We start from the raw sequence: 71,523 nt of genomic DNA, 5'->3' as shown, positions 1-71,523 counted from the left end.
CGGCTCTGATACCACTTGAAAGGTCCTAATGGCTAGAGGGGGGGTGAATAGCCTATTAAAAATTTCTACAACAACACTTAACAAACCGGTTAGACAATTATGAGGCAAAGTGAGTGTTGCGCTAGCCTACTAAAAAAGCAAGCCACCTATCACAATTCTAGTATAGATAATATCTATCAACACAAAAGCAATGACACTACCCTAAGTTAGTGTGCTCTTCAAAAGCTAACTAAAGAGCCACACCAACTAAGCAATTAAGCTCTCACAACCAGGTACACTAAAGAGCTTGACAACTAGTTTGCGGTAAGGTAAAAAGAGTAAGCAAGATAGTTATACCACCATGTAGATGAATGAGCCAATCAATCACAAGGATGAATAACAATGAAGCCCAATCACCTCGGAATCAATGATAAGCACAATGATTTTTTACCGAGGTTCACTTGCTTGCCGGCAAGCTAGTCCTCGTTGTGGTGATTCACTCACTGGAGGTTCACGCGCTAATTGGCTTCACACGCCAAACTATCAATAGGGTGCCGCACAATGAACACAAGATGAGGATCACACAAGCCGCGAGCAATTTACTAAAGTACCTTTTGGCTCTCCGCTGGGGAAAGGTCAAGAACCCCTCACAATTACCATGATCGGAGCCAGAGACAATCACCACTCTCCGCTCGATGATCCTCGCTGCTCCAAGCCTTCTAGGTGGCAGCAACCACCAAGAGTAACAAGCGAATCCCGCAGCAAAACACGAACACCAAGTGCCTCTAGATGCAAACACTCAAGCAATGCACTTGGATTCTCTCCCAATCTCACAAAGATGATGAATCAATGATGGAGATGAGTGGGAGGGCTTTGGCTAAGCTTACAAGGTTGCTATGTCAATGCAAATGGCCAAGAGAGTGAGCTTGAGCCGGCCATGGGGCTCAAATAGAAGCCCCCATGAAATAGAGCCGTTATACCCCTTCACTAGGTACAGCGCGGGGTGACCGGACACTCCGGTCCGATCGACCAGACGCTGGCCTTTAGCATCCGGTCACGTGATTCACGCCACGTGTCCCTCGCTTCAAATACTGTTCGCCCAATCCCAACGGTCAAGAGATGACCGAACGCGTCAGTTAGAAAGTGATCGGACGCTGGACCTCAGTATCCGGTCGTTTCTAGTAAGGTTCCAAACATGAATTTTCATGACCGGTCATGCCCGATCGGACTCACCCAGCATCTGGTCATTCAACGTCTCCTCTGTGCACCTCACGTCAGCGTACGTCAACACTGACTGAACGCACCCTACCAGCGTTTGGTCGTAGAGCGACCCAGTGTCTGGTCGTTTGACTGACGCCAGCGTCTTCGCTGATACATCTGACCGGACACGCTGGTCCAACTGTGGCCAGCATCTGGTCACTCCCAATGACCTCTGTCTTTTCTGTCTAGGGCACCGGTGGCACCGTTGGACTATCCACACTCTATGGGCGGACACTCCACCGGTGGAGTTTCTTACCCTTGCTCCCAAACTTCACCACCCTTGATCAAATGTGCCAACCACCAAGTGTATCACCTTGTGCACATGTGTTAGCATATTTTCACAAACATTTTCAAGGGTGTTAGCACTCCACTAGATCCTAAATGCATATGCAATGAGTTAGAGCATCTAGTGGCACTTTGATAACCACATTCCAATACGAGTTTCACCCCTCTTAATAGTACGGCTATCAATCCTAAATGTGATCACACACTCTAAGTGTCTTCATCACCAAAACAAAATAGGTCCTATGGTTTATACCTTTGCCTTGAGCTTTTTGTTTTTCTCTTTCTTCTTTCCAAGTCCAAGCACTTGATCATCATCATGGTATCATCATCATCATGCTATGATCTTCATTTGCTTCATCACTTGGAGTGTGCTACCTATCTCATGATCACTTGATAAACTAGGTTAGCACTTAGGGTTTCATCAATTCACCAAAACCAAACTAGAGCTTTCACAGCGGTGGCCTTTGTAATAGAATCGACCAATTTATAAGAGCACAAGTACAATGGCAGTCGCGGAGCGGTCACACTTTTATACTTGAGCCCATATAAACTCGGTAATCCGTCGAGTACCATGAAGGGTCTCGATTTGTCGCCAACATACAACCAAGATCGTACATGATTCAACATACATGCCACATGTTACATAGATTTCACAAATACATTGCCATACACTAGAGTGCGATTAAAGTTATTACAAACCAAGTTCAAATAAAGTAGTACTGGAAGCAAAGTAGTTTTTAAACCAACATCTCACACCATTGTTCAAATACTTGTCAGTCTATGATCACAACCCACTAAAGCATAATAGATTATATATATATAAGCGCCTTGCCCTGGCTTACTCCTCTTCCACTGCGAGCGAGAAGCAGTTCTTACAATACCCATGATAAATAGTGTTATCTGCAACAAGTGGGAAATAAACCCTGAGTACAAGAAGGTACTCAGCTAGACTTACCCGTCATAAACCAAAAATAAAGTGACTCCAAGGATCATGTAAGGCTTTATAAGTGGAGCTAGCTTGACAATATTTTGCGTAAAAGCTACTAGTTGAGCTATACATTTTATAATTCGGTCATCAAGTTAGTTAATTATAGCTATTCATCTATAGATTAGTGTAACACCCTAGGTGTTAGCCTTGCATAACTTGACTTGCATAGCATGAGCATGAGCATCAAGCATTCATATATAAACATTTACAATTGAAACATGAGATTGAAACATGTGCAACATTGCTTGTGATTTTATGTTTCTTAGTAAATATGCATATAATCATGAGTGAATACATGTAGATGGTTGATATGAGTCACAAAAACATGTTAGCAACACTTAGGTTAGCAAATGGAACATTGTTCATGAATGTCACCTTTCATGATCAAGCACTTAAGTAATGTTACATGTGTTGACCTGGATAGCCCTATGTGTGACTAATACATGAAATGATGGTGTGACCTTGCAATTAGCTTAAACATGTTTAGAGTATCATTATGAATAACTTTGATATTCATGGTTAGGGGTAAATAGGTCATTAAGCCCTAGTTTGAAGGTATACCATCATTTAAATGTGACATGTTTGACCAAGTTTGAACTAGGTGCTAGAGACCTTGCATGGAGGTGGTCACTAAAGCAAAGTGGTAGTGTTTAGCAAGAGGAACAACTTTTATTTTTGGGTCATTGACTGGTTTAGCTCCTAACATGCTTGATTTTGGCTCACAAAAATCACTAATACACTGATTTCTACACTTAGAAAATTTTTCTAAGTCTAAGATGTTGTACAGTCTGACGAGCTAACTTGGAGATGATCTAACTCGGTTTTGGTGGAGAGTTGGAGCATGATCCTTTAAGAACAAATGTAACTGGTACATAGAGCTACCACTTTTGTTTAGATCATGTACACTGATACTTCACGGTTTAAGCGAATGAACGTCACCAAAACACGCTGTCAGGCCTAACCGTCACGCGATTGACTAACTGAATCAAGCGATTCAGTGGCCGACCGGCATAGAGCTGAGCTGCCGCGTGGTGGCCAGCAACGGCCGTGCATCGCCATTACCCTGATCCACCAGGCCCGAGCTGGCCTTAACATCCCCAGCACCCGCCCGCACTTAGCCGCACTCGCCATTCCATTTTTCTGCTCCGCCGTCGCCGTAGCGCTTGCCCGCAGCAGCAGCCGCAGCGCTGAGCGTCCGCCATCGCCATTCCCGGCGTCAGCTCACTTCGCCTCACCCGTTCACCAACGCAGCTATGCCACTACCCTCCCTGAGCCTCACCGCATCCGCCCGTGCTCACTGACCGTGCTCGGTAAGCCTCAGCACTGCGCACGAGCCCATCGGAGCATCACCGCCACGCCCGTCACCATGGCTGGAGCACCTCCCTCCACCATTGGCCGTGCAATCTTGTGCGCTAGGTTCACCTGAGTCCATAGATGCTCGTCCACGCTTTAGATTGCGTTGCCGTGGCCTCCACCAATGTAGCACCGCCGTCCAGCTCCTCTGAGCCGCCATGGCCGCCGCCGTCATCGTTAGTGCCGGCGAGAGGCCCAACCAAGTAGCCCAACCGGTGCGCTAGGTCGTGTGGGTCATGATGTGTAGTTGTCATCGCCGGCGAAGCTCGCCGTCAACGAGCGTGGCCGCGCAATGTCGCGCAGTGCCGCTGCCCTGTTCTGAGTCACTGACGCGTAGGGTCCACTGTCAGGCGGGTCCCACCGGTCAGCGACAGTAGAGAGTAGAATAGCTCCTTTAATTCCAGATTTCATGCTGTTTTGTAAATTTTGTATCTAGAGTTTGGGAGATCCAAAATTTGTAGTTCAAATTTGGTTAAGATCTTAGTGAAGTGTAGTATTTAGGAAAAATATGATATTAGCATTTTCAGTAAAGTTTTTAGAAGATTTAAATTGAAACTTGAAATGTGTTTTTGGATGCATGCAAACTTGTTTATTTTATATCTAGAGTTCCTTTGCTCCAAAAATTATGAAATTTTTGTGGTAAGCTATTCTTGGCATGTATGAGCTCAGATAAAAATTTGAAGGTTAGTGCATGTACAGATTTGTAGTTATAGATTTTTCTTTTATAATTAGGTAATCCTTGTATGAATTTTTATAGATTATTTATGAATCCAACATTCATGAAATTTGTTGGAGGTTGTCCTAGTACCATATTGATGCTAGGACAAATATAAAATCTGTTGCTTGATACTTTTCACTAGGGTTTTCTATTTTTGCTATTTTAATCCTTTATGCCTTGTCATTTTTGCATCGGATGTTTTACTTGGTAAAATGGCATGAAACTTTTACAGTAGTCTATTGGTAGCTTTAGTAAGGCACTGTAAATTTTTGAGAATTTATGATGCGTATTTAGTATATGTTTATTATTTAACCTAAGTATCTAAATAAAATAATAAAGGCATTTAAATAAATAGTTTGGGCTTTACCATTATGTTTTCTTGAGTGTATTTGGTATGCTTGCACTGTTGGTAGACTTTGTGTTGTCAAAAGTTGAATACTTACATGAAGTAAAAGTATTGTTGCTTTATAATTCAAGTTGGGAGGGTTTTCGGATAGATTCTGTGATTAGGTATGTTGCATGGTAAAAATGGTGTTTGCTGTAAAAATGATTAATAACAAAGTTGTAGAAAACTTCTTCATGTATCTTGTGTTAAACTTTCAGGACCATAGGCCAAAGGGTTTGGGAGTTATAGCTGTTTAAAGTTAGTATTTCCGAATTGCTTACTCTCTGGAATTTCTAGATAGCACTGGATTGATTGTCTGTTTTGATTAAGATAAATTGTGAATTAGCTTTTGGTGATTAAATAAGAGTTGTAGACAATTTTATAATCTTTTGAGAAAGTCCAAGATCACAGCATTTGGATAAGTAGAACTTCAGTTATGAGTAAAACTGAGTAGCTGATGTTTGATGATATAGTAGATGCATTGTTGAAGTAGTTAATTAAATAATCAAGAAGAGATATGCACATACTCAGTAAAACATGATACACTTGTTATTCCTTAAACAACATGCTGTTAAGAATACTTACAAGAATGCATATATCACTGATCATGCAACTATACTTGTCAACATATACGCATTCGCAATACCTTATGCCATATTCATGCATCTAGGATCGGAGGAAGAAATAATGTTGCTGGAGTTCGACGAAGTAGAGGAAGGGGACCAGCAGGAGAATCCTCAAGCCGTGGCTCCCGAAGGCGAGGAGCAGAACCCAGAAGAGCTTCTAGAGTGCCCTAATCACCACCCCACGTCCTTTCTGAAAGGCAAGCCCCGGAGCATTCTAAGTCTCCCAGTATTTTACAAATGATTACTTAAGTTCTTATGATTGATGCATTAGGTTATAAGAGTTGAATGGAACCACTTGATGCATATAAATTTCTTGTCCAGATATATACACCGTTAACCCTGTGTAGGTCTAGGATCAAATATATGCTTAGCCATGCTTAGACCGGTAGAAGTCGGGTGATTTCCTGTCACCTGCGAGATATAGGTGAGTACCAGAGCACGGTTGGCTATATTTGCTATCATGGAACAGAACCATGGGGTGATGTAAATTGAGGCCGAGTGGAGTCTATGCATAGGTTGACTCATGTGATTCCGTCTGTGCCGATTAAGAACCATACCGTTGTTGGCGCTTCTGACAAGATTAAACGCATGCCTATCACTTAGCTGGCCGGATAACTCGTTCCGACCGTGAAGCCGAGTAGCTCAACTCAGGCCGGGCCCCATTCTGTTGTGCGCTCCTTGCAGGGAGCCAAACTGAGCCCAAGGGCAGGGTAGTCCTGAACGTCCTGGCATTTGGTGTCCCCGATTGTGCGGCGCGGTACGAACCCGCGAAATGTGTACCTCAGTTGTACCAAAGGTGACCTAAGGCGACTAATGATCTAGTCTGCTGGGGTTTGTGTTAGGAATAAATTCCCAGCTGGTTGAAATCGATTCGAATCGCCGTCTCTCCCGGATAGTGAGAAACTTGGCTAGTCCCAGCATCGTAGTAACTGTGTTATGGAATATGATGGTTCGAATGAATATGGAATTACAATACCGGCTTTGGTTACTATTGTATGCTTTTAAAATGATATACCACATGTTTGGCACAGGTTAGTTGCTAATTTAGAGATGGATAGTTATAATTAACTTGATAACTGAATCATAATTATATAACTGAGTTAATCGCTTTTATGCAAACTGTTGTCAAGCTATCTCCACTTATACAGCCTTGCATGATCCTTGGAGTCATTTTATTTCTGGTTTATGACGGGTAAGTCTAGCTGAGTACCTTCTCGTACTCAGGGTTTTATTTTCCATTGTTGCAGATGGCACTGTGTATCATGGTTATTGCAAGAGTTGCTTCTATCCCACTGTGGATGAGGAGTAAGCCTTGGGCAGGCTTCTTTATTAATCCCTCTACTCGCTTTTGTGGACTGTGATCGTATTTCGGCACTATATTAAACTATGTTGGAAACTTTACCTTCAAACTTAATTTGCTTCAGCTTTTATTTATCAAACTCGGTTTGTAATAACTTTGTTTCATACTCTGATGACGAAAATGTATCTGTGAACTTTATGTAATATGTGACATGTATGTTGAATCATGTACAATCTTAGTTGTTGTAAATCATTTATCGAGACCCATCGTGGTACTCGACGGACTACCGGGTTTATATGGGTTCAAGTATGACAGTGCTACCGCTTGCGAGCCGCCATTGTACTTGTACTCTTATAAATTGGTCGGTTCTGCGACAGCTGGCATCAGAGCAAGATTCAACGTTAATTATCACATGTGTATTTAAAACAAAAGTTTTTGTTTTCCTAAAACCCTTCTCTAGCAACTAATAGCTATATAAATAGGTATTTGAAATCTAAAGTGTGCCAATGATCACTTTCCTTATGCCCAAATTAAGGACTATTAGGTGGCTATTTAAGTACTAACATGGGGTTTTTTACTTCGTTGTCCATACGGCGTGCTATTGTATGGATGCTATTCACTTGAATGGTAATGTATGGATCAAATGCCTCTACGCCAAGGTAAGATGATGAGTGGCATGACCGCAAGATGTGAGCGTGTGGTTGGGGAGAGTTAGCTTTGGTACGACTGTGTATGCATGCTTGCATGTGTATGTGGTGCGTATTTAATTGTGGGTATAAATTGTTATCGGGTAGCTTTGATACGGAAGTATATGTAGGGGTATACATATATGGAAGTATTTAAATTTACATTCTGCATATTTCATTATGGGTTTGGGCTGAAATGAAATTCTTATGCAGGTACACTAACAACGAAACGTGTAGCTCGACTAGTTACGCTATATATGAGAGAACGTATGTATGCCACCGTGTCTACCGTTAGAAACAATTTTTCCTAAGTTTGTGAGGAAGTACGGAACGAGCATGCATCATGATAATTATCATTCAAATAATTACATTGTTCCTCCCCTTATAAATTTCTTACTCGGTTGTGTAACTCTTATCTATTATGGCCTTGTCTCACAAAGTTGTACATGTTGATGGTACAGATGGCAGCACCAGTTGGATGTGAGAATCTCCTGATGGTTTTCGGAACACCTACCCTATTGTGGAGAGTTCTACACTTTGCGGGGTACAATGAACCGCCCCTTTATCATTGGATTGAAGAGTACTTGGAAGTACAGCCATGGTACGAGGTGTGGCTCACTATACCAGCCCGCACACAACCGCCCTTCTGGCAGGAGTGGAAGGCAGAATCGGAAGGGAAGACTAAAGCTGGCAACAGGTAAAATCCGCGTGGATACTAGCCCTAGATATCCATACCTGCGAGCAAAAATCTGTGCCTGCGCCCGCACCCGTTAACCGTCATGGGTAGAAAACCATGCCCGTGCCCGCTATCCGCGGATATCACATGCCCGCGGGCACACCTATATACCCACAAAAATGAAGCAACAAAGCACCCAACCATATCTTAATAGCAAGTAAGAAACAATATATCAAGAAATAAACGTCTATATCTCAACATTAGATAAAGTATGACACATTGACCATACAAGAGTCATCAAAAGTCTACATTAGTGTATCTCAAGTCATCACAAATTAACAGGAATAAAGACATACAACCGCATATAGACTTATAGGGTCATTGGTGCGGGTCTAGCGGGTTTGTGGGTGCGGATATCATTTTTCCATGCCCACGAGCAAATATCCATCGGGTTTAGAATCACACCCATGCCCGTGCCCGTGGGCACAAACTTAAACCCATATCCATGCCCATTGGGTTTTCTATCCGCGGGCACGCAGATATTTTGTGCCCGTTGCCATCTTTAGGGAAGACTCCTTGGGAGGCTGCCCAAGTTGTGGCCTTTGAGGTTTTGAGGCAAATCTGCCAACAGCATGGAGATGCACTCACTGGCAGTGCAGCGAGTATGTTTCCTTGGGTGGATCCGTCCACCACAAATTGGGAACAACGTAACCAAAATGCATTGATCAGAGATCGGGATGAGCGAGCAAATAGCTCTAGTCCCTCCATGAGTGCAATGTTTGCGGTGATGAAGATGTTTTGTGCACGCCAGGACACCAGGGATTTCTAGCAGGAATCATACACCACTTGCATGGACAAACTCATGAGAGCTGAAGCCGTGCAGCATAAGCTCAAGAAGTGTGTGCGCAAGCAAAAGAAAGCTGCAAGTAAAGCCCAATAGGAATCTAACCAAGCCTATGCAGCTTTGGGCACTCTTCATGCCCAAATGGAACAAGTGGATCAGCAGCGAGCAGTAGCTCAAGAAGCTAGAGCTAATGATCAAGCAGTGCTTGTAGGACTACGGGAGCAGTTGGAGACCGCCCATGCAGAGGTGTCCATAGCTAGACGTCAGCGTGATGCAGCAAAAAACCATGTCGCTACAATAAGGATAGAGCAAGATAGGCACCGTGCCCTAAGTAATGAGCAGGACCGTGCTGAAAGGGGCTTACGTTAGCAGCTTGCACAGGCTCAACTGCAAGTGATGAACCATCAGCATGAAGTGCACTATTTGAATAACCAGCTAAACCCAATCCTGGATGGGGAAGAAGATGGTCCAAATATGGAAGAAGATGATGAGGACGAGGAAGAGGAAGAGGTGGAGCCTGAGGAAGGAGATGATCCTATCTCTGACCTCGATAGTGATCATGATGAGGATTAGATCGCTTAGTACTTAGTGGAAGTGCTTAATGTATCATCGTTGGTTATGTAATGGACCTATAGTTTGAATTCGGTGTTGAGGAATTGAACTATCATGTATATTGTTATTTGCACGACTATCGCACGTTTGGTTTAACGCTAATGCAAATTTCAGTTGATTTATCAGAGATCACGATTTGAACATTAACGTGCTATGAGTCCGATAAGTGATCAAATTGGTGGTGACATGTTGCGAGAATGAATTATTATGCCTCTATTTTTATTGTATGAATATGAGATTGTCTCCAGTAATTTTAGTTTGGCATGATTATAAATTCATCTGCAATCTTGTGGCATCAACCAATAATCGCTTATTGTTGCAACTTCGCAGATGATGCGCACCCGTGCAGGAGCTAGTAGCAGCTAAGATGGCAATGGTGATGACTTACCACCACCACCACCGCCGTCCGCTCAGGAGTTCTTTGCCCAATTCTTAGGGAGCCAAAGGACAATGGAGGAAGCTCTGCGCCTCATCGCGCAGAACACCGCTCGTGGCCACCCTCAGCAATAAGGGCCCGAGCCAAATCAGCACAGTACATTCAAAGAATTTCTGGATACAAAGCCTCCTATCTTTAAGGTGGCTGAGGAACCACTACATGCTGACGAGTGGCTCAACACCATTGAGCAGAAGTTTTGTCTGCTAAGGGTCACCGAGCATCTGAAGGCTGAGTATGCTTCTCACCAGCTACAAGGACCAGCAGGGATCTGGTGGACACATTTCTTGTCATCTCTACCTGCTAATGCGCGAGTGACATGGGAGCAGTTCAAGTTGGCTTTTTGGTGGCATCATATTCCCCTAGGCCTAATGCGCATGAAAGCATCTGAATTTATGAGGCTCACTCAAGGGACAAAGACCCTCACCGAATATACGCACACATTCAATAATCTATCCAGGTACGCTCCAGGTTTTGTGGATACCGAGGAGAAGAAGATAGAGAGCTTCAAGCGGGGTCTAGGCACCAAACTGATGAAGACCATGGCAAATTCCAAGTGCACCGCTTACAACGAGTTTATTAGTGATGCTTTGACCCAGGAAAACCACAATAACATGCATGCGGCCGCTAAGGGTCGCAAGAGGGCATTCGAGGCAGGTGCCTCCGGATCTTCACAGTCCCGAGCTCCCATCATAGCTAGGCCACAATTCCGTCCACCTGCACCCAAGTTTAGGCCTCCACCACCTAAAGCTCAGAACAGTAGGCCTCAGAAAGCGTTTCATAAGGCATTCACTATTGCCTTACCAAAAGGAAATGGCAGTCAGGGGAGCTCCACAGGACCTAGGAATAATCAACCATGTTTCAACTACAATCAAGTGGGTCATTGGTCTAAGGAATGCCCCCACCCAAAGAAGAATGGCAACCAGAATCAGAACAATCAGAGGCAGGCAAACTCAAGGGCACATCCGGGATACATGCATTATACAGCTGTTAAGGAAGTGCTTGCTGGAGAAGTTGTCACGGCTGGTATGTTTCTTGTCAACAAGCATCCCGCTGTTGTTTTATTTGAGTTGGGAGCTTCTCATTCATTTATGAGTCAAGCATTTGCATCTAGACATGATCAGGAAATAATTGAAGTAAGCAAAGGGGGTTATAATATAAGTTCAGTAGGGGCTACTATTTCTACAAATAAGATAGTCAAAAACATGCTCATCTCTATACAAGGGAGGGAGTATACAACAGATTTGATAATATTGCCCGGGTTATCGATAAGTGTAATCTTAGGCATGAATTGGATGAAGGATCATGGTGTTCTCAATGACACTAGCACTCATACTATTATGTTGAGAGAACCCAAGGGAGGAAATGCTTTTCTAGTACCACTCTCCCGCAACTTCGAACTCCAACACTTAGCTTGTGCTATCCAAACCACTACCCTTTGTGATATCCCTGTGGTTTGTGAGTTTCTAGATGTATTTCTAGAGGAGTTACCAGGTTTGCCGCCTGATAGGGATGTGGAATTTAAGATTGACTTAGTGCCAGGTACGGCACCTATCTCAAGAAGGCCGTATAGAATGCCACCAAATGAGTTAGTAGAACTTAAGATTCAGTTACAAGATCTGTTGGACAAGGGTCTTATCCAACCTAGCTCATCTTCATGGGGATGTCCAGCATTGTTTGTGAAAAAGAAGGACAAGTCAATGAGAATGTGTGTAGATTACCGACCACTCAATGCGGTAACCATCAAGAACAAATACCCGTTGCCTCGCATTGACATCTTGTTCGATCAGTTGGCAAAGCCAAAGGTATTCTCCAAAATTGACTTGAGATCAGGCTATCATCAGATAAAGATCAAGCCAGAGGACATACCTAAAATTGCTTTCTCTACTAGGTATGGCTTATATGAGTATTTGGTTATGTCTTTCGGACTAATAAATGCTCCTGCCTACTTTATGTACCTGATGAATTCGGTATTCATGCCCGAGCTTGACAAGTTCATGGTCGTGTTTATCGATGATATATTGATTTATTTAGAAAATGAGTCAGATCATGAAGAGCATCTGAGGATTGTTTTATCCAGATTGAGGGAGCATAAGCTATATGCGAAATTTAGAAAGTGTGAATTTTGGTTGAGCAAAGTACCTTTCTTAGGTCACATCTTATCAAGAGATGGAATCTCCGCAGACCCATCAAAAGTACAAGAGGTCATGGATTGGAAAGCCCCGACTTTGGTTCATGAAGTTCGGAGTTTTCTAGGGTTAGTAGGATATTATCGTCATTTCATTCCAGATTTCTCAAAGATAACTAAGCCCATGACCAGACTACTTCAGAAAGATGAGAAGTACAAATGGACACTAGAATGTGAAGCAGCTTTTCACACCCTCAGAACTCTATTAACTACAGCACCTGTTCTAGCACAACCAGACATTGAAAAGCCTTTTGATGTATTTTGTGATGCATCGGGAATAGGTTTGGGTGTGTGCTTATGCAAGAAGGAAGGGTTATTGCACATGCTTCTCGACAGTTGAGAAAGCACAAAGTCAACTACCCTACACATGATTTAGAACTTGCAGCAGTTGTTCACGCATTGAAGATATGGAGACATTATTTGTTGGGCAATGTATGTCATATATATACTGACCACAAAAGTCTCAAATATATCTTTACCCAACTAGAGCTAAACATGAGGCAGCAAAGATGGTTAGAATTGATTAAGGACTACAATTTGGAAGTGCACTATCATCCGAGGAAAGCCAATGTAGTAGCAGATGCACTCAGTAGAAAGTCTCATTGCAACACTATGGAAGCATTATTGGAAGATGGATTCAATTTGTTACATCCTATTGTACTGCACAATATCACGATCAGTTGTTCACTTGAGAGCAAAATCATAGAGCTGCAGCAGACAGATGTAGGTATAAGTCACATCAAGAGAAAGATGCTACAGCAAGAAACCAAGCATTTCAGATTGGACGAAAGAGGTGTGCTATGGTTTGAGGACCAACTTGTGGTACCAAAAGACCGTGAGCTTAGAAATCAAATTTTAGATGAAGCTCATTCATCCAAATTGTCTATCCATCTGGGTAGTAGTAAGATGTATCAAGATTTGAAAACCCATTTTTGATGGACTAAGATGAAGAAAGAAATCGCAGCCTATGTCGCTAGATGCGATAACTGCAGTAGAGTAAAAGTTGTTCATATGAAGTCTGCCGGATTACTTCAGCCATTGCCTATTCTAGGTTGGAAATGGGAAGAAATCAGTATGGACTTTATCACAGGCCTTCCAATGACACCGCAAGGTCACGATTTGATATGGGTTATTGTAGATCGTCTCACCAAGTCAGCACATTTTATACCCGTGAACACAAGGTATATAGTTGGGAAATACGCTGAGTTGTATGTTTCTCAGATCGTGAGACTACATGGAGTACCCAGAACCATAATCTCAGATCGAGGACCATAGTTTATAGCTCGTTTCTAGGAGCACTTACACCAGGCTTTGGGAACTAAATTTATCAGAAGTTCGGCATACCATCCGCAAACTTCAGGACAGACGGAGCGAGTGAACCAAATCTTAGAAGATTTGCTAAGAGCTTGTGTTATATCTTCCAAAGGTTCATGGGAGAAATGGTTACCTTTAGCTGAGTTCTCCTACAACAACAGTTATCAAGCAAGTATCAAGATGGCTCCATTTGAAGCCTTGTATGGCAGAAAATGTAGAACTCCGTTGAATTGGATTGAGCCCGGTGAGAGGAGATACTTTGGTATTGACTTTGTCAATGAAGCTAAAGAGCAAGTGCATATTATCCAACAGCATATGAAGGTAGCTCAATCGAGACAAAAGAGTTATGCTGATAAAAGAAGAAGACCAATGACTTTTGAAGTGGGTGACTATGTATACTTAAAGTATCACCCATAAAAGGGGTGAAGAGATTTGGAATGAAAAAGAAGCTTTTGCCTAGATATGTAGGGCCATACAAGATTCTGGAACGAAAGGGGAATGTTGCTTATAAATTACAACTTCCACCTGAGATGAGTGCAATATTTGATGTCTTTCATGTTTCTCAGTTGAAGAAATGTCTTCGTGTACCGGAGGAAGCCATTGCACCCACCAACATACAGCTTCAATCAGATTTGACCTATGAAGAAAAGCCAATCCGAGTGTTAGAAGAGATGGATAGAGTAACACGGAGTAAATCATTAAGTTCTATAAAGTGGTGTGGAACAATCATAGTGAACAAGATGCTACGTGGGAACGAGAGGATTGTTTACGAGAGGTTTATCCCGCCTTTTTCCAAGAATGGTAGGTCTTGCAAATCTTAGGACGAGATTTTTATAAGAGGGAGGGGCTGTAACACCCTAGGTGTTAGCCTTGCATAACTTGACTTGCATAGCATGAGCATGAGCATCAAGCATTCATATATAAACATTTACAATTGAAACATGAGATTAAAACATGTGCAACATTGCTTGTGATTTTATGTTTCTTAGTAAATATGCATATAATCATGAGTGAATACATGTAGATGGTTGATATGAGTCACAAAAACATGTTAGCAACACTTAGGTTAGCAAATGGAACATTGTTCATGAATGTCACCTTTCATGATCAAGCACTTAAGTAATGTTACATGTGTTGACCTAGATAGCCCTATGTGTGACTAATACATGAAATGATGGTGTGACCTTGCAATTAGCTTAAACATGTTTAGAGTATCATTATGAACAACTTTGATATTCATGGTTAGGGGTAAATAGGTCATTAAGCCCTAGTTTGAAGGTATACCATCATTTAAATGTGACATGTTTGACCAAGTTTGAACTAGGTGCTAGAGACCTTGCATGGAGGTGGTCACCAAAGCAAAGTGGTAGTGTTTAGCAAGAGGAACAACTTTTATTTTTGAGTCATTGATTGGTTTAGCTCCTAACATGCTTGATTTTGGCTCACAAAAATCACTAATACACTGATTTCTACACTTAGAAAATTTTTCTAAGTCTAAGATGTTGTACAGTCTGATGAGCTAACTTGGAGATGATCTAACTCGGTTTTGGTGGAGAGTTGGAGCATGATCCTTTAAGAACAAATGTAACTGGTACATAGAGCTACCACTTTTGTTTAGATCGTGTACACTGATACTTCACGGTTTAAGCGAATGAACGTCACCAAAACACGCTGTCAGGCCTAACCGTCGCGCGATTGACTAACTGAATCAAGCGATTCAGTGGTCGACCGGCATAGAGCTAAGCCGCCACGTGGTGGCCAGCAATGGCCGTGCATCGCCATTACCCTGATCCACTAGGCCCGAGCCGGCCTTAACATCCCCAGCACCCGCCCGCACTGAGCCGCACTCGCCATTCCATTTTTCTGCTCCGTCGTCACCGTAGCGCTTGCCCGCAGCAGCAGCCGCAGCGCTGAGCATCCGCCGTCACCATTCCCGGCATCAGCTCGCTTCGCCTCACCTATTCACCAATGCAGCTACGCCACTACCCTCCCTGAGCCTCACCGCATCCACCCATGCTCGCTGACCGCACTCGGTAAGCCTCAGCACCGCGCATGAGCTCGTCGGAGCATCACCGCCGTGCCCGTCACCGTGGCTGGAGCACCTCCCTCCACCATTGGTCGTGCAATCTTGTGCGCTAGGTTCACCTGAGTTCGTAGAAGCTCGTTCGCGCTTTAGATTGCGTCGCCATGGCCTCCACCGGCGTAGCACCACCGTCCAGCTCCTCCGAGCTGCCATGGCCGCCGTCGTCGTCGTTAGTGCCGGCGAGAGGCCCAACCAAGTAGCTCAATCGGTGCGCTAGGTCGTGTGGGTCATGGTGTGCAGATGTCATCGCCGGCGAAGCTCGCTATCGACGAGCCGTGGCTGCGCAATGTCGCGTAGCGCCGCTGCCCTGTTCTGAGTCACTGACGCGTAGGGTCCACTGTCAGGCGGGTCCCACCGGTCAGCGACAGTAGAGAGTAGGATAGCTCATTTAATTCCAGATTTCATGCTGTTTTGTAAATTTTGTATCTGGAGTTTGGGAGATCCAAAATTTGTAGTTCAAATTTGGTTAAGATCTTAGTGAAGTGTAGTATTTAGGAAAAATATGATATTAGCATTTTCAGTAAAGTTTTTGGAAGATTTAAATTGAAACTTGAAATGTGTTTTTGGATGCATGCAAACTTTTTTATTTTATATCTAGAGTTCCTGTGCTCCAAAAATTATGAACTTTTTGTGGTAAGCTATTCTTGGCATGTATGAGCTTTGGTAAAAATTTGAGGGTCAGTGCATGTATAGATTTGTAGTTATAGATTTTTCTTTTATAATTAGGTAATCCTTGTATGAATTTTTATAGATTATTTATGAATCCAACATTCATGAAATTTGTTGGAGGTTGTCCTAGTACCATATTGATGCTAGAAAAAATATAAAATCTGTTGCTTGACACTTTTCACTAGGGTTTTCTATTTTTGCTATTTTAAGCCTTTATACCTTGTTATTTTTGCATAGGATGTTTTACTTGGTAAAATGGCATGAAACTTTTACAGTAGTCTATTGGTAGCTTTAGTAAGGCACTATAAATTTTTGAGAATTTATGATGCGTATTTAGTATATGTTTATTATTTAACCTAAGTATCTAAATAAAATAATAAAGGCATTTAAATAAATAGTTTGGGCTTTACCATTATGTTTTCTTGAGTGTATTTGGTATGCTTGCACTGTTGGTAGACTTTGTGTTGTCAAAAGTTGAATACTTACATGAAGTAAAAGTATTGTTGCTTTATAATTCAAGTTGGGAGGGTTTTCGGATAGATTCTGTGATTAGGTATGTTGCATGGTAAAAATGGTGTTTGCTGTAAAAATGGTTAATAACAAAGTTGTAGAAAACTTCTTCATGTATCTTGTGTTAAAATTTCAGGACCATAGGCCAAAGGGTTTGGGAGTTATAGCTGTTTAAAGTTAGTATTTCCGAATTGCTTACTCTCTGGAATTTCTAGATAGCACTGGATTGATTGTCTGTTTTGATTAAGATAAATTGTGAATTAGCTTTTGGTGATTAAATAAGAGTTGTAGATAATTTTATAATCTTTTGAGAAAGTCTAAGATCACAGCATTTGGATAAGTAGAACTTCAGTTATGAGTAAAAATGAGTAGCTGATGTTTGATGATATAGTAGATGCATTGTTGAAGTAGTTAATTAAATAATCAAGAAGAGATATGCACATACTCAGTAAAACATGATACACTTGTTATTCCTTAAACAACATGCTGTTAAGAATACTTACAAGAATGCATTCATCACTGATCATGCAACTATACTTGTCAACATATACGCATTCGCAATACCTTATGCCATATTCATGCATCTAGGATCGGAGGAAGAAATAACGTTGCTGGAGTTCGACGAAGTAGAGGAAGGGGACCAGCAGGAAAATTCTCAAGCTATGGCTCCCAAAGGCAAGGAGCAGAACCCAGAAGAGCTTCCAAAGTGCCCTGATCACCGCCCCACGTCCTTTCTGAAAGGCAAGCCCCGGAGCATTCTAAGTCTCTCAGTATTTTACAAATGATTACTTAAGTTCTTATGATTGATGCATTAGGTTATAAGAGTTGAATGGAACCACTTGATGCATATAAATTCCTTGCCTAGATATATACACCATTAACCCTGTGTAGGTCTAGGATCGAATATATGCTTAGCCATGCTTAGACCGGTAGAAGTCAGGTGATTTCCTATCACCTGCGAGATATAGGTGAGTACCGGAGCACGGTTGGCCATATTTGCTATCGTGGAACATAACCATGGGGTGATGTAAATTGAGGCCGGGCGGAGTCTATGCGTAGGTTGACTCATGTGATTCTATCTATGCCGATTAAGGACCGTACCGTTGTTGGCGCTTCTGACAAGATTGAACGCATGCCTATCACTTAGCTGGCCGAATAACTCGTTCCGACCGTGAAGCCGAGTAGCTCAACTCAGGCTAGGCCCTGTTCTGTTGTGCGCTCCTTGTAGGGAGCCAAACTAAGCCCAAGGGCAGGGTAGTCCTGAACGTCCTGGCATTTGGTGTCCCCGATTGTGCGGCGCGGTACGAACCCATAAAATGTGTACCTGAGTTGTACCAAAGGTGATCTAAGGCGACTAATGATCTGGTCTACCGGGGTTTGTGTTAGGAATAAATTCTCAGCTGGTTGAAATCGATTTGAATCGCCGTCTCTCCCAGATAGTGAGAAACTTGGCTAGTCCCAGCATCGTAGTAACTGTGTTATGGAACATGATGGTTTGAATGAATATGGAATTACAATACCGGCTATGGTTACTATTGTATGCTTTTAAAATGATATACCACATGTTTGGCACAGGTTAGTTGCTAATTTAGAGATGGATAGTTATAATTAACTTGATAACTGAATCATAATTGTATAACTGAGTTAATCGCTTTTATGCAAACTGTTGTCAAGCTATCTCCACTTATACAGCCTTGCATGATCCTTGGAGTCATTTTATTTTTGGTTTATGATGGGTAAGTCTAGCTGAGTACCTTCTCGTACTTAGGGTTTTATTTCCCATTGTTGCGGATGGCACTGTGTATCATGGTTATTGCAAGAGTTGCTTCTATCCCGCTATAGATGAGGAGTAAGCCTTGGGCAGGCTTCTTTATTATCTACTCGCTTTTGTGGACTGTGATCGTATTTTGGCACTGTATTAAACTATGTTGGAAACTTTACCTTCAAACTTAATTTGCTTCCGCTTTTATCTATCAAACTCGGTTTGTAATAACTTTGTTTCATACTCTGATGACAAAAATGTATCTGTGAACTTTATGTAATATGTGACATGTATGTTGAATCATGTACGATCTTGGTTGTTGTAAATCGTTTATCGAGACCTGTCGTGGTACTCGACGGACTACCAGGTTTATATGGGTTCAAGTATGACAGTGCGACCACTTGCGGGCCGCCATTGTACTTGTACTCTTATAAATTGGTCAGTTCTGCGACAATTAGCAACTAACCTATGCCAAACATGTGGTATATCAGTAGTGACAGAACAATAGTAACCATAGCAATTTATTATATCATTCTCAGAACCATTCCACTTGCCATTATCACTATGATAGAAGGAAGCCTAGTCAAGTTTCTCACTATCTAGGATAGACAGCGATTCAAATCGATTGCAACTGGCTAGGCAGTATTCCTAACACAAACCTAGGTCTACCAGCCACGGTAGCCTTAGGTCACCTTTGGTACAACTCAGGTACACATTTCATGGGTTCGATCAGCGCCGCATCCTCAGGGACACTACCGGATGCCAAGTCGATCAGGACTCTAACCTGCCCTTGGCCTCACACCGGCTCCCCATACATCTTGAGTTGAGCTATTCGGCTTTGCAGTTGGAACGAGTTATTCGGCCAGCTAAGTGAGAGGCATGCGTTCAAAATGACCGAGGACCAACAATGATGCAGTCCTTAATCAATGCAGACAGAATTACATGAGTCAACCTACAACATAGACTCCATCCAGCCTTGATTTACAACATCCCATGGTTCTTTTACACGATAGCAAATATAGCCAACCGTGGTTCAGTGTCCACCTATATCTCGTAGGTGACAGGAAATCACTCGACTTCTACTGAGCTAAGCATTGCTAAGCAGTTATTTGATCCTAGACCTACATAGGATTTAAGGTGTATTTCTAGACAATGTAGTTCTATACATCAAGTGTTTCCAATCAACTCTTATAACATAATGCATCAAACATAAAGGACTCAAGTGATATTTTATAAAACATAGGAGCCTTATAATGCTCCGGGGCTTGTCTTTCAGGAAAAAAGTAGGGCACTCTGATAGTTATTCTAGAGCCTACTCCTCTCCTTTAGGAGCTGCGAGCAGGGGTGTCTCCTGATTCTCCTCCTCCTCTGCTTCAAACTCCAAGACGGTGATTCCTTCAGGCGATCCTATATGCATGAGCACTAATAAAATATCATGGATGCATAGGTAATGACATGGATGATATGATATGATGAAATGCATAATCATAAGTGTTCTTAACAGCAAGGTATTAGGGTGATAACAAGATTAACTTTCTTTTACTGAGTAGGTACATATCTCCTCTCTAGTAATTAAACAAACACCTATTTAAACATTTTTTGGGCTGCAAGACAGCAGCCACTTGTTTTTACCATAACTAGAGTTATACACATCCAAACAATATGGTTGTAGACTTTCTGGAAAGTTTATGAAATTGCCTACAACTTTCTTTTAATCATCTTAAAGTGATTCAGTATTTATCTAGGTCAAACAATTCAATCTTTTAGATCTATCCAGAGGATAAGCAAATCTGACAGCAGACTTAACAGCTATAACTCTTAAACCATTAGGCCTATGAGCATGAAATTTTAGGACAAGCAAGATGAGTAAGCTATATACAACTTTGTTATTAATAAGTTTCATAGGAAAGGTCACTATCATCATGAATTTGTCAACACAACAGAAACTACTCATGCAGCCATTTAGTTGAATTATAAAGCAATAATTAACTAGCTGCCTATAACCAATTAATTCCAAGCACAACTACGAATAGCAACACATCATATGCATCACAAGCACCATAAAAACATCATGGTTAAGCCCAAGTAATTTATGTATATTCATTTATGAATTTCCTTATATAATAGGGTGATTTAAAGGAAAATTATTTCCATTGCTCAATAATCTCTAAGAAACTTACAGTAGCTTAAACATGACCCCAATAGTCTACTGTAGAAATTTCATTCCATTTGGATAAGTATATCCACCTCTACAAAAAATGACAAGTTGCATAGGCTTATAATAGCAAAACTAGTTTAGCCTAGTGAAAACTGTCAAACAACAGATTTCATATTTTTCCTACTTTCATCCTAGTACAAGAACACTGTGTAAAAAAATGTCATGATCATAAGTTATGTATATCTACCCCAATTAATTTCACCAGAAACTAGCAATTAATCAAGGTTAAATAGTAAGACCATGTTTCAAGTATGCCTACTATAGGGTTAGTATTTTTCCTAGCTAGAGCATGTCAACACAAGACCAACAAAATTGAAATCACATTTTTATCGCTTCCCTAGCTCGAGTTATGCATTTTACAAGATAGAAACTATCTTAAAAGCACTTAACTAGCCTAATTTATTTCCCCTAGAAAAATACCTCAAACAGTAGGTTTCATATTTTTATCAAATAGTACACTTCATGATGAATTCAACAAAATTTGGATCACCCCATTTGGACACTCCTAGCTTAAGATATAAATTTTTGAAATTTGCTACAAAATCTAGAAAATAAATAAAGGAAAAATCAACTTCACCCTAGGAGCTATAGCTACGTGCACCCGGTCGATACACCCAAGAGACGCTAACAACGGGGGCCCACGGGTCAAAGGACCCCTCTTGATAGGCACACAGAGCAGGGCACGGTGGTTGACCGTCCACAGCTCGTCGACGGCAAGGTCACCGGCGGTGAGGTCACCACCGACGTGTTCCCCATGACACCCCATGTCGAATGGTATATGTGATTGTCTAAAAGGCGCACTAAAGCAAGTTCAACGATAGACATGGCGGCACAGCGGTGATGCACGGTGGCGCATCGGCCGACTCCCGCCATGCTAGGCTAAGGCGAGCTCGGCTATGGTTTCACGGTGACCTACCGGATCTACCAGGTGCAGATTAGGGTTAGTAGCGGCGTTGGAGGGGCATGGCTGCATAAATGGTGGCACAACGGCGTGAGCGCGGTGATGATGAGGTCACCGTTCTGACGAGACAGCTACTGGTGGTGAGTCTCCATCTTTGGGTAGGCTACTAGGGTTCATGGCGGCTCAAAAACAAATATAGGAGGGGGAAAACGGGATCTAGTTAGGGCCAGCCACGGTGAGCCCGAGCTCGGCGGTGCACCGTGACCATGGCGGTGATAGCGACATGCAATGTGGCTTTACCTTTGCACGGACGATGGTGCTAGCGGGTCAATGAGGTAGAGGAGGTGGTGGTGAAGTTGTGGGCGAGATGGATTGGTTGGAGGTGCGGCGGCGGTGGTGCGCGAGCATGGTTGAGGCGCGCAGCGGCGACGGTGGCTTGCTCCACTCGGCTTCAAGCGAGAGAGTGAGGCAAGGTGAGGCAGAGAGAGTGAGCGTGCGTGGAGAGTGAACGGGGACGCGGCTCCCTTTGCTGTCCGCCCTGGCCTGACGCGTAGGCCCGACACCGATGAACACGGCATGTGGCTGGTCGGCCACGATGTCGCGCTGCCCCGGCCGGTTTTAGGCCAGCAACAGACAACTGACAGAGTAAGCTCATGTACATGTAACTCCCAAACAAGCTCGATTTAGTGAAAACTTCCCTAATACGAATTGTAGAGCTATCAGAGATCTACAACTTTGCTTAAATGAGTTTGGCCTAATTCGAGCTAGTTTACAAGTAAGAATGCTCCAAAGTGGTGCACATTGAAACCGAAATTAGATTGTGACTTGGCAAATTTTCGTAAGTCTAAAAACAACATTTCTTTGCTACTTGTGGGCCCTATTTGACCATGTTAGGCACTGAATTAGCTCATGGCCCTTAAACAAAGTTTGTTACCCATGTCAAGAACTACCACTTTTATTAAGGGTGCACTTCTATGCAAACACTCTATGCTATAGTTCAACCTTAGTCAATGTAGGATCATGAAAAATGGCATCTTGAGTAAACTAGGACTTAGAAGCAAAATTGGTTCATGTCATGAATACAAACATTGTTCCATTTACCATCCTAGATATGTCTAAGGTATTTTTGTGACCCTACAACCATCTCTTACATTGGTCACACATGGTCACAAGCATATGCATGTATATAAGCAACATCACATGTGATAAAGATAGAGTGAATGAGATGAAACTTCATATGCTCATGCTCATGAATGCTTGGATGATGCTTGTGCTCATGAAATGAAAGTGCCAATTGTATACTTAACACCAGGGTGTTACAGCCTTGCCTACCCCTCGAGCCGTCTAGGCGGTCGTCGCGCTGGTGCTCGGGGTCATCTTGGCGACGTTCATGATCATCATGGCGGCGGTCGTGATCATTGTGGCGGCAGTCATGATCATCATAGCGCCTCTCATCACGGCTGTCGTCGTTGCGGCATTGGTGGCGATTAGGACAGGTAGCCCATTCAGCTTCCTCGGCGTCGGTGTAGCCGTTAGCTATTTGTATCAGTTCGCCGATGGTCGTGGGCCTCTTGCGATATAGCTTTCCACGAAGATGTTCGTGATGGAGCCCTTTGGTGAATGCAGCGATGGCCTTGGTGTCACTAATATTAGGGATGGAGTTCCTTGTCTCCGAGAAGCACCTGACGAAGTTGCGCATGGACTCCCTAGAGGTTTGGTGAAGCTTCTCCATGTCATACTTGGTGTCGGGCTACTCGCATGTAACCATGTAGTTCTCGGTGAAGACCTTTTTGAGGTCATCCCAAGATCGAATGGAGTTCTCCCACAGGCTGAGAAGCCAGTTGTTCGCAGACTAGTTGAGCATGATAGGCAGGTAGTTTGCCATGACGTCTTCACTTCTGCCTACGGCTCTCACGGCGATCTCATAGAGAGTTAGCCACTGGGTGGGGTTTGCCTTGCCATCGTAGGTGTTCACCCCGATGATCTTGAAACCCATAGGCCATCGAACAGCTCGAAGCCTCGTTGTGAAGGGTCAGAGTCCAAAGCTAGCGATGGGGGCGACAGGTGGTGCTCGAGGTGAAGCAGATGCTCCATGCTCTTCATTGAACTGCCGCTGGTGTTAAATCTCTGCCTCATATCGCGTGGACCTGTTGTTCTCGATGTGACCTCGTATATCGAGATTGGCGTTGATGCACTCACGGGTGTCGTACGAGGGCTGATTCACTTCCTCATTGGCATCGCAGTTGCCGCCCTGGCCTCCTTGGGGCATGGAGGGCGCCTGTTTTGGCGTGAATGCCCTTTGTAGTTGCCCCTGGATCCTCTATAGAGGTAGGGGCCGCCGCCTTGGGGTCAGGGGTGCTCGGTGCCTTGATGTTGACTTCCACCGTCGCAGTGGGAGCGGTGCCTATGAGCCAACACAGTCGAATAAGATGGTTTAGGGTTCCAAAACTCGTTGACCTGGACTTGAGCTACTATGATATGCTCTCGGACCTTCTTGACCTCTAGAGTTTGAAGAAGTTTCTCAAGCTCATTGAAAGCAACGGCAAGATTGGCGCTTAGGGTCTGGTGGACTTGCTGGTCGCCCACCATGTTGAACTCCTCCTCCAGATTATGCCCCCAACGCGGTGGCCCGTGTGCATCTTCGTTGCCCCCGTGGGCCGCCTCTGCATCTCGGCGATGTTGGTGATCGGCGTTCTTTGCTAGGCGAGCGTTGCGCTCGTCGGCGGTTTCACCGTCCTTGGTGGCGCTATCGTGGCTGATGTGGAAAATCATGCCCCTAAACCCCAGAGGGAAAGTAGGGCAGCTTGATGCAGTCTTGGTTGAGCCCTCAGAGTAATCACCGGGGCTTTCCTCTAGGACATCGTGGAGGGAGTCGTCTGGAAGCTGGTAAATATTCACCATGTTGACCATGGGCGCGGGCTAATCGGACTTAGTCGGATCAATCATGTAGAGGTCGGTGGCGCGGTCGCACTCGATGTGGTCAACGAAGAGGTGGTGGATGGCTTTTGGTACGCAAATCCTGCACCCTCTAGCCCGAAGGGATAGGGCTTCGGTGGGTTCTCCATCAAGGCCCCGTAATCATCCAAGCGTAGGCCGGTAGCAGGAAGTGGTCGGCGCCGCACCGTGCGCCCCTCTGGAATGGCCGTGATCACCAGATCGGAATCTGGCTACCTCGAACGATGTAGCCGAGCAGGTCGCTCAGTTATAGTGACTTGGTGATCTTGGAGTGCAGGAAATTCATCGCTCACGGTAGACCGATCTAAGATCGACTCCGTGAGAGACAAGCATTCGGCTAAGCCATTGGTGACTCGATCGATAGATGTGATCAGATCATCGTTGTCGATGGATTTCCTAACCCAGCGGCGGGGCCCCGGGATCAGAGATGTTGTAGATGTTGGTGCGATCGGCGCAGGGTGATCCTGCACCGCCTCCACGATCTCCCCGTTACCGTCAGGCCAATGACCCAAGTCATGGATCCAACCGTGAAGATCTAGCCCGGCTCAGAAAAAGCCATGGAGCTTGAAAAGCGGACCATCTGGCTTGCCATGTATTCAGCACGCACACCCCCTACCTGGTGCGCCACTGTCGACGAAATGTGTCCGACAGTCTACCGAGGGGTATGCCCACGGTAGTAGATGAATCAGTGGAGGTGCGCGTGAGGGAACCGAATAGTGACACAGAATGCAAGAGACATCGATTAGGCAGGTTTAGGCCATCAGCTTGACGTAATACCCTACATCATGTGTCTTTGTGGATTGTATTATGAGAGATCAGATGAAAACAAGGGGGTCCCTACCCGCCTTATATAGCTCGGGGGATAGGGTTATAGGTTGGTTGTTTCTATCCTGATCGGGTTTACAAGATAAGAATTACAGAGCTTGCTAAATCTAGCATATCTGAACATATTTTCCTTGATCACCAAGGATCTTCACATAGCATTGCGAGGCATGCTGACCTATGCCGTGCTCTCCGCGGCGTAGTCTTGTGGGCTAGGCCTCCCCTGGCGGTTCGGCCCATGTACAGCCCTATGGCTATCGGGGGTTATACCCCCACACCGGGGTATTATAGAAAGGCTCTTTGTTCTTGAGCTTTTTGTCATCCTAGATTTGTGTTAGTTTAGGAGAGGTTTGGAATCGAATGTCTTGAGGTAATCCAGGTATCGATCTTGTGCAAGTTTGTTTCCCTCTCTTTAAAATGGAATTTGTCTTTCTTGGAGCTCTTTGTTCTTGAGGTATTTTTTATCTAATGTTTGGATTAAGTCATTGGCATGACTTTAGAATGGTTCTGGATCTTTGGAACTTGGTCATATCAAAACTTGAAGCCTAGCTCTTATCTCCAAAATTCCTCCCCCAAAAAAGCCCTATTTTATTGCCTGTTTTTGTGGATTGCATGATTGTTTTGGGCTGAGGTTGTTAGGGTGTTCTTGATTGAATTCTTGGTGATATGTGGTTTTGGTAACATATCTAGTCTTGTCCTTCCATAGATTTCCCACAGGCTTTTGATGTTTCTTTACAAAACCCAATTTTAAGAGAGGAATTTCAAAATCCATGATCAAAGATTGGACCTTTTTGGAAAGATTGCTTTGTAATACCTTCATCTTCTACTCTCGTCTGATCATTTTTTAGATCATTCTCATATTAACACCTGTTTGGATCCTGGAATGACTCCATCCGAAATTAGGGCCTGTTTGGTAGAGCTCCACCAAGGGAAAAAGTGAATATGGATCTGTAATTCACCTAGATCCATCGTGGAGCAGCTTCACCGTGGATCTGGGATTCACCAAAGTGTTTGGTACAGCTCCACCAACATCTCTATCTCACTTCCACCTTGACCCCACGCGTCAGGGAGCATAATGCAAAAATACATACTTCATCTTCTTCCACTCGACATTTCACACGCAGGAAGTACGTGAGCTCGTGGCCACGGCTTGGGCACGGCCTCGGTGGGCGTGGCCTCGTCGGGCGTGGCCCCAGAGCTCGCTGCCATGGCCATGGCGAGCGCTCGGCCCAGGAACTCACGGCCAAGCCATGGAGGGCACGTGGCCCGACTGGCGCGGCGCAGGGAGTGCGGGGAGCACGGGCCAGCAGGGCCGGCGGCGTAGGGCGCGCGTTCGCAGGCGGCTCACGCGCGGCGGTCAGAGATGGGCGCGTAGGCGAGTCGCGACGGAGAAGAACGGGGAAAAGAAAGAACGAACCGTTTTTCCCACTAATCAATGGCATGGTGCGTAATTTTTTCCAACTCCACAAAATTTAGATTTGGTGGAGCACCCCTGAGGTGCTCCACCAATTTGGTGAATCTGAGACCAGATCCACCCTTTTGGTGGATCAAATCCACGGTGAAGTTGGTGGAGCTAGAACCGTTTGGCAAAAAAAAAGTGGATCTGAGTCTAGTTTTGGTGAATCCGTAGCTGACGAATCTCTACCAAATAGGCCTTATCCGATCCAAAAATTGAACCTCATTATTCTGTTTGGTTTGTATCAGCAGTTCCCTCCGTCCGTCACCATGTAGTGCTCCTGCATGTAGATTCTTCGGAGTGAGTTCATTCCGCAGAAAATGGTAGACCGACCCATTCTGTTTGAGCTGATGTTGCATGAACCAAGCCGGCAAACCAAACACACTGTAAATGTTGTCCCGTTTTTGTTGTTGGTGTTCCCTAATGCGGCATCTGAAGCAGCGCAAGTCGACCAATAATAGCAAGAACACCACCGAGACACAAGCTAACCATGCACCCGCAGTTTATCTCGCACACTCAACAAAAGCTAAAAGTAGTACATGCGGCTTGTCTCCCTCCTCGCATCACCGCTCCCTAATTTTACCACACCTCTGTCGTGAGGCCCCGGACGTTAATATATTCATCTCCGTTCCTCGGCGCTACGACCGAGAGAATGGCGCTCACCGTCCTACCTTCATATACCTAGCAGTCTCGATCTGCATAGAAAGATAAAGGTAGGAGGAGGCGCAGTGGGGTGGTGGGTAGTGTTGATTATTTGTGATGAGATATTGGAGTTATTATATATATTAGGTAAATAGATCGATATATAACCATGGAGGAGGGGTTCCGATGGAGCAGACCGGGCTCTTTCGTCCTGTACTTCGTGTTCTTCATGTCCGCGGCCGTGTCGTCGGAGGCCAACATCGGCGACTTCGACGACTACTGGCGGCAGCGCAAGCTCATGGCCGATGCCGCGGCGGAGACCACGTACAAGCATGACCCGCTCGAGGTCACCAACCAACTCAACCGCGCAGTCCACAGGCAATTCAGACCCAGCAGTCACATCGATCGTTCTTGAGTAGCATGCAATGCATGCCTGTGTTGAATAATGTGTGCGGTGGTGCATGCATTGCATGCAGATCCGTGGAGAAGGAGGACATGAGCACGAGGCGGGAGATGATGGGGCAGAAGAAGGGTAAGCTCAACGGGCCGTGCACGGCGACGAACCCGATCGACCGGTGCTGGCGGTGCCGGCAGGACTGGGCGACGGACCGGAAGCGGCTGGCGCGGTGCGCCAAGGGGTTCGGGCGCAACACCACAGGCGGGCTGGCCGGCAAGTTCTACGTGGTGACGGACGGCACCGACGACGACGTGGTGAACCCGCGGCCCGGCACGCTCCGTTGGGCCGTCATCCAGATCGAGCCGCTGTGGATCACCTTCGCCAAGACGATGATCATCACGCTCAAGGAGGAGCTCATCATCCGCGGCGACAAGACCATCGACGGCCGCGGCGCGCAGGTGCGCATCGCCAACGGCGCGCAGTTGACGGTGCAGTTCTCCAACAACGTCATCATCCACAACATCCACATCAACGACGTCATGTCCTCCAACAAGAACGGCGGCAACATCAGGGACTCGCCGGACCACTTCGGCTGGCGCACCGTCTCCGACGGCGACGGCATCACCGTCTTCGGGTCCACCAACGTGTGGCTGGACCACCTCTCCCTGTCCAACTGCCAGGACGGGCTCATCGACGTCATCGCCAAGTCCACGGGCGTCACCATCTCCAACTGCCACATGACCAACCACAACGACGTCATGCTCTTCAGCTCCAGCGACAAGCATCCCGAGGACCAGATCATGCAGATCACCGTCGCCTTCAACCACTTCGGCAGAGGCCTCGTGCAGAGAATGCCAAGGTGCCGTTGGGGATTCTTCCACGTGGTGAACAACGACTACACGCACTGGCTCATGTACGCCATCGGCGGCAGCAAGGCCCCGACCATCATCAGCCAGGGCAACCGCTACATCGCGCCGCCGAACCTTGCGGCGAAGCTGGTCACCAAGCACCATGACGCGCCGGAGTCGGAGTGGAAGAACTGGGTGTGGCACTCGGAGAACGACCTCTTCATGGAGGGCGCCAACTTCACCGTCAGCGGCGGCCAGATCAACAGGCAGTTCCACAAGAAGGACCTCATCAAGCCCAAGCCCGGGTCCTACGTCACCAGGCTCACGCGATACGCCGGCTCCCTCGCCTGCAGGCCCGGCAAGCCCTGCTAGAGCCACCGTACCAGCTGGGACGGCTCACAGACCAGAGGCGGTTCATTTCGAATCAAACAACTAGATTTATAAGCCTTAATCTCATCACGTAAATTGGTTCGCACATGTACGTACTTAGCACCGATCGTTAAGAAACCTGTGGGGTCGATTCGAATTAACGACCCTGTAGGTTGTTGTAACATACTAACATGCATTCGCCGGTCGCCATGTAAGAAACAGGGGAGTTGAAAGCGCGACAGACCAGAGAACGCGTCTGTGTGTGTACCGTGTTGAGGTCCTAGAGGAGAGGAAGAGTGCTCCTCAAAGAGAAGATGCACATATCCAAAGCCCCGGAATTAATTGCTCTGTTGTCGACTATGTCATTAGGTGTTTTCCATGTACAGTTGCTTTCTCTCTCTCTATAAGTTATATCCCTTGGAAAAAAAATAGGGGAAATTCAAAGTCATAGCACACTCTTTACTAATTTGCAATCAATATGTGTTTCTTGTATTGCCAAAAAAGAAAGAAAGAAGGTTCGTCCCACGAGCTGTTTCTCTCGGAACCTCTCCCAGGCTAGGCGAAAACAGGGCTTGCAACTTCCCGTGCTCCCGCCAGGCAGGAGCATTGATCCCTCCGCCTCCGGTGGCCTCCTGGCCTCGGATGGGGGGGGGGGTCTATGTCTCCTTGCCTGGTAGTGTAGATTATGTTTCTTTTGGGGTTTGTATCCCGGCGGCGTCTACTTGGTGGAGGCGACGCGGCTTATGTGGAATAAAATTCTCCTCATCCCGATCTACCTCGTGATCTTCTCCTCCGCAGATGACGATGGGCTTGTGAGGTGGAGGTCGACCGGATCTACAGCTTCAGTTTTCGGTGACTCCTGTGTAGGAGTGATGATGTTGGCGGTGCTACACGGGGAAGTTGTCAGGTTTGCGGTGGACAGGTATGATGGTCTGGCTCCCTCTTCTTCCGGTCTCCGCTGGGATAGCTAGATCTAGGCCCGGGTTTGCACGGGGTGTGTCCCGGCCGATGTTTGCTAGAGTTCTTCTTCCCATTCATGCGGGATACTACTACGGCTCTTCTCAAAGCCTCTGGGCGATGGTGCTCTCCTGGGCTTGCGGATGGGGTCGTCCGTCTGGGCTTTCTCCGGCAATGTGGTCGATGGCGGAAGTTGGCGAAAGGTGGCTACTCTGGTGGACACAAAGGCTCTCAAGGACTTCTTTTTATTTTTCTTTTTTGCTGAGGGCCTTTGTGTAGTTTGGATGGGGCAGCTTCCTCCCCAGTGTCCTTTGCGTTTGTGTTCGTGTCTATACGCTTATATGTACGTCCTTACTTGGTAATATATGCAGCGCATATTGTGATAAAAAAGAAGCTTTTCTTTGGGACGCATGATTCTGGAACGAATAGAGAAAGAATGTAGCAATAGAATATCCTGCACATCTTGAATCATACTGATTGAATAATCATATAGGAAACTATAAGATCAAATGTTCGGATGGAGCGTAGAAAAAAACACATGGTGGATTCCATGATAAAGAGTGACACAAAGAAAACTTTAGCATCTCCAAAAGCTCCTAAAAACAACTCTCTAATTCAGTTTTTAGCAAAAATACAAAAAATTAACCCTCTAGCAATTTCATATGTGTGTGCCTTCTGCGCTTGCTATTTGCCTAGGAGTTCTAATGAGTGCACGAATTTGGTTATTCTCACAAAGGTCGTAGCTGACTACTAGAGATGAGGTAGGCTAGGCAAGGTGGCCTAGTGCGGACCTCACCTAGGGGAGTCCCACGCATGCAGGAATGACAGGCTAGGAGCCCGAGTGGGACACGCTATCCTATGTATTGAGGATAGTCAATGCATGAGGGGTGAAGTACATAGACACACATGGATGAGCTATAGTGTAGGTCACGCTCTGCAATATAACTATGTTGTGAAGGGACCAGGTGTTGGTAATTACTCGTACTATGTTAGCATTATGCTACCAAGTGCCACCAAGGGCCGACATTGTTCTACCTAACAAGTATGGCAGGAACTGTCCTCATTGTCCCTCGGATTCAGTTGAGCCCCAAAATTCCATCAAAGTACATAAGATGACGCAAAAGAATTATAGCTACAGTAACTAATCAGATATATACTATAAAGCAATAGTACCACTGACTATAAGCAAACCGTCCATATGTAACCCATCCCTACTCTAGATAAGATAGGGTGGGGAGCCCTTGCATAGGGGGCACGAGCCTGACTACGACCATGACATCATCACATGATGCACAAAACTCCCACACTCATACTCGCATCCCATCCACCTACTCAACATCGAACTTAAGCCCTTAGTGCACAAGCAATACAAACATTCTTCTTTCACTGGATGTAGGGCACCTCGCCTGAACTAGTATAAACTATTGTGCCTCGTATGCTACCCATTTGATTCTCTACTCAGTGACACCAAAATCACTCACCAGTGGTACGAAACACCAAAATGACCTCTACCCATTTAGCGTGGGTTTCCCTCTTCCGTCATTTTTTTGTTTTGTGAAGCTAACTATTGGAGACAGGCTAATATATGGCTCCCTATTCATTTTATTCACCTAGCATAATTATTGGTTTACCAAGTAATTTTTAAGAAGCTTATGGAGATGCTTTAAGGTTTGACTTCTTGGTAGAATTCCTCCAAAATTATATGGAACAAGTCATTCCATAGGAATTTTGTAGGAGGAATTCAATACTTTGTTCTAAAGGGCTTCATAAGAAAGTTTCCTATAGGATTCCAATCCTCAGGAATTCTTCCATTCTCCTTTATTTCAAAGGGGACTACAGAAATCAATATTATGTAGTGTTATCGCGTTTACATGCCGTTTAAACACAACACAGTGACCAATCATGTTAGTTTAATTGGTCATTTATCCCATTCAATTGGTTGTGCAGCCCGTTTAAGTGGTTTATGGTCTCAATTATGGAAAGCATGTCTATAGTATAATGGGATAATCAAATTTATTATAGTTACCAAACATGAAGACTATTAGATAAAATGGTGTGCATATTAATAAGCTATTCAAAGAAGAATATTTGGTGAAGTACAACGATAAAAAGATGATATTCAAATTGAAGAAATGGATTTCAAATGTGGATATATTTTTATACAAAGCAGGGTTTAACTTGAGATTGACAAGATAAAGTGGATGTTTAAGCATGGTTTAAGGATCATGTGCTATATACATGAACATGTTTGGTTTTGGTGATTTAGATGACAAAAGAATCACTAGGACTAACCTATGTGTTAAGGTCTGTTCACATATTTTCTAAGGTCCTAGGGATGCAAGAAATCAAAAACAAAAGAAGACATTAAAGTTGAGACAAAGAGAGGGTTGAATTGGACTTGTCTCATGAAATTATAGTTGTCAAAGTATAGTGATATCAGTTTCAAGGTATAGAGCACTTCATAAGCTTTCCTACAAGTCCAAAATCATCAAAATTAATTTGGAGTCCGAAGTTAGAAGATATGTCCAAACTACCAAAGCATCAACAAGTTGCCAACTTAGTGGTGTTCATCAGATCGTCTCATGGGACTTTTATTGATCCGGTGCAGAATTTTTTTATAATATTCTAGAGAATTTCACAAGATCTCAAAACAAGTACAAGATCATCGAAAAAAGTCTTTGGATCTAGGGGATATTGCCAAATTACCAAGAAGTCTATGTGCTGAACACATGACAATCTAATGGATAATCAGGCACATTCTCTGATTGTCTGGTGCATTGTTTAGGAGGGGAAACTAGACGAATCCTAGACACATGGCAGTCGTAGAAGGAATCTTGAGAGGTAGTGTTGCGGTTCAAGGGTGAAGGGAGACTAGGCAGGCCGGCTTTGGCCTAAGAAATCTGGTTTTGAGCCTAGAAACTTTGTTTCTATAGATTTTGCACTAAAGCACATGGTTTATGTCATGGAAGGCTAGTTCTCTTCTGTTTTTTCACCCAGGTCTCTATTGAGAGATGTCATGGCACCTACTGAACTAGGGAGGTCACTTCCTCCCTATAGGTGGCGCCAAATGATAAAAGAGAGTAGGAATATTCCTTGGAATCATGGAGGAGGTTCTCCATTCTCCCAAGAAACCTTCCACCATAAATAGATACACTCACCCTCACTTGTGACACACTCACTACACACACTTGTATCATGGTTCCATACTACTCTAGTAATGTCCCTTCTGATGGTTTCTCCCATCTAATTGTAGTTTAGAAAAGAATAGGGAGCAGGGGCGAGGGCACGTTGTGCCTTGTGGGTGCAGATGCACCACCCTTCAAAAACTCACCTTATAGCACCTAAGATTTGGCCTTATATGCACCACCTATAGCCCAATAAGCTGCACAACCCACACAGCCTAGCCATCCAATCAAAGAAGCATAGGAAGGCCGATGAGGCCAAAGGCCAGCTAAGCTTTAGGCTGCCTAGTCACAGTCACACGGCCAGCCGGCTAGTCTGCCGATTAGCTTGGTCCTTGTAGTAGAACCTTTGCCAGGCCTTCCTAACCCCTGTCTCATCTCTCTCTGTGGTTAGTAGAACAACGTTCTGCATTAAGTAACCTTATGTAAACTTGATCCTTGATTCTTTAGATTATCCAAGAAAACCTTAGGAAACTCCTCTTTACCCACAAAAAACATTTGTTTCTTCTTCCATCTTTATCCTCGGATAAACTTGATCCTTAATCAGTAAACTTTGTTTCTCTATGGAAATCAATACCTTGAAATACTCATAGGTGAAAGCTACATTAGTATCCGTGACCTTGTAGATATTTCTGTGTATATTAACAATGCCAATACTATCTACCTAGGAAAGCAGCTTTCTAGTGGTTGGGTACACTATATAAGACATATGTTCCATTAATTGCCCTATGTAGTCCTACAAGAATTATCTTGGTTGAGTCATAGCCCTTATGATGTTAAAGCATATTGGTAAGGACTTATTAATTCTTGCAAACCTCGAAGTATGGATTCCACTTATGGACATGGAGTGGAGACCATTCAAAGGTTAGCCATCCTTCCCACCTCCCTAGATGCCATTGGAGCATAGGTAATCCAAGGTCGATCGAGGACGAACTGGCTCCTATGTAACATGAGCCAATGTAGTAGCAACAACAAGCGCAGTGCCTCAGACAATCTGGTGATGTCGATGCCTTTTAGGATCTAGGTCTAGAATAACCAAGGATGTGGAATTTATATGGGTACACAACTACACATCATAAAGAACTACAAAATACGACTACAAACCTAAAGATTTGCCACACAGAGCGATGTGCAGCAAAGTGGACCTAGCAGTACTACTTAGTAAACTCAAGAAATAACAAAGTATCGACCTTTCTGTGAAACCTCAATTATAATAGTGTAAAAGTTAGTTATTTTCCTATCTCAACCAATGGGCTAAATCATCAGCCAATGTCAAAGCTCAGAGATTAATCAATGTTATGTCACATCACATGTTAGAATAGTAGCACATAACCATAACAAGTTTGAACAAAAAACCTAGATGTATCCATAGTGAAGAACTATCTCACACATCATCGAAACAAGAGATTAGAGAGTTAAGCTATCCACAACATCACATGCATGGGAAAGGTGAAGGATTGGATGTAGAAGAAATGAAATTGCAATCAAACACCACCACAATAGCATCGAAGTTGAGAGGAGATCTCAACAACACTTCAATAGGGAACGAAGGAGAGGAGAGAGAGGGATGAGAGCAAGCTCCTTCCATTGGTCCTTGTTGGATCCCCTCACAAAGGATGCCCTCACAAGGGCAAGCTCCCAGCCAGGAAACTTCGTGGGTAGTCTGGGCCTTTCCCACGTGCAAGTGGGTGTCCCACGACCTCTCTCAAATCAGTCCCCACCGTCTTCACTATGGAGAGCTTTTGGCCAAAGGCCAAGGGCCTCTTGTTCCCATACAACGTTGGTGACCACACAACAAGCTCAGTTGGTGTGATCTCTCAAGATTACAAGCTCCGTGTGTAGAAGCTTGGTGCACACAGGCACTAATAGGAAGGAGGTATGCAAATCTCTGGCGGTGACAGGTTTACCAGGCAAGGCTACATTATGATGGCTTCGAGAACACCACACCCTCCAATGAGCTGCCTTTCATTCTCGTCGCGAGCGTGCGATTGACAGTGGGAGAAGAGGCGGTGGGATCTCTAGATCCACTTGCGGGGAAGATGAGGAGGACCGCGTGTTGAAACCCTAGCCAATAGCATTGCCTCCGAGCAGTGACGGATCTAGGATTTTGTTAAAGGGTATGCCATACCAAAATTTCACATGTATTTCGGTAAACTCTATTTACCAACTCGGTAAACAGTTATAAAAATTTGCTACTCAATTCGGCATATAAGCAAGAAAAAATATGATAAGTCTTCAATTTATAGATTAGTTCCTCTATTTTTTTATAAGGCGCACACGTATATCAAGAATCGAACTTTAATATCTTTGACCAATAACAAATTTGAATTATTATAATGTAAATTGGAAAAAATTTGTAATTAAATGTACTATTCAACTATCATAAGTTCATAAATATCAATAATATAATATAATATAAATTAATGGTTACAACATAATTTAGGAGACCGTGTCATACGAAACTACACTGTTGATGTAGGAGTGCAAAGTTGAAAAATTGCATGAAGTACAATACGAATATAACTCGCACTCACGTGATATTGATGTTGATCAATCTCGCTATAATATATACAAATATAACACCGCCGCAACTGTAGTCGGTACTCCACGAGTCCTTCCAACAGGGAGTATTCGTTTGTGGGCTGACCCTGCATGCGATGTGTCTCTTCTATCGAGTCGTAGGTGACCATGAGGCAGGCAGGTGAATCTACTCGTGTGCGAGCGACGGCCCGTTCCAAGCGCGAGGTGCACGGCATACCTGCAGATCCGCCACTGCCTCCGAGGGGAAATGAATCAAGGAGGTGGTAACTCTGTCAGTGGCATCACTTACAGAGTGGGTGTTGGCTCTTGCACGCTGAATGCAATGGCCGGGCCATGACCTGTAGTGTGGACGTAAGTGCACCCTTGCATAGTTAGACATATACCAGATTCACCTATAATAGCGGGATGCATGCTTGCATTTGGCCTTTTTTTTTTTAAGGAAAGGATGTTCATAACATAGCGGCACGCAGGGCTATCCATGGATCCCTTATACCACAGAAGATCCTCATCGCATACCCTGCATTCCTAGTCTCCTCTCGCATCCCAGATCGATCTGAACTCTGAAACCCCGACTTAACTCGTGACCTCCGCCTCTCCGTCCGGCCGGCCGGCGCGCGACCATGGCTCGTCCCCCACCCCAAACCCTACTTCTCCTCTTCCTCCTCCTCGGCTCGCTCGCCCCCGCTGTCACCGCGGTGGCGTTCTCGGGCCTCGACGCCTTCCTCGCGTCGGCAGCCGCGCGCGACCCGTCCGCCGGCAACGACACCTTCGCCGCCCTCCCGGCCTCCCTCCGGCGCGCGCTCTCCGCCCGGACCTCCCTCCTCCCTTCGTTCCTTCTCAACCTCTCTGCCACCGTCCCCGTCCACGTCCGCCTCGCCGGCTCCTCCTTCCCGGCCTCCTCCGGGCGGTCCCTCCCTTCTCTCGTCAACGCCGCCGTCTCCTCAGCCCACTTCCTCTCCAGCCGCCGCCCACACCGTCTCGCGGTCTCCCACACCCTCCACCTTGACGTCACCGGCCCCGTCGCGGCGTCCAAGCTCGCCTCTAGCGCTGGCGCCGCCGTCCGCGCGCATCTCGACAAGTCCCCCGCGCCGTTCCACAATAACGCGCTCTCCGGCGTTCCCTACTCGCTTGTCGACGATCTCGTCGCCGAGGACTACCGCGCGCTCGCCGGCTCCGGCCCAGCTGAGGCCGTCTACATCTACTTGCTCGACCTTGGCAAGCAGCCGCGCCAGTATGCCTACACCGCGGCCTCCTCCGGCACTGACGCCTCCTCGCCTGGGTACTCCCGCTGCCTCGGCCCCGTCTGGGCTGGTAAGGATCGGTACATTTGGATCGACCTCGGTGCTGGTCCGGTGAACTACGGTCCGGCGCTCTCTGGCGATGGCGTGCTCCCCCGTGGTGAGTTCCACCCTCTTGCCACCCTTCACGGCAGGCCCAAGTCGGAGAAAGCTCTCCTCGCTGATCTTGCCTCGCTGGTTCTCAGTGCTTACAAGTCTTTGCTAGTGCCTTCGCTCAGAATTCCAGTGCATTATGAGAACTCATTGCTTATTCGGTTCATTCACATCCATGGGGACCGGAAGGAAGAAGATGTGCTTGATTTCCGCGTGATTGAACAGTCAATTCGTGATGGGGATCTACCTTATGGTGGGCAGAGCTTGAAGTTTGATACGCATACGGTCAAGTACTCTGAATGCCCAATTTGCTCATTCGCAATTGCCCGGTCAACAAACTCGTTTACATCGAGGTTCCTGTTTGAGAACTACACATTGATAGTGAATGAATACTTGGACTCCAAGAGGTTGAGGCAGGTGCTGTCAGACTCGGCGGATGAGATACATCGTCTGGCTGGGGTCCACGAAAATTATGAACATGACAAGGTGGTGCCGGTTTTTGTTTTCGATTTGGATTATGATAAACTTTTGCCACTGGATAGGTACCACCAGGCAGTGGCATTTGGGGATATGGTGGTTGCTGTGAGGACGAGGAGCTCACAAACAGTAAGTGACTACACCTGTAATGGTCGACATGTGCTTACAATGACTAGAAATCTTGAGCGCCCAATCATCGGCTCAGTTCTGCAGAGCATGTGGGGGGTTTCACCCACGCATCTGTCATGGAGCCCTGAGCATAACGCCACGGTTGTTGATTACACTTGGAGCACTGGACATACACCATTTGGTCCTTTTTCAGAGACCAAATCACTGTCTTTTGTGCAGAAAGATGCAGCTCGTAGGAATGTTCTTCTCACAACCCTGAACTACACAATCACCAGCACAATAGATATTTTGGAGTCAATGGCGGCACATGGTGGGGAGAAAATACTTGTTAGAAAGAAAAGGCGTGTTAAATTCATTCAGAGGTGGAATCTGCTCACGTATAAACTGGAGAAGGTGGTCTCAGCCATGTCACGCTTGGACTATGACAAAGCAATGTACTTTTTGAGGTCTTCAGACCATGATCTGTATGAAATTCACTCATTGGTGTATCAGGCATCACAGGAGCTGGAGGCTTCACTGGTTTGCTTCAAAGATCCACCATTCCCATGGGTCTCTATTTCCATGTCTGGAGTGTTTGTTTTTGGTTTCTTTTATGTGTACTCCAAAAGAGACAAGTTGTTTAGGAGCAAAAGGAAACAGTTTTGAGTTTGGGCAGCATTTTAGTTCATGGATACTGTCTGAATGTTTGAGCCTGGTCATACCATAGTTAGACAGCTCTAAGGATGTTGCAACCCTGCATATTACATGGATCTGTATGTGTACACGGGCTGCATCTTGTTTCAACCAGGTGAATTTACATGTATGAGATATACTGGATTATTTTGAAGGAAGTAATACTTCCACTTGTGTTGTAAGTTCCATGTGCTTGATTTATCCTTGATACATACTGTTGACCTAGATATTTTAGAATTTATTTTGTACTGTGGGTTGTCCTATTTCCTTCGTTTTCTCTGAATGGATAACCTTGCAGATGTTGTGCTCATGTCTGGTTTTGGAATGCCTATTAATAGTAATGTACTAATGTTAGATGCTATAGAATGTCTTCTAAGGTCCTTTTGTCATTCTTTGTAATTGAAATATTTTAAATGACAGACCAATTTGCTAATCATATGTTGTTTTAAACTACACAAGAGGATTATGTCTAAGACAAATGTTATAGCTAGCACCTTCATAAGATTTGTGATATGGAAGCAGTGAATCGAAGTGATTTTTCTAGTTAAAAGCCTTCATATGATGACATGCATTTAATTTCAGTCCAGTTCTGTTTTACTTGTTTGCTAGCCCTCCACTCTGTTGCTACTGTATTGGCATATTAACCTCTGAGCTCATCCCATCCATGAGAATTTCTGCTGATCTGTTGTATATATGCCTTAACTAGCATATTGAGCATGGTTTACTACCATTTGTTTTAATTTCATATACTCCCTCCGTTCAAAATTATAAGATGTTTTGGCTTTTCTAGATGCATTGCTTTTACTATGTATGTAGACATCATACATCTAAATACATAGCAAAAGCTATGTATATCTAGAAAAGCCAAGACGTCTTATAATTTGAAATGAGGGAGTACATGTCTATCAACATTGTAGGCTATTTATATATTGATTCTGACAGAAATTGGAAAAGGGGAGTCTTGTAATACTGAAAAAATGCAGGTTCAACGAAAAAAGAAACATAGAACTTTACAAAACTGCGCCATTTCACTAACCGGAGTCTAATAGTCTTGGTGTCTATGCATTTGAGATCTAAGGTTTAGAATGCTTGGAGTCAATTTTAGAATAGAGGAGGATTGAAACTTAACCTTCAGTGTCCAGTGGAAGTGACTGCGATGTGCTATAGCTAGCTGAGACCATTGCCACTCCGGTTTCACGAACTAGCTTCCTTCCCTTTTGGAGTACTTCACGACTATGTCTACCATTTTCCGAATAGCAGCTTGCAGTATTTCCGTGTATTCATTGTTCCTATTTGGGTTGTTCTTGTAGTGAAACTTTATTGTTCTGTAGTATATTTTGCATTGTTTTAGTAGTGAAAATATATTCTTCCATATGAAAATTTATCATTCCATGGTATATTTTGGATTGTTCTAGCAGTGAGCTTATTGTTCAGTATTATATTTGGTTGTTCCAATGGTGAGATTTATTGTTCCATATTTGATTGTTCTAGCTATGGAAAATTATTGTCTCGTTGTATATTTTGAATGCTCCAGTTGCCGAAGTTTTTTTTTTTAACTCAGTAGCCGAAGTTTTGGGTTCCCTCGTATTATTGGCACAAATCCCATATGCTTTTGAAACATTTTCCATTTATAAACTAGATCTTGTTTCTCGTGAAGCTGGGAGCAGTAATATTTTTACATCGAGCAACTTGTGCATATGGGCTGGCGGTTGGGTTTGCGTGGCCAGATTGATAAAAGGAAAAAGTCCATTTGACCCATGGACTATTGTCCTAGTCTGATTATTTTCTCATCGCAAAACGTCTGATTTCCCTCCAAAGGCAAAATCAGGTATTGTACACCCGAATGCAGCACAAGATCCCCCTGTTTGGATCCCAATAGATAGTAGTTATTTGCTAATAATTATATCTTTTGGATCCAAACATGTGTAGATAAATAGACTAGCTAATTGTTAGTTGAATCTTTAGATAACAACTATCCCACTAGTTAGAACAAATCAGATAATAAGGTATTAGCCAGCTAACTATTATCGGATAATGAATTCAAACAGGGCATAAATCAGATATCGGACACCCTAAATTATGCAATGCCATTTGACCCATCAACTATTGTCCTTGTCTGATTTTTTTCTCCAATTGCAAAATGTCTTATTTTCGTCCTTTCACAAAATCAGGTGTCGTACACCAGAAATTGTGCAACACTAGATTTTCCTCCAACCAAAAAAATGAGATACCGTACACCCTAAATTGTGCAATACTAGGCAGATCGCCTCCCTCATTCTCGTTGGTTTTCTTGTCGCGCGGACGTGCCTATTGGCTAATATTTGCTAATACGTTGCTCTTGGCTTTTGTAGATCTGCTAGGTGAACGGCTGCCCGAAAACGAACCATTTCCACCACTCCCTGATCCAATACCTCGCCGGTAATGGTTGGAATTCAGTAGTTTTCATGCTGCCATGAAAATAAAATAAGTTCAAATACATCGATTCTAGAACTTTGGTTTCTGAGTCCAATTTTCAATGGAGTTAGGTTCTCAGTAATTAGTAAATAATAATGCTGATATGTGAAGGGTGTATCGGTGTTCAACGACAATTGTTGTGGACGAAGGTAGTGGAGAAAAGATCTTTTGTATTTATCTTCATTGAGTACATTTAAAATTCCCTGGGATAGAAGAAGAAACACAAAGTATCTGATATGTTTGCTCTTTTCCTGTATTATTACAACTTGCCTACATTAGTTCCCCCGATCCAACCAACCAGCCCCAACCAGTGCCTAGGTCAATCGTGAATTGGTTGGGAAGTTCTGTTGAACTGATACAATAACATTGTTGCATTTGACCACTTTTTTAACAAAAATGTGACTTTGGAGACCAAGATATGTTAAGTAACAGGTGAATTCCATTAACAAAACATATTGAGCAATAGGACAATTTCCAAAAGATTAATAAAACCTTTGAGAACATGGAAAATTATTGTTTCCCAGGTTGCATTACCATAACAAAGATAGATGTAAATGAAAGTTGGCAGTTAACCATTTGATGCACCATAATCTATCAGCTTCCATTGCTATTGTTACTCTTCTCTTACATGTTACTGAAAATATAAGGTTTCCTTTTCTACCATCAATTCAAACTTGCTATCCATTATGTACCATTTCCATTACATGTGGGAGCAAGGATTACCGTTGGAACCTTAATCTTTTCATAGTCTATGCCTTCTGTTAACTTGTTACAAGGGTCGCACACAATCTGACCAACACCCAAACCCAAACTAACATAAACACCCAATAAGAATCAATTCCTGTTTGCGCCAAAAGAAAAGCAATCAAGAGTGAGAGATAGCAGAGCGAAGGAGGCATCTCTAGACATGGTAAGCAATGTGTGGATGCAGCAGGATAAGCCAGTCTAGAGTGAAAGAAGAATTGGTGATTTCAACCACAATATATAGTGGCCACATTTGTGTGTTGATATAGGGCACCAAAACACACTAGGTTTACAAGGTCGCACACTTACATTTGCTGGACAAGGTTAGGCAATCTTACCTGGCTAGCTTGTGTTGCTTGGTTCCATTATCAACACAAAGTAGCCAGGTAAGATTGTTCCATTATCAACACAAGGTAGCCAGGTAAGATTGTTCCATTATCAACACAAGGTAGCCAGGTAAGGTTGTTCCATTATCAACACAAGGTAGTCAAGTAAGATTGCCTAACCTTGCCCATCAAATGTAGGCAAGGATAGGAGCATATGCTTGGTTTTTAGGTTGTTGAAATAGCTACCTAGCTTCTCTCGCAATTAAAATAGTACAACACAATGCATGTCCTGATTAAAATAGTAGAACAAGACATACCTTGTTAACTTCAAAAGTGATACCAGGTTTGGGTTGAAGTTCAATATTGCAAACCTCCTACTATACTCCTATACCTTGTTGGATTCTTTGGTCCAAGAGCAACCCCGCTAGAAATCGAAAGTGGCGCCCAAAATCTCAGATTAATCTGAATTATTTGAGTTTTGGAGCACTCTGCTGAACTTGCTTCTCTAAGTTTTCTTGTGCTTCATAGACCACTGGCGATTGTCTGGCATTTGCTTTTCTTGGCATGTACAGACTATCCGACACTCTTTCTTCTTGTCTCTTTTCTACCGACCAGATAGTCCGGTGTTGAAAGTTTTTTCATGAGGAACGTCCGGTGAAGTTGTTTCATCTCTACTATTGCGTTGATTCAATTGTCCGGTGCATTTCTCGTGGACTATCTGGTGTTCTATTTTTTCCAGTGTGCATTCTCTGTCATGTTGAGCCTTTCTTCCCTTACCTCTGTTTCTCATTGTCTTGAGTTATTTCTATATAGTTTTAGGTGTTTTTTTGTTCAATTTGAGATATAACCAAGTTCTGCGAAGAATTTTGGTTTGCACTCATTCACCCCCTCCCCTCCCCTCCTCGCCATTTTGGTTCTTTAGGTTAATTATGTTTATTTAGTGTTGTAGTTTTACCTAGTTGTGTGAGTTTTGGTTATAGTTACCAGGACCAAACCGGACTAGCGGTCCAATCCGTAAAAGACTAAATCAGAGACCACAACCGTTTGGTTTGCTTTAAAGACCGTCCATATAATTGGATCGGTAAAAACCAGCTGAACCGGCCAGATCAGAGCTAGTGGCACGTCTGCTCTGCCCCCCTGCTGCCGCCTGCCCCACCACGCTGCAATTTGAGCTTGGAAGTGTACTGCAAGCGGGTCCGCCTCGCGCTTCGACCGGAGCATTCATCCTTGGACGTGTGCTACATGTTGCAGCCTGATCTGCCACACTACTGGTGTTGACTTTTGGCTACGCTAAGGTTAGTGTTGTCTTTTAAATTTTTTATTTTCATAACTTTTTCATATAAGCTCTAAGTTAAGCAAATAATATATTACTTTGTATTATCTCGATGAGCTCTTCGTAATAGTAGGCTCTATTTTACCATTTATTAATTGTTTTGCAACGAGGAATATTTGAATTACTATTGAAGTCCTTTTTGCACTAATTCTTAGGTGTTCCATATATATATTATGTTTTCATGTGCGTTTTAGGCATATCCAGTAAAACAACTCTAGAGTACCAAGACTTATGGAACTTGTTAAATTAAAACCAATCTTCCTATCATGGGTTATGAAATATTGTCGTCATATTATATTTTGGCGACCGGATTATTTAAGTTAAGGACCACCAACATGCTGATTTTGGAGTACCTATTGTGGACTTGAGGCTTGATTAGTTGAAAGTTGGTCATATAATTATTTTCTTTATCAGCTTATTTGAATATGTGATCAGATATATGTTGCTAATTATTTGTTTTATATCATTATATTGCTCTGGTTTGAAGTATTTGTAGGCGGTTCAGTTCATCCAGTCTAAAACTATCAAACTGGCGGTTCAACCGGTTCTTAATGGTTAGACCAATTGTCGGGTTCATAAACCCGGGGGCCCTCGGGGACCGGCTTCCACGCCCAGGCTCGGCCTAGGAAAACAACATATAGTTCATGGGCCGGCCCAAGAGTCTAAAACACAACGGGCCGGAAGGGCAGTCCGGTCGCCGACCGGAAGGTCTACCCAAAAGAACAAGCGCCCGCTCGTCAACTTCTTCGGCCCACCTCTCCGACCGGAGCACTCGCCTCGGGCACCAGCTGCCTCCGAGAGGTCTCTCCAATCGGAAGGCCTGACCCAAAACGCTGCTTCCTACTCCGACCCCGCGACCGGGGCTCGTGGGAACCCTGCTCACCGCTCTTCTCCGATCGGCGCACTCAAAGCCGACTGGAGCCATCAGACCGGGGGCACCCCGTTCGGTAGGCACCAGAAGACGTGCGGAGAAAGGCAAGGCAAGGCTCACAAGTCAAAACCACTATACCAGGGACCATCCCCTGCACGAAACAGTACTCTGCAGCCACTCTGATATAAATAGTATTGTAGGCGCTGACATCTCCCCCTATAGTATTGTAGGGGCCGCAAAAACTCCCATACGGTAAGCCCCCCCCCCCCCGCGTGTCTCTGGACATCGATCGCAGTATGGGCACCAGGATTTTCCGTACCGGGTGAACATAGCATGGCTCCTCACATGCCACTAGACATCAACTAGTATTTGCAGGTACCGACGTCCATCATTCCTGAAGAAGATAGCATGACCTCCCGTGCGCGTCTGACATTCTACAGCGACATCAACAGTGTTGGGGGCGTCTACCATTATCCAATCTTCATCAGCATGGGCAACAAGGCTTAGAAACATTCGTACTCTCTCCCTCTCACCTGTAAAGCCATCCCTTTTATCTATAAAAGGGGATGCGCTCCCTCCAACAAAAGGAGGTCGACTTCTTCAAGTTCAGACTCACTAGATCGATAGCTCACAATCTTTCCAACACATGCTTGGACTTCTAGCTCATAGCGGAGTTCTGGTCGCCCTCGGCCCTTCCGGTCGGACCCGGCCGGGCCTCTTGAACACCCCTCCTTTCTCCTTCTCGTTTGTAACCCCACTACAGACTTCGAGCACCTGGGCTCAGGAATAAAGTCACTGACCGACCCCGACTGGACGTAGGGCACGTTGCCCGAACCAGTATAAACCCTGTGTCATTGAGTGCTAGGCCACCTCCGATCACAACATACAGCAAAACTACAAATATTTACTAGTTGGTCACTTTCTGCACCAACAGTTGGCGCCGTCCGTGGGGAAGACGCTGTACGTTCAACACTTTTTTGTCATCGGATGGCCCATTTTTTCGCCACCCCCACCGTGGCTGGCTCAGGCGATACGATTCGCTTCGGCTCGTTGGAGTTTCCTGCGCTCTCGCCCACCGGAGTGTGGGTTCCACCCGTCTTCGAGCCATCCCAGGCCTTTCTCTTCGCAAGCCTGGACTTCGTCGCCGACCGACTCGGCGTACTCCACCTCCGCGAGAAGGCTCGCGACCCGACACCCGTCGAAGGGACGTCCTCCATCGACTTCGGGACGTGCGACTTCGACGACGCGACATCTGCGCTTCATTCCGAGCAAACTCTCTGCTCAAACTCCGTTGTGAGTAATATACACATTGTTATGTACTCACTATTCTCTATCTTCCGCCGATTACCCGGCGGAACCCCGTTGTCCCTAACGCAACCACCGTACGGCTAGTTCCTCTATGGCCTCACGGCTTCCGCAGACGCATACGCCCGGGGGCTCCGAAGGATGCTCGCGCCTCCTCTCGCATCTGAATTCATGGGAATGGCGAGCTATACTCCCACCTGTTTCTTCAACCTCATGGATGACGATGGCGAGAGCGACGGCTCCAGCATCGGCGACATGGCACCTAGCCACCGTTCGTCCTGGGAATGCGCCATGGCGGACCCTCTAGGACACCCACCGATGGAAGCGGAGTTCTCACGGACTCACGCCCCTCCGGCTCCTCATACAGAGGCCCTTGAGCTCACACGTGAGCACGGGGAGGAACTGCGACAATGATGGCTGCATGAGCCACCGACTGCACCAGCACGCTCGGCGCATCATACTGCGCCCCGTGCGCATAGACCGGCGAACGGCGCTCGAGGTCGCGTCCGTCAGCCCCAGCGCAACGTCCCGGTTCGAGGGACTAATCCCCCGCAGTTTGCTCAGGCCAGTCAGAACGTTGCCACCGTGGCAATGCTCTTGTACGACCTGCCCAAGCCGAACGACCCTCGCGAACGGGCGATCCACCAGACCTCCTGCCTGCTGGAAACCGCCGCCGTTCAACAAGCGGAGTGCTCCATATCGCGACGCCGACTCGCGACCTCGCTCCCCGTCTGGGGAACAGGGACACAACAGATGGGGCACTACACCCTATCACCGCAACAACCACAGAGTGCGGCACAGGAAGCCGCAATGGCACCTCACCTCAACTTGACGACCGCCCCGTGCCGACCGCCTATCTCCGCGCGGCTCGGGCCGAACCAAGACATGCGCAGCATCGACCGGAGTCCCAGCCCCGACCGCCTGGGACCACGGACCTTTGTCCAACCATTCTAGCAAGCGTCGTTCCCACCGCGCTTCAACGGAGGCCGCGACAAAGGTAATGCCAAGCGCCAGGATCAAGACTAGGGCCCCTCCACGTAGAGGGAAAAAAGAACAGAAAGGATCGCCGCCGACCGGCCAACTCCGCGTTGGCAGCCGCGGTAGATTACGTGGGCACTCAGCCCCAGCAAGACCCTCCGGCCCACTTTCACGAGCTCATGGAGAGCCCGTGCACCAACCACAACTATCCCGTCAACCATCTCTACAAGGACTGCCAGCTCCTCAAGCGCCTGCTGAGGTAGGCTGGCATGCCACGGGAAGAAAAAGGCGAGGAAGCAGCAACCGAAGAAGGGGGCACGGCGGGCAAGGATCCAGACGACTGAAGGATGAAGTGATCCGACCGGACGCCTACCGACTGAAGGACAACAACGACGACGCTCTCTCCGAGCACCTTGGAACAGCTATGTCGTTTCTTCTTTTCCTAAGTTTCAGTCTTACCTTTACTTAGCGAACGCTCCTATAAAAGCATCCCGACCCGAACACTTTTGGGCTCGAGGCGCTCGAGGGCTCCACTAGGGGCTTTACTACCCTCTGTTTTTGTTTTTACTTTAAGTACTCTTTTACTTTCATATGGAGAAACTCCTTCCTACCCAAAACAAAATGGCAGTTCGTTCCTTTGGTTTACCTTACGTAACTTTGCTTTAGAACATTCCGACTGATCACACCCCGCCTTTTCCTACGGTTACAACTGGCTGAGCCTTGTAGGCCACGCCTCGGGCTCGCAAAGTTGCAGCCTACGGAACAAACGGGCAGGTATGAGAAAGAAAGAAATTTAAAACAAAATTATGCTAAGGGAAAACTAAGGAACAAAAGGGAACAAGCTTCCCCGAACGGAGCAACTCCATCACAAAAACAAAAATCGATTGTAGTCATTAAAACACACACGAACGTTTTACACGGGGGCTCCCCCATGAACTTAAACTCTTTACGTTTACTAAACTACTTATATTCTGCAAGCTATTAAACCGACCCGGCGGCATCTGCTGGCGGCGCAACCGACGAAGGCATAGACTGCTCACTCCCCAGTGGCACGACGTGCAGCTCGGTCGAGGTCGAGGCGACATCCCCCCCAAACCAGGCTCTGGGCTATCCGTAGGCTCGGAAGCGTCCTCTCCATGCATGCTTCGGGCCATGTCTTGACGGCGAACATCCATCACCCACTCGGCGGAGACTTGCTTTGACACCGACCACGCGTACGGCAGCAAGCTCTCCCAGATTGATTAGATGTCCTCCATACTCAGGCCTTCAGCATACCCGCTGCAGATAGTGGCGGAGTCCAGATTCGGGTGGTACGTTGCCACCGAGGTCAGCACCCCCGACGCTCCATAAAACAGCCCGCTCCTGACAAGGTCCTTGACCGCGTCCGGGACCTCCGCCAGCTGAACCACGGGCACGCTGGTACTTGGCGCCGACCCGAAGACTTCCGAGACTACGAGCTAGGCAGCGTTGCGGATCTGGCCGAGCTCCACTTCGAGAGCACGTCGCTCTTCACGGGACTTGGCCAGCTCCACGACATTCCGGCTGAAGTTCGCCTTGGTCATCTCTAGGTCTCGCGACAGCGCCTTCACCTTTTCACCCAGCTCTGCAAGAAGGGCGACAAGCTCAGAAATAGGCTGGGGTAAAAAAATCAACACCACGAGAAAACAAAAAGGTACGCACCGATGCGAGAGGCCTCAAGGGTCGAGAGATCCTTTGCCTGCCGAGGCACCTGCTCGCGCAGCCGGGCACTCGCGTTCTCCATCCCCATCACCTGGTCCTAGAGCGCGAGCACCTCCCGATCCGCTTCCGACCGGGCCCTCTGCTCCGCCTCCAGGGCCTTCTGTGCCGACTCCAGGGCGGCCCGCTCCGGCTCAAGGGCTGCCAAGGCCTCTTGAAGCGCTGCCTCGGTGTTCGCTAGGGACGTCCACAGCCCTGCCTCAGTCTCCTCATGATGGACCTTTTCCGCCTTGAGCCCTTGCTCGGCGGCAGTCACCCGCTCTGCCGCACGCTGCCCCTCCGCCCGCGCCGTGGCCGCCTCGGCCGCCTCGGCCGCACGGACCTGGGACTCGCGGCAAGCGGACTCCACCTGGCGCTCAAGCTCGGCCATCCGGGCGTGTTTCGCTCGGAGGAAGTAAGACTTGCGGGACGACACCTTCCGTATTTCCTGTGAAAAATAGGCATGCTAAAAACAACCGACGAAAGATTCAAAGGGCAAGGAGAAGTACCAGAAACTCACCTCCGTGGCAAGCTGCAGGTCAACCTCAACCAGCTGCCGAGCAAACTGAGCCTGCTTCCAGGCGTTCTCAAGCTTTACGGACACCTTGGTGAGTTCGGACACCGCGACATGCCCTTGCCCCCCAAAAATGTCCCAGAGCTGACGCTCCCAGGAATCCCAGAGGACGAACCATGCCTTCGATGGGTCCTCAGGGCAGCACCACTCTAGGTCACCCTCCGATGAACCACCGAAGGGCACAGCCTCTGACCGGACCACCGCCAGCTCCCACGGCGACACCGGCGGTTCCGCCACGGTATCCGCCTCGTCGTCAGACGGGATCTCCACCACCTCGCTCGCATGGGACGCCGCCGGGTGTCCCAACTCCGTCCTGGCCACGCTTCCCTCCAGCGCCTTCGGCTCCGACGGCAAGGATAGGTCATGCAGCCCTCCACCCGGTGAGGTAGGGAGCTCGCCCCCCCTCGTCTCCTCCACCACGACCAGCGAAGGAGGGGCTGTGAGGGTTACCTCCGACGTAGCCTCCACCATCGGCACCGGGATCGCCGCCAACAACGTCACCGCCGCTATCACGTTATCAGTAGCCGCCTTGGGGGACACCATCCCCGGGAGGGAAGGCTTCGCCGCCGCCACCCTGCTGTCCCCTTCGCTCGCCGCAACACGCTGTAGAGTGGGCCTCCAAACCTCCCGCATGGGGGTCGAGGCGATGCTCAACCCCGGCATCCCCCGTCCGCTGACAAAAATCGCGGGTAAGCCACACTCCAAAAAAGACTCAACCACCAAAAGTCGAAGAAGCAACAAAAGGAAACATAACGGGTGGCGAGCGGCACTACTCTGAAGGCAGGATCCGATGACGATGGGCCCACAGGACAGGACCGCTCCCGGACTGCGACCCATGCCCTCTCACTTCAGACGGGGTCAGAGTCATCCCAACCGGCTCCTGCCCGGCCTGCGGGTCGCTACGACCTCCGGCTCGAGGCGCCCTGACCGGAGCAGCGAGCGGGGCGTCCCCCGACTGCAAGTCGCGTGTCGACTAGGCGTCAGTCTGCCCCTCAGACTGCCCGAACTGCTCGACCGCATCCACGGAAGGTGGGGCCTCCTCCGGCCGCAAGTCCGGCGTTGCACCGGCCCCGTCGCCGCACAAGTGCCGTCCTGCTCCTCGGACCGCCCGGCTCCCCCAGCCACGTCCGCCACAGGTGACAACAGGACCGGCGACACCGCCGAGGGGCGCGGTGACCGCATCCGCTTCACCGCTCGCTCGCCAACGGCGTCCGCGCTCGCCGCACGCTTCCTCGACGCAGGAACCTCCGCACGCCGCGCGGCCTCCTGCTCCTCACCAGCGGACGTCGCCGCAGGGTCCCGACGCACCGCCGAGGTTGCAACGACCTCCCGACTCTCCTCCTCGTCGGAGAAGACCATGTCGTCCAAATCCACAGGATCATCCGACACGAGTTCTGACTCGACGTCGCTCATACGTTCCCCGGCCTTCACGCGCCGGGCGACCTCCTTCTTCTTCTCTTCTTTCCGCTGAACCTCCTTGGTTCTCTTCTTCTTCCGGGCGTCTGCCGCCTCCTTCTGGGCGGCCTACCGGGCCTGGCCCGCCGATCCCTTGGGAAGGTGCGGCCGGGACTTGTACCTCCCAAGCCCCTATGGAACGAATGAACCGAAATAAAAAAAGGGGGCAGAGAAAAAGCACGAACAAAATAAGGGGGCATACCAGCGTGGGCACGATCGAGGCATTGAACGGTATGGGTTTTCCCACCACCGTCTCTCTGGGCCTCAACTGCAGCACTACATCCTTGGAGTTCTGCAGTTGGCACGGGGTCAGTTGCAGCGAACATCCACCTCGTTGTGTTACTGCGTTGGATCTCACATCAGAAGGCATCACAGGTATCATATCACCTTGTATTGCCAATCTCACTTCTCTTACAAGGCTGCAGCTCTCAAAGAATAGCTTCCATGGGAGCATACCGTCAGAGCTTGGACGACTCAGCCAACTCCGCAGTCTGAACCTAAGCATGAACTCTCTAGAAGGTAACATCCCTTCTGAGCTCTCTTCATGTTCCCAACTTCAAATCCTTGGATTGTGGAACAATTCTCTTCATGGTGAGATACCACCTTCCCTAAGCCAGTGTATCCATCTTGAGGAGATCAACCTTAGCAACAACAATCTAGAAGGAAGCATCCCCTCTCCTTTTGGGACTCTTCCAGAGCTGCGAATACTAAATCTCGCTAGCAACAAGCTTAGTGGTGCCATACCGCCCTCTTTGGGGAGCAGCCTTTCTCTCACATACGTTGACCTTGGGACAAATGCTCTTACCGGAGGGATTCCGGAGTCCTTGGCCAGCAGCTCCTCTCTCCAAGTGCTTAGGCTCATGAGAAACAGTCTTGGTGGAGAACTACCAGAGGCTCTCTTCAACAGTTCATCGCTTATTGCCATTTGCCTCCAAGAAAACAAATTTGTTGGTCCTATACCACCTGTTACTGCCATCTCTCCACCAGTAAAACATCTTCATTTGGGAGGGAACTCTCTCTCAGGAAAGATACCAGCCTCATTAGGGAATCTTTCTTCCCTGCTTGACCTTCGTCTTACATGGAACACTTTAGTTGGGAGCATCCCAGAGAGCATAGGCTATTTGCCAACACTAAGTTTACTGAACCTGAATTTAAACAACTTGTCTGGGCCAGTACCACCCTCTCTATTCAACATGTCCTCCTTAAGAGCTCTTGCTATGGGAAACAATTCGTTCAGTGGAAGATTGCCGCCGCACATCGGCTACACACTTCCAAAAATTCAGATACTGATCCTCTCATCGAACAAGTTTGATAGTCTAATTCCAGCTTCTCTTCTCAATGCTTACCAAATGCAGTGGCTTTACCTTGGACAAAACAGCCTAACTGGGCCTGTGCCATTCTTCGGATCACTGCCAAACTTGGAAGAACTTCAACTGTCATATAACATGCTAGACCTAGGAGACTGGGGCTTTATCTCTTCACTGTCAAATTGTTCCAGACTGACTAGACTCTATCTGGCTGGGAACAATTTCCAAGGGGAAATGCCAAGTTCTATCAGCAATCTTTCTAGTAGCCTCGAAATATTGTGGCTAAGGGACAATAAAATTAGTGGGCCCATACCACCAGAGCTTGGAAATCTCAAGAACCTGAACACATTGTACATTGATTACAATCGTTTCACTGGTAGTATACCAGCAACAATTGGGAATCTGAAAAAATTAGTAGTTCTAGCCGCTGCACAAAACAGACTCTCAGGCACCATCCCTGATGCAATTGGCAACCTTGTTCAGCTGACTGATTTGAAATTGGATGCCAACAACTTGAGTGGCAGGATACCTGCAAGTATAGGACGTTGTACTCAGCTCCAAATACTCAATCTTGCTCATAACACACTTGATGGTGGTATACCAAGATCAATCCTCAAAATATCTTCTCTTTCTCTAGAATTTGACTTGTCATACAACTACTTGGCTGGGGATATACCAGAGGAAATTGGCAATCTCATTAATTTGAATAAACTTAGCATCTCAAACAACATGTTGTCCGGCAACATCCCATCCACTCTTGGCCAGTGTGTGCTTCTGGAGTATCTTAAGATGCAAAACAATTTCTTTACAGGAAGCATTCCACAATCTTTTGCACAACTGGTCGGAATCAAAGAGTTGGATGTTTCCAGGAACAATTTGTCTGGGAAAATCCCAGAGTTCCTCACGTCCCTGAATTATCTGCATTTTCTCAATTTATCCTTCAACAATTTTGATGGAGTAGTTCCAAAAGGCGGCGTTTTTGGCCATACTAGTGCAGTGTCAATGGAAGGAAATGATCACTTGTGCACTAGTGTTCCAACGAGAGGTGTCACTCTTTGTTCAGCGAGGGGTCACAGAACAAGCAGGCACTACAACTTGGTTCTAATTGCAAAGATAGTAACACCAATTGTTATAATCATATTGCTTTGTCTTGCGGCATTTTTCTGGAGGAAGAGAATGCAGGCAAAACTGCATCTGCAACAATCCAATAAGAACATGAAGAACATTACATACGAAGAAATCTTGAAGGCAACAAATATGTTCTCTCCTACTAACTTAATTGGCTCAGGTTCATTTGGAAAGGTTTATAAGGGTAACATGAAGCTTCACAAAGATCAAGTGGCCATCAAGACTTTTAATCTCAATATATATGGAGCACATAGGAGCTTCCTTGCAGAATGCGAAGCCCTCAGAAATGTCCGACATCGAAATATTGCAAAAGTAATTGCTGTATGCTCTTCAGTGAATCCTACTGGGGCCGACTTCAAGGCCATAGTTTTCCCATATATGCTGAATGGGAACCTAGATATGTGGCTGAACCAGAAAACCCATCAAAATAATCAAAGAGAGATTCTGAGTTTAAGTCGAATCAGTATATCATTGGATGTAGCATATGCTATGGACTATCTTCATAACCAATGTGCATTGCCAATAATACACTGCGACCTGAAGCCAAGCAATATTCTTTTGGACCTTGACATGGTAGCATATGTCAGCGACTTTGGCCTAGCAAGGTTTCAATGTAATAGACCAAGTGCACATGAAGACAATCCAACAAGTTTTGCTGGCCTAAAAGGATCCATCGGGTATATTCCACCAGGTGATTTAAGCCAAAACTTAAGTTCTCGCTTCTGATTGTTCTTTACAGAATAGTACAAAAGTGCAGATTTTAATGACAACTGTAAATGTATATGCAGAGTATGGCATGAGTGAGGGCATATCAACCAAGGGTGATGTTTATAGTTTCGGAGTGCTCTTGTTGGAAATGATGACAGGTTGTCGTCCCACTGATGAAAAATTCAGTAATGGTACAACCCTCCATGAGTTTGTTGATAGAGCATTTCAAAATAATATAAACGAGGTTGTTGATCCAGTTATGACACAAGACAACATCAACAAAACGGAAGTGCTACATGACTGCATAATTCCCTTGATTAAAATAGGATTGTCCTGCTCCATGACATCCCCTAAAGACCGACCAGGGATGGACAAAGTTTCTACCGAGATCCTTACAATCAAGAATAGGTTCTCAAGCATACATAATCAATCGAATAATTGAACATATAGTACCTAGATTTAGCTATGGATCGCTAATGGGTAGTGATGCTTTTCTACATCTAAGATAAGGAAATTTCCGTTCTGTATTGTATTTTGTAGAGAGAAAATTACTTATTTTGACACTCGTAGAATGAAAGCTTCCATCGTTGGCCCTTGCAAGCTCGAACTTCCTTGCAAAGTTGCAACAACACGTGCAGGTATCCCCGAGGATCATGATTGCGGTGGCAATGCTGGTGTCGCCGCCGGACCATCACTCACCGAGGTTGGAACATCTCACCTCCTGGCAGACGGTACCCTCTCCATCATCCCAGAGACCAGTACATCCACCGGCGGGAAAAATCAAGAAGACAACTAGATGAGGAGAGGGAGGAAAGAAATCAAGCAAGAAGAACACTAGATCTAGAACCGGAGAGAGAAGAAGTCAAGAAACGCACAAGGGTTCGCTGCCGATGTGCCGACGGCGGGAGGAGGTCCTTGATCATCTTCCGCGCGGCGTGCCTGTAAGCGGGCGGGCGGCATGTAGTCGCTGCTGAATCGCGATCGCAATGCGAAAGGAATCGTTGTCCTTTTTTTTTTCTTTTTTTAAGGCAAATATGACCATACTTTGCGACGGAAGGGTCTAATGCGTCTTGGAAATCGAGTCTATATCATGGCTATATGTGTTTCTGACTCGTATTCTTGCAAAAAAAAAAAAAAAAAAAAAAAAAACTTTTTCCCTTTCCCTCGCTCGCTCCTCCGCCGCCTCTCCCGCCTAAGCCTGGGCAAAATATCCAATACACATTACCCGTATCCGAATTATCCGAACCTGAACCTGAATTACTCGAACCCGAGGTACCCGATCCTAAATTTGGATAGCAATTTTGATTACCCGAAATTAGTTTGATAATTCGGGTAATATTCCTGGTACCCAAACAATCCGAACTATCCAAATATTTGTCTCTGTCTTTGTGTTTAACATGTGTTTTTAGTTAAACACTTGAACTTATCACTTTATTAGAATATAATTATCTTTGTTTGAACAAGTGACTGTAATACATTATTCTCTACAAAATGCTATTAAAATTCTATATAAATTACTGCTGAAATGATATATAAATTGCTACTGAATATTTGTGTAGTTCCTTGTTTTTTTATAAATTCGGGTATATCGAAAATACCCGAACTCAAACCCGAATTATCAGGTATCCGAAATTATAAGCAGTGTTTTTTCAAAACTAATATCAAATAACAATTTTTATTACCTAAATTTTAAATTATCCGAATTACCCAACCCGAAACTGGTAACCCGAACGGCCAGACCTACTCCCGCCCCAGCGATGCCTCCGCCTCCCCCACGCCAGTTCCTCCTCTTCAGATCTCTCTTGCTCCTCTCGCATGGCGCATCGGCGGAGGAGCCACCGGCGCAGCGGGGCAGCAGCGCGGGCGGCCCTCATCGCGGCTTCTCGGGTGCAGGGGTCCCCGGCACGGCTTTCCGACCACGGGTGGCCTTGACGCGAGCGGCCGTCCCGGTGGCGGGCTCGGCCGTGGACGTCCCGTCGGCGACCACCACGGCCCCAGCACGAGCAGGCCTCCGCCGCGGATTCCCTGGCGACGAGAGCGGGCGCGGGGCCAGTGCCCTCCGTCGGCGACCACATCAGCCGTTCTCGGCGTTCCTTCGGACATTGTCGCCTTCGATGTTGGAATATCGATGCTGGCCGCCCACCCTGGGTTAGGTTTTCTCCGTTTCCCGTCATTTCATCTTCCTTACCTGCAGATCCTGGATTAGATTTTTATTTACTAATAAAATGCCTGATGTTTTCATTCAGTCGTGCTTCGTCAGCTGCAGATCCGTGATTCGATTTACTAATGCCATCTTAGTCTTGCTTACTCAGCTGCAGATCCGTGCTTCGATTTACCAATGCCTATTGTTTCCTTTTCTTTTTTTGCAGCAATGCCTTGCGTCTCGTGCTAAACACGTTGTGCTCCTCCTCAGGTGCAGGTGGACTTCTGCAGCTGGCCCGTTCTGCTATTCACTTTGGAGATGGAGGTGGGCTTGCAATTTTATTGGTACCAATTAACACACACAGTACGCTTCAATTTTGCATGCTATCTTATTGCTTGTTATATGAACCATTATCTCAAATGCAGCTGCAGATTAAAATTTCACGTTAGTCATTCATTAAGAATAATCTCTTTTGCAGACCTCACAGAAGAGGCAACGTAGTTTGGACAAACTGGATGATCCTTCTGCGTAGGTTCTTTGGTACCTACTTTTTTTTCTTTGCTTCTAATTCTTCTCTGATTACATTTTCCTTCCTCTTGTGCCATGGCTGATGATGCGAGTGCAGTTCGACCCAGCCAGTTACGTGCATTGATGAATGTCATTGCTTGGCTTACAAACATTCTGTGATTAATTAGTGTGTGCAGTATGCTAGATACTTCACACGAGACAATTTTAAAATCAACCTTTTGTACTGTGAATCTTTAGGTTCTGCTATCTATTTGACATATGAGGCCACATAGCGCAGCTCATACCTGCCAGCATTTCTTGTGAACTATGAGCTATGTTGATAGGCCATTGAACAATTTTTCCCACAAAAAACAGTCCTTCCAATATTATATCAAAAAAAATTATTTTCGGACCAAATACAACATGATCGGCCTCATATAATTTTCATAGATATATAAACTGAGATATCTTGTGTGCTACACAGACCGAACACCAGAGATCTTAAACGACAGGAAAAGGACAGCGGACGCGAAGCCGGCATAGATTAGGAAGGGAGGATCTTTCCTTGGATTTCTGTTCTTCATTCAGGAGAGGTATAATCGCTTCGTCTCCCCCGTTTATGTTTATTTTCACATGAACTGAATTATTTCGGATGATTTTTTCTCTACCTCATGCATTGATTGGTGGATTTGTGCTTGATTCTGTGCCGCACCAAGGATCATTGGTACCCACTACACGTGCATTTCGTGGTGCGGTTTGCTTGTAAAATTTGGTTGGCGGATAGTGCTGTTCTTGGCTACCTTGCCTGCGCTGGATGCTTTATCTGTCTGTGCCTGCCTTTGATAATCGTGGTGGCCAGAAATCCGTATTTTCTATCTGCAAAATAATAGAGAGGTTCCATTTGTGATGGAGACGTTACTATCCATGTCCCGGCTATTTTTTTACCCCGAGATCCATTTCTTTCGTACCTATTTTTGACATTTATCTGTTTAATCTCATCACACAAGACATATGTGGATCGAGAAAAGTTCTTTCTATAACCACTAAAACAGAGTGCAAGACTGGGCAGACCTCTGCCATTTGTTAATCTTACCACCCTTCCTGTTGTTTAAAGGTTAGATTGGTCAGGTTGGATTATTGTCCTTTTAATCTAGGCGAGTTTAGTCTGTTAAAGAAATGGCATACTTTTGGTGGTTTGGTTCTCGTCAGTTGTGAGTGATGACCTGTGAAGTTCCCTTGAGATGTACATAGCCACCAAGATGTTTTAATCGAATTTGCATATATGATGGTATAGTCAATAGTACCTAACCTGAACGTTGCTGTTTTATTTACATGTACTCTATACTTAGAATTCGGTTGGGCTGAAAATACTTAATTATAACTCTACATTACATGTTTCCGGATTGCTGTAGCTTCGTCCCTTATTTTATTGCAGTATTATCTCTTGCAGTGTCTTGTATTAGGTACTAAAGGGAAGACCAACGTTGTATACAACTCTTTGGATGCTTCAAGATCAACAAGGTAAGGACATTGATCATCAATTAGATCGACTTTTACTTTTGCACAAAACAATACTTTGGTGCATATCTCAGTATGTTATATTCCTTATCTTCCTATGTATCTTTGTGCTATTGTTAATTACGTATGATTTGAGTACTATGGTTTATTCACAAATGTTGATGATTAATTAGGATGGATTATGCAACCCAAAAAAAATACTACCACCATTCTCCTTTTTATATCTCATAGTTACTCCCTTTACATTGTCCCGTCCATATATTTCTTACTTTTTAGCACCTCATACAAACAGTTTGATGTGTCAGTGGCTTAGCGAGTTCCCATGTCCAGTGCGAAGTTTAGCTGTTGCCCAAATCTCTAGCCCCTCTCATCCAACGGCAAGTTTAGCTTCTCTAGGTTAAAAACTCTAACGCCCTTATTTAGAGTCATAGAACTAATTTGGGTGAGTAAATTATCTTAGAGGTACCATTAGTCTGCTGCTCTTGTTTAAGCAGATTTTATTTATTTTTTCCACCAATTGTTTTTGGCACTGTCGCAATTGATAGCATAGGTAATTTTGGGCCTGCCTTGCCTAGCCACACTGTTAGGTTACATTGATCCATTTTTCCTTGTTCCTCCAATGTGCTTTTTACAGTATAGATACAGTGGCTGTTCAAATAGAAACCTGTTTACACCAAAATTACGAAAGAAGAACGCGGGAACACAGATTCTAAAAATGTATTATTCTAAAATTGTATTATCAAGGAATCGATCAGATGTGAATCGATATCGGCTGCTTGTGATGCAGTGTCGGAATCGGCTATTTTATAGATGACGTCAGTAGACAACGTCAGTAGACAACGTCAATGGACTACATACGGATGGCGTCGGGGAGAATATGTTGGACTCTATAAAAAGGAAAAGATTAGGGTTCAAGTTATCTTAAGTTAGGAATATTTTCTTTTATTTTAAGAATTGTAATGAGTTGTATTTGAGTAGGATTCATGCTTAGGTTCCGGGTATAAATATTGGACTATGGTTATTGTAAAAGACAACTAATCAATCAATACAATTAGTTTTTTGGCTTCATACCAACCCTTAGGAGTAGGAGTACTATAGATCTCGGCGAGTTCTTCAACAAGTAGTGCTGCATCAACTGATCGACCTTCGGCTTGTCTGTGAGTATCGTCACGACTTGTATCATACTCGTAAAGCTGCATCAGCCGATTGATCTTTTACGAGCATAATATAAATTAGTTATCGATCTGTATCATTATTCGTAAAAGTTATCGATTTTGTGTTAAATAACTTGTTTAATACAATATCACCAGTTATTGAATCTGCTAAGATTAATAAGATTTTTCTTACTGTTTTTTTGTTGATTTACCAGTTATCGATTTTGCTATAATTAATGTTTTATTAATCATAACAAAATCACCCGATTGAGATAGAGATAGATTGGCATCATATCATGTTAATTGGTCGTCCTTTGATCTGGTCATGCTTCAAATCTCATAATTGGCGATTTAATTTCGCTAGATCGGCTGTTTTATCTCTATTCCAATCAAGCATAGTATGCATTCAAAGACATGTTTCGATCTTCAATAAACTCACTAGTTAATGAGATCTAATCTAATGACACTATCAAAGCTGCATCGATCCGGTCGAACCTCACTGGGAATACTTTGGGTTACAGATTATCGATTAGTGGTTTTGTTCATGATTGAGATATGTATTCTGTTTGTTTGCTATGTTTGCATCGGCTATTTTAGCCGATTCACCTGTGTTTTCACACATACAGCATGTTTTCCATGAGTCTGTCAATATATAGATGGTTTTATAGATTCTTTGACTTTAGTTTGTTATTATTATAATAGTTGTATCGATCCGGTCGAACCTCACTGTTGATGGTAACAGATTAGGTTCAGAGTGTTTGTAGATTCATTTGTACTAGACAGTCGATTTGTTCACATATATCTTTTCTCGTTAAACTTATCGGCTTAATGCTTTATACTGGTTATATCTATCTAGCTGATGATGCTTTCTTTATATTACTTATATCTGGGTGCATCATCATTGCTATCATAAATCAATCATGACCCACGAGCATCACAGTTCTTAACAGTTGATTTCTCATCGTATCGGCTATTTAGTCGATTTTCCTATTTGGTTGCTCCCAAAACAGCATACTTGGAACTGTCTGGGCAAAATTGGTATGTTCCACCCTAAATTACTGATAAACTTTCTTTTGTCAATTGTAGGTCAAATTGACTGACACGCCTTTGGTATTTTCAGGATCGACTGGTCCTGTGTTGAAGCCAAGATCTCTAGGTTGACTTCGCCCAGATCGTTCTGGCTTGCAGCATGTTAGGCGTATCAACACACGTTTTTGCGCCGACATGTGTTCTGACACGTCCGGTGGGATCCCACAATCGTCATGGCGGCTCACAATAACAGGAACATTCTTATGGTGCCTTATGAAGAGTTACCTGATAAGGATAAATGTGTCACTAGTAAAGCTATAGAAGAGTTTTAAAACAAGTATTTGTTGTCCTATATCAAGACATGTGACAATAAAGTTGTTCAGAAATATCCACTACCAAGACTTCTGATATATGGGCAGTCAGATACAGATGAAGCTGATAATAGACGTTTCTTTGTAGATGCTGTCAATAAATCTGTTAATGATGCTATGTTGAATTATAATACATCTTTTTTGAACACATTCCACAATACTATGAATGAGGAGTTTCATGGATATCCAATTGATTATATTGAATCGACTTATTACAATATTCAACATCTGTCGATTCAGGGGACTAATCAAACCGGTACTAGCCATTAAGAAGCATCACTAGTTGTTATGATGATGCCCAGGTAGTTCAGAGCTCATCTGAGTAAGTTCAGGGTACTACTAATCAAGTATAGTATAATCCTAGATAATTAGTGTAGCGTGTGCAACAGTCGACAGGGCAAGTTCAGAATCAAATGATTAATTTTGGCATATTAAGTCAAATACCGCCGTTGGCTCAAAAAATAGCGCAATCAGTTCAAAGGATTCGTAGAGATACGGATCTCAACATTTACAACAAGAGACTTTAAGCAGCAAATCAGTAAAGGACCCAACAGATAGAGATTCTATAAGGATATCATTATGGCACAGATTATAATATCCTTCATATGATTCTAAAACCAGGGTATCAAGGTACCCAAAATTTTAATCCGCAGATGGATCAGCAATTACAAAGAAGTCCAAATTCAAATGCTGATGAGTTGTTACTTAGAGTAACAGAAATGATAAAGAATCAGTTCTTTAAAACCAAAAGGGCAGACTTTTTCATATAAACGTCCATATCCAGAGCGATATGATTTGGTTGCTCTTACAAATTACAGGCTTTCGAAAAATTTGATAAGTTTACTAGTTAAGATAGTACAAGCATAATAGAACATGTCAGTCGGTATCTTACTCAGTTGGGTGAAGCATCCATTAAAGAAGTTCATTGAGTTCGTTTCTTCTCTTTGTCCCTATCAGGACTAGCTTTCACCTGATTTTTATCGTTACTAGTTAATTCTATTGTCAACTAGAGTGATCTGGAGAAGAAATTTCATATATATTTCTATACTGGGACAAGAGAAAAGAAAATCACAGATTTAACGACCATAAGGCAAAGAACTAATGAATCGGGTGCCGATTTTCTTAGGAGGTTCCGAGAAATAAGGAATTTGTGTTTTTCATTGAATCTAACTGATGATCAGCTAGCTGCTTTGGCTGTTCAAGGAATGTTGCCAATATGGAGAAAAAAACTGCTTAGGCAAGAGTTTGACAATTTAAGTCAGTTGGCTCAACGAGTGACAACACTTACTAGTTAATTCCAGAATATGAGCAGAGATAACCGATTACAGAAGAATGCCGTAATTGTTAAAGCTTATAATCCATATTCAGTTAATGATAATGATGAGGGTGATGAAGAAGAAGAGATTGCTGCGGTTGAATGTAATTGGGGTAAGAAGATAGTGATGGTGCCAAATCCTTGAGGAAAAGGAGTTGAAGAAAGTTATGATTTTGACATCACAAAATTAGACAAACTCTTTGATTTCTTGTTTGAGAAAGAACAGATCAAATTGCCCATCAATCATGTTATGTTACCTCCTGATCAGTTGAAGAATAAAAAGATCTACAAATTTTATAACACTACTTCTCATTCTACTAATGAGTGTAGAATTTTTCGGCAACATATACAGAGGACTATTTAGCAAGGGAAGCTTAAGTTTGATGCACCTCAGAAGATGAAAGTTGATGATAATCCTTTCACAAGAGATCATAATATGTTTGATGCTAAATTGCTCAAAGGAAAGACTAAAGTCCTAACATCAACTAGGGCAAAAGAAACTAGAACAGTTGATTCAAAGATGCAAATATCAGCTGATGAATATAGAGAAATTAAAAAGGCGTCGTGACCAACAGAAGAACCGATATGAGCAAGGAGAGACGTCAAGAAGCGGGGCAATGAGGCCGTGTGTTACATCTCAAATTTTGTTGAATAAATGGCAACGACAGAAATAAAAGGATTATTAGCGTTGGTTAGAAGAGAAAGAATACCAGCGTCAATAAGAAGTGGAGAGGTATGAAAGAAAACAAACTGAATCACATTGGAATTGTCCTTTCTTCAGACATTGTTGGAATGAAGGTTTAAAATCGCCTACTAGAAAAATTGCCCAGAGTATAGTGAACAATATTAAGAGTTTAGGCAATCTCAAGCCAACCGTCAGTATATCCATGCTCGAATCGAGTATCATCATGATAATATGGATCGGCGCTTAAAAAATAGAAGTGTTCATGATTGTCTTGGGAAGCGAGTTGTTGATCAAAATTGGGCTGATTATGAAGAAAAAGGTGATAAGGGAGAGTATGTTTAGCAGAAAAGGCAATGGTGTCCAGGAGGTTTAACAAGAAGTTAGAAAAGAAGGGTACAACACCTAAGGAATAGAGAGCTAGAACAGGCTCAGAAATCTGGTAAACCTCAAGTATGGCGTGCTAAACAAACAGCCGATAAGGGTCAATCATCGGTTAATATTCAAATGGTTTTTCTTTTGCTGTCAGAATTTAGCGCTCCTGTAGATCAAGAAGTATATTCAGATTTTGATGAATCGGAATATGATGAGATAGTTGCCAAGTTAACAGTGATACAACAAGTTATATTTGATAAGCCAGTCAAACATCGGCACTTAAAGGCTTTATATGTAAAAGACTTTCTTGATGGGAAGCCGATGAGCAAAATATTGGTGGATGGAGGTGCTTTTGTTAATCTTATGCCTTACACTACTTTTCGCAAGCTTGTTAAGAGACCAGGAGATTTGATTGAGACTAACATGATGCTTTAGGATTTTGAGGATAATGCATCCAAGAACAGGGGGGCAATAAACGTTGAATTGACAATTGGAAGTAAGACTTTGCTCACTACATTCTTTATCATCGATGGAAAGGGTTCATATAGTTTACTCCTTGGTCGTGATTAGATTCATGCAAATTGTTGTGTACCATCGACTATGCATCAATGCTTGATTCAGTGGTATGGAGATGATGTTGAGCTGGTTCATGCTGATGATTCTGTAAGTATAGCAATAGCTGACCCAATGTATTGCGAGCTAGAAGATTTCGAGTGTTTTTCTGACAAGCGAAGGGAAGGAGGTTTCATTAAGATCAATGATGAAAGCGAATAGCCGATCCAAGCAGTCGGCTCTGAGTGTTTGTTTTAATGGATAATCCAATAGATGGTATCGATGGTAAATTAGGACATGGCTTTACGTCGGCCGATGAGTTAGAGGAGATAGATATTGGTCCTGGAGATAGGCCTAGGCCGACGTATCTAAGTGCTAAGTTAGATCCTGAGTATAAGCAAGAGTTGATAGATTTATTAAAGGAATTTAAATATTATTTTGCTTGAGAATATTATGAGATGCCTGGTATAGATCGATCAATTATTGAACATCGGTTGCCAATCAAACCTGGATATCAGCCATTTAAATAAGCTCCGAGGAGATTTAACCCAAATGTTCTTGATGATATCAAAAAGGAGACTGAAAGATTACTAGACGCAAAAATTATCCGACCATGCCGTTACGTAGAGTGGATATCGAGTGTTGTTCCTGTGTATAAGAAAAATGGAAAGTTAAGAGTTTATATCGATTTTAGAGATCTAAACAATGCTACACCCATGGATGGTTATCCGATGCTAATAGCCGATATGTTGGTAGATGCAGCAGCCGGGCAAAAGGTTATCAGTTTTATAGACGGCAATGCAGGATATAATCAAATTTTTATGGCTAAGGGAGACACAGCAAAAACAGTTTTAGGTGCCCTGGCGCAATCGGCTTATTTGAATAGGTTGTGATGACATTTGGTTTGAAGAATGCTGATGCAATTTATCAGAGGGCAATGAATTATATTTTTTATAAGTTGATCGGTAGAATTGTTGAAATCTACATTGATGATGTGATGGTGAAATGCAAAGGGTACAAAAAACATCTAGCTGATTTGCAGGAGACTTTAGAGTGCACAAGAAAACATGGTTTAAAGATGAATCCTAATAAGTGTGCCTTTGGAGTATCAGCTGGATAATTTTTAGATTTTATAGTCCACGAGAGAGGAATTGAAATTGGTCAAAAAAAGTATGAACCCCGATTACTAAAACAGAGTTACAATCTTTGCTTAGTGGGATTAATTTTATCAGAAGATTTATTTCAAATTTGTCAGAAAGCGTTCTACCATTTTCTCATTTGTTGAAGTTGAAAAATGATCAAGAATTTAAATGGGGTGACATGCAACAAAAGACGTTTGAAAAGATAAAAGAATATATAAAATGTCCACCTATGCTAGTTCCTCCTCAGGAAGGTAAACCTTTTAAGTTGTACGTGTCGGGCGATAGCCAAACAATTGGATCGGCCTTAATGCAAGAGTTTGAAGGGAAAACAAGTTGTTTTCTATTTAAATAGAAAGCTTTTGGATCCAGAAACAAGATATTCTCCTATTAAAAAGTGATGCTTATGCTTATATTTCTTTTGCATTAAGTTGCGACATTACTTGTTATCGGTAGAGTGTACAGCTATGTCCAAGGTTGATGTGATCAAGCACATGCTATCGATGCCAATATTAAATGGGAACATGGGAAAGTGAATTCTTGCATTATTGGAATTTAACTTGAGGTACGAATCAGCTAAAGCAATCAAGGAGCAAGTAATAGCCGATTTTATTACTCAATATCATAAATCAAGTATTGGCTATGTAGAACTGATACCTTGGATATTGTTCTTTGATGGGTCATCGTGCAAGCAAGGTGGTGGCATTGGTATTGTTATTGTTTCACCTCGGGAGGGGGGGGTAAGTTTTGAGTTTGTTTTTCCAATTAAACCAATGGCTACTAACAATCAAACAGAATATGAAGCTATTATTAAGAGACTTCAACTTCTTCATGAAGTAAAGGCCGAGTCAATCAAAGTATTTGGAGATTCGTAGTTAGTTATTAATTAGTTGATCTTCCTATATGAATGTAAAGATGATATTCTGAGGGGATACTATGATGAATGCTAGAGGTTACTCAAGGAGTTTCCCCATATTTCTCTTCAGCATATTCCAAGAGCACAGAATCAAGAAGCTAATCGATTAGCTCAGAGTGCGTTAGGGTATCGAGTGTTTTAAGAGATCTTAAGCAGTGAAACCTTGACTAATGATTGGAGGGTCGAAATAGCCAATTATCTTAAAAATTCATCATAGAAGGTTACCAGGAAACTAAGGTATAAATCGACTAAGTATGTTTTGTTAGATAATCAGCTATATTACAAGACAATCGATGGGGTGTTGCTTAAATGCTTAAATCAGGAAGAAGCTAAAGTGTTGATGGGTGAAGTACATAAAGGAATATGTGGAGCTCATCAATCGGCTTATAAGATGAAATGGATTATTCGTAGGTCTAGATATTTCTGGTCAACAATACTAGAAGATTGTTTCGAATATTACAAGGGGTGTCAGGATTATCAACGTTTTGGTAATGTTCAGAAATCACCTGCATCAGCTATGAATCCAATAATTAAGCCATGGCTGTTTCTGTAACACCCCGATGTTACGATCTTATTTAGCACCGCGATTTAGGTCTAAGAAAAATTTCCAGAATGAGTTTCTCGAATTTTAGCTATTGAGCTTATGTTTTAAATGCCATTTTTAGCAAACTATACCTAGCTAAGTAATTAAATAACTCTTAAAGATTTTGTCTCTGTGGGTTAGGGTGAAGTATGAACTTCTATGTGAAATAATTACGGGTGGAAGTTAATCGAGTTGAAAACCTAAAAATGAAATAGAAATAAAAATGTGAGTGTCGCTGGCCACTCGTCCCACCTGCCTTGCCGGTACGACGGTGTTGTTTTCCCTGCTCTGAATTGATCACCCGAATTACTCACGTCGCGCCGTGCTGTCCCTGCATTGATGGGGTTGGCCGAACCTTCACGTTGTTCGCTTGCTCTACCTCTGATCATCCTGGCCTGTCGCTGTCTGTCTCTGTGCCGAAGTCAACTTGCTGCCTTTGCTGTCTCTGTGGCCGACGAGGAATGCTCCAATTTGTGAGTTCCAACGTCCTTGTCTCCCTGCCTACCTTGTTTGTCTTGGCCCCCCCTAGTTTGCCTCCGTTGATGTCTATCTCGTTCGTCTGCGCCTGCTTGCTATGCCGAGCGCTGCTTTTCCCCCTCCCTCCTTTTTCTCTCCGCGGCGCACTCCTTGCGCAGGCCACGAGCGCTGCCTCCTCCTTTTTCTCGATGCTGCCCGCAGCTACGCACGCGCCGCACCTCTTTCCACGCTAGAGCCGCAGTCTAGCTCCTGCTTTCCCCCATGGCACCGTCCCTCTCCTTCCACCTCTGCCTTGGTCCACCGCCGTGGCCAGGCGCGCCGTGACCCACGGCTCTCTCCCGTGCACATGCTCGCCCGAGCTGCGAAGCGCCTCCCCGCCGTCTCTCGAGCCGCGGCCGGTTTCACCTCGCCTCGCACCCCGCTGCTCACGCTGCTCCTCCCATGCTCGCGCGCGCCAGCGCTCTTGCTTGCTGCTCCTCTTCCCCACGCTGCCCCGCCGTTCAAGCTCTGTCTCACACGAGCAACCGCCCGAGCCCTGGTCCGTTTTGGACCATAGCCGTCGTCGCTGCGCCCCCTCCCGCGCCCCTCCTTTCTTCCTTCCCTGTGAGCGCGCGCTGCTCGTCCTGTTGCCGCTGCTGAGGCCTAGCTGCTACTGCCATTTTCTCATCGCTGCTCAGTCGCCCTGCCTCCCCATGCACGTAGCTCCGCCTCGCCGCACCGCCACGCGGAGAACCTCACCGGGGTTCGACTTTGGGTCACGCCCTCCTCTCTGGCCATGTTTGCTCCTGCACATCTCGTGGTTCCACAGCACCACGACCCGCTCCACCACCGCACGTGAGGTCCTCGATGTTTTCACCCCCTCTAGCGTCGCTTCTTCGTCTCCATTTCCATGCGCCGAATTGCAGCGCCTCGCCGAGCCAGGCGTTGCCGATGCCGTGCCGTAGAGCTCGACCGGTGAGTGACCTACCGCTGCCCTGCAGCGCTATGGCCGTTTCCACCGCCCAGCCATGGCCGCGCCAGGCCGCTCGGACCCATGGAGCCCTCTCGCACCACCGCAGCCCCACGCCTCCTCTGCATGCCACTGCACGCCATGGCTGTGCCCATGCCGCGTGCCTGGACCCGTGTGTTGCACCCTCCTCCGTGGGTGCCCGCAGCACCTTGTCGCCCGCGCCTTCCCTCATTGACTTCATGCCGGTGTTGCTGGTGCCGTGCTGCAGCGCCATGGCCACGCCCACCTTCTGGTTCGCCACGCAGGAGCCACCGTTATCTCCTCTGCTCCTCGGTGAAGAAGAGAAGGTAGAAAAGGATATGAATCCAAGGGAAAATTTTATACAAGGTCCTTACGGCGAAATACGCGACTCATATAAATAGTACTATGGACCTAGGGATGAATAGGGAGAAGCGTAGGGGTCGTTTCACAAAAATGCCGCCGCCATCTAGCCCTGGCCGCGTGGACCGCGCCCGTCCACGCGTGGGCCACTGCCTGCTCGATGTCCGTTCGGGCCGCCGGCCTCCTCTGTGGGCCGTGCGCGCCGCATGCCCTGGCTAGGCTGCACCTGGTCGCTGGGCTAGCCTGCCGCGCGCGCCTGTGGGCCGCGCTACCCTGCTGGGCCAATAGTGGCCGTCGACCCCTTTTTCATGTTTAAGGTGTTTTCTAATTTAAAGCTGAAGTAACCTTGTAAAATTCGTAGAAAATCACAGAAAAATCATAAAAATGCCAAACTAGTTTTGTTGAGTTTATAAAATCATGGTCTATCTAATAGTGTATTTTGTTCACATAAGTTCGGTATGTTTTTAGGATTTCTCTAATTATTTTAACATGCTTAATATTGTTAAAATGAGAAATTGTAGGAATTTCCGGGATAAATTGGTGATAGCGTTGACTCTAAAAATTTGACAGTAAACTACTAATATTATTAGCTGCTCACTGTAATTTTTGTAGCTTTGGAATAATTAGTTTGCTAAATAGATAATGATATCCGATTGCGAATAAAGATTAAATTGATAGAATAGAATAAAGAAACAACCTTGGTTTATATAACTAAAATAATTATTGGGAAGAAACGCCTTATTCGACAACATGGATACGTAGACCATCGTTAGAGCTATCTTGTTAGCTTGTGAGGCATGATCGGATTTCTAATCATTTCGGCTGTCGTTGATTATTTACATCTATGCATTTGCATTAATGCATATCATATAGGTATGATGATGGATCAATGGATCGATCGAAGGATGGTTGGGAATCCGAAGATGGTGTAATGGCATTCTCTCCAGGAGATGATGCAATGGGCTTTCTATTCGGATGATGGTGGATGATCTAAAGATGCAGATACTAACTTTTTAATATATCTTACCCAAGCAAGCCCCGGTGCATAACCCCTACTTTTCTGCAGTTTAAATTATATTCATATTTAAGGAGTTGAATGAAACCCACTTGCATATATATCTTTATCCTATGAGCCTTACGAGTATGACAAGATCATGTAGATTGCTATGCTACAGGACTCCGATAGAAGTCGAGTGATTGCCTGTCACTCGCGAGATATAGGAAATAAATTACTATATGATTATCCCTTGGAAAAACATAAATGGTGGAAAGGAAAAATGGTGACCGGGCAGGGATATGGTTTAGGTATTGGTGGGTGTAAGAAGTTGTGTCGCCGTGGATGCGGGTCATAGCTTGGTTACACCGTTGTTCCCTTTCTGGTCGGTTAAGGACCGTTCATTGCATAAGATTCTAGGCAAGTCACAGACTTATTATCCCGAGCACATACTTGTGTATGGGCGCTTGGAAGACTTGTTGCTCTCTTGTCGTGGATCCGGCTCTTTTTAGACCGACTGTTAGGGTTTATTTTGGTGGAGGAGGTCCTTGCACCGTGCTGAGTCTGGGACTTAGGGGCGGGGGCTTGGAGTCCCAGTTTGGACGGGGACCTAGACACCTGGGACAGGAGAGTGACGGGTTGGTCCTGCTCGTGCCTGGGGTACAAGCGGGGCATGTGTTTTTGGGGTACCTAGCTGGGAGCATTGATTCGCGAATCACCGGGCGACCGGTACGGCTTGTCTATGGTTTAGCATCGTAGTAAGAACTGAAAGATGAAGGATGGAAGATGGACAAAGGAAATCTGATTGCTTACCACCTGCTTGAAAGTAGCACATGTGCTTACATAGAATGGTTAGTTAATGAACCAATGTGGCTATTAATAAAAATCGAACATAAGGACGCACGCTTAGTAATGCTTCCTGCAAATGCAATAAACCCACAAGCCAGATAGCCTTGCATATCCTTGGAGTCTTCTTTCCTCCTGTCGGGTAAGTCTTGCTAAGTACAATTGAGTACTCAGGGTTTTATTCCCCCTGTTGCAGGTGACAGATGGATGCCAAAGCTGACCTTTGTGTGTGGATTCCTCCTGGTGGGCTCAGCGAGGATTCCCTTTACGCTGCGATCGTAGTTGTTATTTATAACTCTCATCAAATGCTTTTATAAATAAAAGTTTCATAATCTGTTGTCGTAGTTCATATATCAACACTTTATCATGTCATGAGTAGATATTTATTTCCACTGTAATTCTGATCTCATGTTTATATTCCGCTACCAAATTAAATTGGTCATAACTCTGATAATATGAGTACCTTCCGATGTTATAATAATAAATAATATACTCTGATGTTGTATTAAAAGTGATGTAAGAAATGGTTAAGAATGATGTAAGCTTTATTCTCTCATTTGTGATCCTGATGGCAAAAATGTGGATTTTTGGGTTCTCCCCTGGGGTGTGCCCGATAGAACTGTGTAATTTAGTGTTCTCCCTTGAGTGCTTAGTGTCTAATGGAAGGCAAGCACTCCTGTGAAGTATTAGATTAGGCGGTTCTGCCACAATTTTGAGGTTGGGGAATTGATTTAATTGGCTAGATTTTTCCACCTTCAAGTAAGGGACATAAGTTCATATTGATGGCAACAGATTACTTTATCAACTGGGTTGAGGCAATTCCCTTAAAGACGGTAACCTCAAAGCATATGGTTGATTTTGTCAAAGAACATATTGTGTATCGTTTTAGAATTCCTCAAACTGTTACTACTGATTAGGGGCAATGTTCATATTAGAAGAGTTCAGAGATTTTGCTGCCAGTATGGGGATCAAGTTATTAAATTCTTCTCCTTACTATGCTTAGGCTAATGGCCAGACAGAGGCGGCCAATCAAATTATGATCAAGTTGATTAATAAAAAGATCGAAGAGCGACCAAGGAAGTGTTACTTAATGCTTAATGAGGCATTATGAGCATACATGATGGTTTACCATGGATCGGTTAAAACATCACCTTATGAGCTAGTATATGGGCACAATGCAGTCCTTTCTTGGGAAATTTAGACTGGATCAAGACGTATTACATTACAGAATGATTTATCAGCCGAAGTCTACAAGAATCTAATGATGGATGATTTAGAGGACTTAAGTTGTCATAGACTGCATGCTCTTGAGAATATTGAAGCCAATAAGCTAAAGATTGCAAAGTATTATAATAAGAAGGTCAAAAGCAAACAATTTTCTAAGGAAGACTTGGTCTGGAAAGTGAAATTGCCGATCGAGTCAAGATATAGCAAATTCAGCAAATGGTCACCTAACTGGAAAGGACCTTATCGGATTAGTCGATGTGCGTCTGACAATGCTTATATCTTGGAAACATTAGAAGGGAGAGAAGAATCTGATAGAGCGATCAATGGAAAATATCTAAAGAAATATTATCCTAGCTTCTGGGTTAATGTTTGACAGCCGATTTGTTCTATCATCAGCTCTAATAGCCAGTACCAGAGGGGTATCGCCTCTAGTTCAAAAAACAGACCCAAAGGGGTAAAAGCCGATATGATATGTATCGCCTATAGAGCAAAAATAAACATAGTGACAATCATGATGTATACAAAGATATTGCAGAAAATTCGCTGAGACACGATCATAGAAAAACAAAGATTTCATTCATTGATCAGTTTATCCTAGGTACAAGCTAATCAAACACCCTATTTATAACGTCCTGGGCTAAGGTGATGTCCATGATGGCCGCTGCGGCGTCTTCAAAGTCCTCGATCAAGTCCTCGTCCATGTCGGGGTCATCGGCCATTGGGAAGCCCGGCTCCATGGTACGAAGATCGTGCCCGGTCTGGACCTGCGCCGCGGCCATGGCCATCGCTGCGCCGTGGTGAACGCTGTGGAGGGCGATCTCCTAGACGTGTGCCAGGA

The 71,523-nt window shown here is 44.9% G+C and overlaps 6 protein-coding genes across 6 annotated transcripts in view; 5 read left to right on the top strand and 1 right to left on the bottom strand.

Moving 5' to 3' along the window:
• Positions 1-27,713: 27,713 nt before the first annotated feature.
• LOC136521305 (pectate lyase-like) lies at positions 27,714-29,727 on the top strand. The gene is made up of 2 exons (XM_066515017.1): positions 27,714-28,043; positions 28,142-29,727. Exons 1-2 carry the CDS (start codon positions 27,835-27,837, stop codon positions 29,280-29,282), a joined length of 1,350 nt encoding a protein of 449 aa, XP_066371114.1. The 5' UTR covers positions 27,714-27,834; the 3' UTR covers positions 29,283-29,727.
• Positions 29,728-36,476: 6,749 nt separating this feature from the next.
• Positions 36,477-38,798, top strand: LOC136520677 (uncharacterized). Its single transcript, XM_066514292.1, has one exon. The coding sequence runs from the start codon at positions 36,580-36,582 to the stop codon at positions 38,599-38,601; it is 2,022 nt and encodes a 673-aa protein (XP_066370389.1). The 5' UTR covers positions 36,477-36,579; the 3' UTR covers positions 38,602-38,798.
• A 9,618-nt stretch (positions 38,799-48,416) lies between these two features.
• LOC136524239 (uncharacterized) lies at positions 48,417-49,592 on the bottom strand. The gene is made up of 2 exons (XM_066517684.1): positions 48,876-49,592; positions 48,417-48,803 (listed from the first exon to the last, which is right to left on the bottom strand). Exons 1-2 carry the CDS (start codon positions 49,590-49,592, stop codon positions 48,417-48,419), a joined length of 1,104 nt encoding a protein of 367 aa, XP_066373781.1.
• A 1,151-nt stretch (positions 49,593-50,743) lies between these two features.
• Positions 50,744-54,086, top strand: LOC136522790 (receptor kinase-like protein Xa21). The gene is made up of 2 exons (XM_066516591.1): positions 50,744-53,510; positions 53,608-54,086. Exons 1-2 carry the CDS (start codon positions 50,888-50,890, stop codon positions 53,967-53,969), a joined length of 2,985 nt encoding a protein of 994 aa, XP_066372688.1. The 5' UTR covers positions 50,744-50,887; the 3' UTR covers positions 53,970-54,086.
• A 331-nt stretch (positions 54,087-54,417) lies between these two features.
• Positions 54,418-60,385, top strand: LOC136524238 (uncharacterized). Its single transcript, XM_066517683.1, has 7 exons — positions 54,418-54,468; positions 55,266-55,675; positions 55,897-56,014; positions 56,149-56,198; positions 56,662-56,770; positions 57,628-59,887; positions 59,970-60,385. Exons 1-5 carry the CDS (start codon positions 54,418-54,420, stop codon positions 56,723-56,725), a joined length of 693 nt encoding a protein of 230 aa, XP_066373780.1. The 3' UTR covers positions 56,726-56,770; positions 57,628-59,887; positions 59,970-60,385.
• A 7,124-nt stretch (positions 60,386-67,509) lies between these two features.
• The window catches only part of LOC136524237 (probable mixed-linked glucan synthase 7), a gene marked incomplete at its 3' end in the record, with an annotated part of 12,558 nt that continues 8,544 nt past the window's right edge, over positions 67,510-71,523 (top strand). The window contains exon 1 of the mRNA XM_066517682.1: positions 67,510-67,624. Coding sequence (XP_066373779.1) covers positions 67,510-67,624 — 115 coding nt within the window. The remainder of the gene's footprint in view (positions 67,625-71,523) is intronic.

The sequence above is a fragment of the Miscanthus floridulus genome, chromosome 18 (assembly GCF_019320115.1).
Source record: "Miscanthus floridulus cultivar M001 chromosome 18, ASM1932011v1, whole genome shotgun sequence".
In the NCBI taxonomy this organism is placed as follows: domain Eukaryota; kingdom Viridiplantae; phylum Streptophyta; class Magnoliopsida; order Poales; family Poaceae; genus Miscanthus; species Miscanthus floridulus.
This window is presented reverse-complemented; position numbering and strand designations above follow the sequence as displayed.

Coding starts and splice junctions, on each gene's coding strand:
- LOC136521305 (XM_066515017.1), top strand. CDS start 27,835: ATGGAGGAGGGGTTCCGATGGAGCAGACCGGGCTCTTTCGTCCTGTAC. Junction 28,044..28,141: donor CTCAACCGCGCAGTCCACAG/GCAATTCAGACC, acceptor CATTGCATGCAG/ATCCGTGGAGAAGGAGGACA.
- LOC136520677 (XM_066514292.1), top strand. CDS start 36,580: ATGGCTCGTCCCCCACCCCAAACCCTACTTCTCCTCTTCCTCCTCCTC.
- LOC136524239 (XM_066517684.1), bottom strand. CDS start 49,592: ATGCCGGGGTTGAGCATCGCCTCGACCCCCATGCGGGAGGTTTGGAGG. Junction 48,804..48,875: donor ACCTGCAGCTTGCCACGGAG/GTGAGTTTCTGG, acceptor TATTTTTCACAG/GAAATACGGAAGGTGTCGTC.
- LOC136522790 (XM_066516591.1), top strand. CDS start 50,888: ATGAACTCTCTAGAAGGTAACATCCCTTCTGAGCTCTCTTCATGTTCC. Junction 53,511..53,607: donor CATCGGGTATATTCCACCAG/GTGATTTAAGCC, acceptor ATGTATATGCAG/AGTATGGCATGAGTGAGGGC.
- LOC136524238 (XM_066517683.1), top strand. CDS start 54,418: ATGTGCCGACGGCGGGAGGAGGTCCTTGATCATCTTCCGCGCGGCGTG. Junction 54,469..55,265: donor ATCTTCCGCGCGGCGTGCCT/GTAAGCGGGCGG, acceptor CCGAACGGCCAG/ACCTACTCCCGCCCCAGCGA. Junction 56,015..56,148: donor GTGGGCTTGCAATTTTATTG/GTACCAATTAAC, acceptor TCTCTTTTGCAG/ACCTCACAGAAGAGGCAACG.